Source organism: Aquila chrysaetos, chromosome 6 (genome assembly GCF_900496995.4).
Source record: "Aquila chrysaetos chrysaetos chromosome 6, bAquChr1.4, whole genome shotgun sequence".
Lineage (NCBI taxonomy): Eukaryota > Metazoa > Chordata > Aves > Accipitriformes > Accipitridae > Aquila > Aquila chrysaetos.
The window spans coordinates 37,135,309-37,197,953 of NC_044009.1; the positions used below are offsets into that span (position 1 = coordinate 37,135,309).

General features: G+C 43.8%; 2 protein-coding genes across 7 annotated transcripts; both read right to left on the reverse strand.

Moving 5' to 3' along the window:
• Positions 1–1,030: 1,030 nt before the first annotated feature.
• Positions 1,031–4,727, reverse strand: RPL37A (ribosomal protein L37a). The gene is made up of 4 exons (XM_030017701.2): positions 4,538–4,727; positions 3,724–3,852; positions 2,429–2,511; positions 1,031–1,180 (listed from the first exon to the last, which is right to left on the reverse strand). Exons 1-4 carry the CDS (start codon positions 4,538–4,540, stop codon positions 1,117–1,119), a joined length of 279 nt encoding a protein of 92 aa, XP_029873561.1. The 5' UTR covers positions 4,541–4,727; the 3' UTR covers positions 1,031–1,116.
• SMARCAL1 (SWI/SNF related, matrix associated, actin dependent regulator of chromatin, subfamily a like 1) lies at positions 3,724–49,982 on the reverse strand. 6 transcript variants are annotated; one of them, XM_041124242.1, is made up of 19 exons: positions 49,461–49,626; positions 47,979–48,939; positions 47,242–47,292; positions 44,247–44,507; positions 42,982–43,032; positions 38,938–39,118; positions 37,817–37,967; positions 34,872–35,030; positions 32,998–33,063; positions 24,319–24,459; positions 18,519–18,737; positions 17,637–17,707; positions 15,371–15,473; positions 14,053–14,235; positions 13,441–13,541; positions 10,141–10,237; positions 9,592–9,750; positions 4,538–4,749; positions 3,724–3,852 (listed from the first exon to the last, which is right to left on the reverse strand). In XM_041124242.1, the coding sequence occupies exons 2-18, from the start codon at positions 48,847–48,849 to the stop codon at positions 4,720–4,722; spliced, it is 2,895 nt and encodes a 964-aa protein (XP_040980176.1). In that variant the 5' UTR covers positions 48,850–48,939; positions 49,461–49,626; the 3' UTR covers positions 3,724–3,852; positions 4,538–4,719. The 6 variants fall into 6 exon arrangements, with proteins under 6 accessions (XP_040980176.1, XP_040980178.1, XP_040980177.1 ...); XM_041124243.1 differs by lacking the exons at positions 3,724–3,852; positions 4,538–4,749 and adding an exon at positions 4,789–4,815; XM_041124241.1 differs by lacking the exons at positions 3,724–3,852; positions 4,538–4,749 and adding an exon at positions 4,825–5,988.
• Between the last annotated feature and the right edge of the window lie 12,663 nt (positions 49,983–62,645).

The window sequence follows — 62,645 nt, forward strand, 5'->3', positions numbered from 1 at the left end:
CAGTGGTAGTGCCTCTGGGGTAACAGATTTAAGAAGGGGAAAAAAAACCAGCTGCGCAACAGCAACTGCAGCTGGAAAGGGAGAATACGTGAGAGAAACAACTCTGCGGACACCAAGGTCAGTGAAGAAGGAGGGGGAGGAGGTGCTCCAGGCGCCGGAGCAGAGATTCCCCTGCAGCCCGTGATGAAGACCATGGTGAGGCAGGCTGTCCCCCTGCAGCCCAGGGAGGTCCACGGTGGAGCAGATATCCACCTGCAGCCCGAGGAGGACCCCACACTGGAGTAGGTGGATGCTCAAAGGAGGCTGTGACCCCATGGGAAGCCCGCGCTGGAGCAGGCTCCTGGCAGGACCTGTGGACCCATGGAGAGGAGCCCATGCCAGAGCAGGTTTGCTGGTAGGACTTGTGACCCCGCAGAGGTCCCACACTGAAGCAGTCTGTGCCTGAAGGACTGCACCCCGTGGAAGGGACCCACGCTGGAGCAGTTTGTGAAGAACCGCAGCCTGTGGGAAGGACCCATGTTGGAGAAGTTCGTGGAAAACTGTCTCCTGTGGGAAGGACCACACGCTGGAGCAGGGGAAGAGTGTGAGGAGTCCCCCCCGTGAGGAGGAAGGAGCAGCCGAGACAATGTGTGAACTGACCACAACCCCAGCTCCCCACACCACTGCACCGCTGAGGGCAAGGAGGTAGAGAAAATCGGGAGTGAAGTTGTGCCCAGGAAGAATAGAGGGGTGGGGGGAAGGTGTTTTAAGATTTGGTTTTATTTCTCATTACCTTACTCTGGTCAATTGGTAATAAAGTTAATTTTCCCCAAGTCAGGTCTGTTTTGCCCGCAACAGTAACTGCTGAGTGATCTCTCCCTGTCCTTATCTTGACCCACGAGCCTTTTGTTCTATTTTCTCTCCCTTGTCCAGCTGAGGAGGGGGAGTGATAAGAGCGGCTTTGGTGAGCAGCTGGCATCCAGCCAGGGTCGACCCACCAGAGACAGCAAGACAAGCAGGACTTTTTGCAAAAAGACAAACATGATTCCACTCCATTATCACCTTTTTATTGTTAAAAGGACAGATCTTGACAGTGGAAAAAAAAGGAGGTTTCACAAGGAGAACAGGAAGTAGCTTCTACTGGTCTTTCAATTCCTTCAGTCTTCTGATCGCAGATTTGACTGTCACTGCAGAGGTGGTACTGGAAGAAGCAGCAGAGTCATTTGCACATGGCAGTAGAACAACCCATGCCAGTATTATTTTTTTTTGAGAAACTACTAATCATTTCAAATAGTCATAGTCTGATTGCATTGTCAACAGGGGACTAATTCCACTTTGATTTTCATGACAACAAAGCGGAGGCCTTTGTCTACAGAAGCACACACAACTTCACAAGCTACATCTCAACCCAAATTATCCAGTCACGCATCAACTACATGCACAAGCACGTGGGCTCAGATTCCTAGCAACTCTTACGTGTGGGGCAACAGTGTCTTCTACCAGAAGGGGTGGGGGGAGGAGAGCAAAGAAGGGGAGTAAGCAAGGGCACCATCACAATAACAATTATAATGATTCAATCCTTTTAAAACAAAAGCAAACCATGGAAATACTTTATTTTGGAGTAAACCTGGGTTTGCCTGTGGTATTTGTGTCTCTGAACTGAAAAGGATGGGGTAGTAACCACAAAAAAACCACTGCTTAGACTTTGAAAGAAGAGGTAAGAGTTCCCTTACATAATTAAGATTTTTATACAGTCAACAGAATCAAGGAGGAAAAAATAATCCCCAGGTCAGAGGCATAATTTACTAGAAGCTGTTGAAGTTCTTTTTAGAACAGGTCAGAGGGACATCTGTCAGGTGTCATCCATGCATATGATTCCACCCTGAGATGGCCAGATGAACCAGCCATTCTCTCTGCTCCTTTTCTTCCAACATCACCAAAAAACTGGCCCAAGCATAATATCTCGTACAAGCAACAACTGTAGTCACATCTCCAATAAGAAATGCTACTACAGCCAAGCCACAGAAGAGACTACCTAAATAAAATTACTTGTTTCAGCATTTGCAGATGTTTCAATTTCTTTATTTGAAGTTTGGGAAAAGATGCAGAGCTTGCATTTTTTAAGAATAAAACAACTGCTTTGGTAAAGCCCAGAAAGATCAAGAAATTTTGGAGGGACCCACCAAAACCAGCAGCAGTAATATGATGGATAAAATGCAATATTCTCAGAAGCTGCACAACAGACAGTGGAAAGAATAGCAATCAAATCCAATTTGATCCATTCCAATCAAATTTTAACAATGCAGACAAAAAGAACCCCACATATCACTAACTTGAGACTGATCTACTTAATGGTTAGTAGATTAAATTAAAAAAAATAAATAGAAAGCTGTATTATGCCTCAGCTATGTGAGAATAAATGCTGATAGGAGCTTCTTAATTTCCTTACTTGTAAGTCCAGGCACCACCAGCAACTGTCTTCATGCAGGATCCACAGTGCCAGATACCAACAGCCTTCCTCTTCATTTTGGTCTGTAACAAAAAAAAAAAAAAAAAAAAAAAAAAAGCACTCTCCATCAGCTGAAAAAGCCAAACAACAAACTTCAGGTGAGGACTTCAGCATCACACCACAGCATTACCTATAAGCCTAGTTAAGACAGGCAAGGATCAGGGAATGTTTTTATTCAGAGTCTTCAGAACAGGGAAAGTCCTTCTGAAACACTTTTTCATTCAGATATAAAGTGGGTCATTTCTAAGCACATCATCAAAAATTCAACTCTTTTTGAAGGAGAAAAACAGCAAGTTACATTGGTCATAGTTCCTGATATTCTCACCTGGTTTGATGACCAATGTAACACCGCTTTTATAAGTGCTCCCTGGACATCCCATGATTGCTCTAAAGCCCCCCTTCGGATAGCATCTAAAGAGTGAGTGGTGGGTACCGAACTCCTTTCACCCAGGCAAGTCTCCATCACCTTGAACAGATGACAATGGGTTTGCCTAGACCTACACTGGATTTAGGCAGCTCTGCAAATCAGGTTATCAGCATTCTCACTTCACATGAGAAAGATACTGAATGTAAGAAACAGACGGAAGTCTTTTTAAATTTCCAGCCACTTAAAGCTAACTACTTTACAGATATCAATAAAAAATATCTGGGCAAAGCACAAGCTGATGGGCCTCTCAAACTGTCAAAAACCAGATTTGAGAGTGAATTTTCATGAGGTACATAAGCAAATAAGATTACGTCTTATCAGAAATTCTTCCCCATCCAGAGTTATAAAGCAAATATAAGTAAGCAACTGCGATCAAAAGTTTTAAGTGGGAAAAGCAAGCTCTATTCTTCCTCCAGGTAAGCCATAAAGTTACTGAAGAAAAAAAAAAAAAAAGCCCAAGTCATGCCTTAATTATCAGGATAACAAGCGTGTTGTTTTAATTCTGTCAGGTCTCTTTATTAGATACCTAAAACATATAGTACAGCAACATTTCTCACTATTTTTTGTAATGAAATATAATTTATGTTTGTTTTAACTACCACTAAGTGTGCATGTGAAATGCCTACTCACTGTTTTATTTTATAAAGGATTCCTATAGTAGCCTAAAGCTCACAATAAACTAATCACTGTCTCAAAACTAGTCGAATTCTCTCTTCAGCAGAAAAAATGACTGAAGCATCAAACTGCATTTCTAGCATCAGTAACAAAGTTATTTTTGAAGACTTTTTTAGGGAAGCAGGTCTCTCACCTTGCCACAGAAGGAGCAGGTGTACTTGGCATGCTGGCTAATTTCAATCTTCTTCACCATTTTCCTAAGGGACGCACCATAACGGGTACCATATTTACCCACAATCCCAACCTTCTTGGTGCGCTTAGCCTGTTGGGAGGCAAACCATAATAAGCTTCAACTTTACTGAAATCGCCATCTCCTCAGCTGCTCCCCTCTCCTGACACGACAGCAAAGCGCTCAGCACTCAAAAGCGACGCCACAGCCGACCAACGCCTCCCCCTGACATTGTAAACAGACTATTAGTTATGAAACGGCGAGAGGCTCACACTGCCGCAGCCTCCCAGCTTCTGCTGGAGCACCTGGGGCAGAAGGCCGCAGCCTGGCAGCCAAGTATGAGCAAAGCCGCGTCCCTCCTCTGGGCCAGCCCCATTCACATCGAACGCCGCAGCCGGCAGAGCCGCCCACCGCGCACCGCCACCCCCTTACCGCGCAGTCCGCTGTACGCCCAGGCCCGGCCTCCTCCTGCGACGCCTATCCGATCTTCCAGCGGCTCCCCACCACCACCCCCAGCCTAGCACTCCCCTCACTCGGGCCATCTCCCACGGGGCACCCAGGCGGCAGCGAGCCCCTCTCGCAGCCCAGCGCGGGGACGGGGCCTGCTCGGGGGAAGAGCCCACACAGGGCCCCGGCCCGGCCCGGCCCGCAGGCGCTCCTGGTCCGTGCCCCGCCCGCAGCGGACTCCGCACTGCCCCCCGCCGTGCCCCGCAGCCCCAGCGCGGCGGCCCCGGGGCGGATGGCGGCGGATGGGCCGCGGCGCTTCAGCCCCACTCACCATCTTGCCGCCCGGCACCGGCACCGAGAGAGGAAACCCCCACTGCGCAGGCGCAGTATGAGCCGTCGCCGCCGGAAGGGAGGGGGAGAGGCGACCGAGCGTGTGGCGGATGGGACTCGGAGTGGGTCTGTCTGCAGCGTGGCGGTCCGTAGCTCTATGGTCGCGCTCTGTATTCTGTACATTTATCCCATGACGACTGGGTTATCTAAAGCCTAAAGCACACAAACCGGAACGCAGTTGCAGTTTGATGGTGGAAGACGCATCGCTCAGAAAACACCCTGTATCAATGTGAAACCCAAGCGGTACGTCAGCCTCAGCAGCGCTGATGGGAGATGCAGCACAAGAGCCCAGATTCCTGGATTTCCATCCAAGGAAGTCACACCAGGAAAGAAGATTGGAGCAGTTACGTTCACTTACCTCATTTTTAAAGAGAATAAGTAGTAGGTAGGTGTCAGAATTAAAAAAGGAACAGCAACCCAGGTTGGAGCTGCAGAAGGGCTATATATATAGAATTCATCCTCATCGATTTAATCTTAAAACATACCAGCCCTAAACCCAGAGGTTCAAGATAACCTGACCAGGTGCAACCATGTCATCTACCCGATTTCCTTGGGGTCATCCAGCCTTGAAACAACCAGCCATAAAAGCCTCCGTGTGCCGCCACCAAGGTGGACTCCCGACACCCAGACGATGCCCCAGACGCCCGGGGCACCCGAGCCACCTCCACCACCAGAGCGTGGGGCTGGGACCCGGGCGGGCTCCCACGCCACTCGGACCCAGCCTGGGCGAGCAAAACGTGCACCGATGCCGCCCGAGCTGCAACGCTTGTAATGGCATTGACAACCCATTAACCTCCATTAAGAAACTTAATCTGGTTAGCCATTTAATGCGCGGGGCTGGCTGCACCTCATCCCCCCCCGCCTGGAGGGAGCTGGGGCTGCCCAGCCCGCCTGGAGAAACTGTCCCCACGTTCTTTGTGCAGGTGCGTTTCCTCCTGTGACAGCCCCATACCCACCACAGCTGCCTCGACCCACAACAGCCCTCCTCTTCCTTTGCAGCCTATTTAATTAATAGGGAATTAACAACTAGAGCATACCCTGCCACTACGTTAGCCTTTCCCTGTCCGGGGTCCGTACTTCTGGAGATGCTCACGGACAGACACCACATGCCCTCTTGGCTCTTGCTCTGAGGGTTTGAACACTCATATTTTTAATTCCCTCTGTCGTGCCACGCTCCCTGTTCCCCAGTCACCCCTGGAAGCTCTCCTTCTGTCTGAGCGGGTCCTCCCAGGGGCTGGTGGGCCAGAGCCCTGTTCCAGATGAGGGCTCAGCAGGGCTTTAGGCAACAATATTTATATCTTCCTCTGTTGAGTCAAAATCTCATTTGATATCTCCTGGGAATATATTTGCCCTTTTCAGATCCTCATCATAATGATGACTCACAGGATACATCTTTATGTATTAAAAAAAAAAAAAAAAAAAAAAAAAAAATAAAAAGTTCCTTTGGCTGCTTTGTGACTATTTGGTTTTTAAAAAAAAAAAAAAAAAAAAAAAAAATTGTCAGCCAACACATCCAGGACAGAGGATCTACCGCTATTCTCCAGTCTGTCTCTACAGAGTTTAAGTTCGCTGTGACAGTACAGTGTGTGGTCATATCCTTCATCTACCAGTATTACAGACAGCTCTGCCAACAACCAAACCCGACCCCCTCAGATGACAGCCATTCCCAGCACTGCCAAAATAAACGTACATTTCCAAGCGACTGAGAAGACAGATGGATGCAGACAAGCCAGCAGAGCTCCAAAAGCCTTGCCTCAGCAGTCCACCACCTTGAACTCTTCTGCATGTCCCAGGCTGGCCAGCTTCATGCACTGAAGATGTAGTTTGAACTGCTCTGTTTTACTGTTCAGGTATTTTTCCCTGTTTTTCCTGGTTTGGCATCCTTCCTGAAAACATGCCTTTCCGTAACATGGGTGACAGCACAGACACAGGTGTACAAGCAGGCATCCGGTCACAGTAAGATGCTTCAAGATCCAGTAAGATGGGTCCTTCCCTTTACTGGGCTTTAGGTAATGCCAAAAAGTTACAGCTATGCCATCTTCAATGGGCAGGTGTAAGAGTCCCCAAGAGTACTGCATGTTCCTGAGCCTGCCTGAGGGTCTCACTGGCACCCTGCGCATTACCTTGTACAAATTCTCATCAGCAAGCCTTGGAGATCTTGTCTGAGCCTGCTGGCAGCTTCCCAGCCACCTCCTCATCATATTAATGACAGACTAATAGTGTAATTGGGCTAAGGCCTGCACAGTCTTTCCAATCCCTTGATGTAATGACTAAAAGCACTTTCCTGCAAGATTCTTCTCCCCTTTTCATCTAGTAAGGATAAAGTGAACCTCAAGTGTACTTGAAGAGCCTTTGTAATCTGCAGCAAACCAGATGAGATTTTATGGGTCCAAACAAAGAAAGAGTACACCTAGCATTCCTCTAACAGGGCTGGGATTTATCAATATATGGATAAGATAAATTGAGTTTATGAGAAGAAAAATTCTCCAAGGGTACTTTCAGCAGATTTCAGAAAAATACTGTTTTGAAGTAGCTGTAGCTTTACAAGGAGGAAGAGAATTACTCCCATAGGAGACCACAATATAGGTATACAAATAATATCTGCCATATTTTTTTCAGTAAGCAGACAGCAACATTTCTCACCCCTTACTCAGAACAACCCTCTCTGCAAGTAGAAAGATCACGTGTCTTAGAAACAGATTAAATACCCTGTGTTCAAGAAAAAGAGACTTTTAAAAATGTCGAAAAGTGTGTATTTATCTCCTGGCCAGCAGCTGGAGCAAGAGAAATGTTTAGTTCTCAGTCTCAAATCCAGAGATAAAGCATTTCCTCCAGTTGGCCAGTCACACAATCCTCGGTCCTACTCCTCTTCACTTGCACACACACCAAAGCACCTTCTGCAGTCATGAATGAAAAGCAAGTCTCCACTCAGCACAATTGCATACACAGCCTGTAGGGCATTTCCATGACGACACTTGCTGAAAATGGGATAATCAAACCCTTGGATGCAGGAAAAAATATCCTAGTTATTACCAGGTTGATCTTGTAGCACATACTTTTTCCTCCTCGACTGTGGAAGAGAGGTCTTTTTTGTCAGCGTCTGCACACAGCCAAGCGTGCCACCTGCACAGCAGGTTAGCTCCTGGCCTCCAGAAGGTAAATGTAAGCTTTCAGTTTGCTTTTCCCCCACCCTTCTCTACAGATTATGGCTGTAAAACATAGCTAAGTGGTACCTCTGCGAAATTATATCTTCTCCTGTACTCCCTGGTCACATTTGCTTAAACCATCCTGTTTCCAAGTATATTTTAGTACTAAGACTGGAAGCATTGAAAGACAACAATTTGGGATCATGCTACACTGCAATGGCAATAATACACAAAAAAAAAAAATCAAAGATGACCATGCAGACATGCCTGAAGAGACCAGCTGTGATAAAGACAGCCACCTGCCTTTATATCAAGCTCACATCAGCAGTGGCCTATAGTTTTTGCAGAGGCATCACCACCATGAAGTGGAATCAGGCCATGCCCAAGGGAAAGCAACTGTGTCACAAGCTCCTGAAAGGAACCAAAGAGCAGGTTTGCTCAGGCAGCACTGGGGCTGGGAGTTCAGGTCTCCCAGTTCACAGGGCTGAGAGCACGACAGAGACTATCACAAATTGAAAACAGGCATTTTAATCACTGCATCAAGCAACAGTGCTACTTTTGGCATTCTCAGTGTAACCTGCACAGAGCTGTAATGGGAGCAAATAACAGGTGCTAGGGTACCAGCCTAAATGCCTTATGAAAGTAGCTGTTGATTCATCTACAAGCAAAGTATCATGGGAGTTTCCCTTTTGAAAGTTGATGCATTTCAGAAAGCACAAGAGGAAGCATCCCCAAAAAGACCTATCTTTCAGCCACTGTAAATATTAAAAAAAAAAAAAAAAACAAAACCTGCTGGTATTTCCACTGCATCACATATTTCTCAAGCTGAAGGTCAAATGGGAGATGAAATTCTAAAATAAAAAAAGTACCAAAAGTTTGGGAACCACGACTTAAAACAACTTTTTATTTAAACAGCTCGGTCCAGAGTCGGTTTCTTACAAAACAAGGGCAAAAGTCCACGTGTCCCGTTCTCCTCACTCAACTGTGGAAACCAGTCTCGAGCCTTGAACAAAACACACACGCCCCCTTCCTGAGCAGCCAGGCTTAATCCCTGGCAGTCAGCACAAGCTTCACCCTCCACTGACACAAGAAGCACATGCCCTGGAGCAGGTCGTAAGATTTAGTAGATTAGGCCAGAGATCAGTGTGCTCAGGCAGACATGTGCCTAACAGGCAATACACACCTCCTGGCAGACAGTTATACTACTTAGTTTCAAGGTACTGACTGCTCTGCACAGACAAAAATCTGGGGCTCTTTCTCTTCTCCCACACCTCCACAAAATCTCAAGATCTGTCTGGATCTTTTCTCCTCACTGCCAAAATGACTACCAGAGCACCAGTTTGTGAATGAGCCAAGGGCCAAATTTTGCCAGTGAACCAACTCCTATAAATCCAGACTAAAATTCTTGGAAAAATGATTGTTAAAAGCACTCTGCAGCTGCTGAGAAGTTAGTTTTCACAACAGTTCTACTTTGTGGACAGACAACCATTATCTGCTTTTTAAACAAAACAACTGTGGAGGCTGACATGCTGAAACAAAGCAGCATGCTACTTGCCCATGGCCATTCAGTCATCAGCAAAACCAGGACTGCAAAACCTGCAGACTGCCAGGTGTGCGCTGCTCCATCTGTCACACTGTCAGACCGCCTTCTCATCCTTTGAGATGAAATGCACTAGAGATACAGGAAACTTAAAGTCTTTTATTTTTGAAAACTCAAAAAATAATACTTGATTGCTTTTGTTTTCCCATTTTTGATTAAAAAAAAAAATCTCTTAGCCACCATCTCTTTTGCTGTCACCATTACACTTTAAAAAAACTCCTCAATACGCCGCTTTTTGGGGGGACTCACTGAACATGTCTCTCCTTCTGTATCTTGCAAGGCACTGCCAGAGTCAAACTCGCAGCAAGCATCAGCTGCCTCCAAAAGCAAAAGTTCATCAGTGTCACCTCTGCTCTCAGAGAAGGTCCTCTGGAAAAGGTCATAGATGGTCTTCTGCTTTGGATCTGGCTGAGAAATTAGAACAGACAGAATCTACATATACATTGTCATATAAAAAAAAAAGTGAGCAACAATAAGAGGGCACCCCCCCGAGACAATGCGCATGTGTGTACATATATCATATGATATATATACATATATCTTACATACATATATCTCAGAGACATATATATGCTATAGAGGCTATCATGTCTCCTTGCATGCAGCAAGTTTGGGAACTCTGTGGAGAGTCCAAGTCAAAGCATGGCTCCTGGGAGGAGTTGGAGAATCTGGTCTGTGGTATTAAAGGCAGAACAGGCGTAAGGTCAGCCTGCCAACCACCTACCGATCTAGATGTACACAAGCCAAAGCCTATTCAGCCTTTCCCAGGGACCATCGATATTCTTTCAGGTCAATTACCTTAGGGCAGTAATTAGTGGATTCAGCTGTTTTAGAGAAATTGGTTTCTGAAAGACCAGCTTCCCCCAGCACTTTGATTTTCTCTTGAATCATTGGCCTAGGAGAGATAAACAGATAGTACTGAAAGGGAGAAAATACCGTGCAAGGACATTGAGTCATTTACTATGTGTAGATGAAAAAAAGATATAACAGGGGTATAAAGATGGCTTTTCTACCAAAGCTCGTTAGGTCCCTTAACCTGTCCTGCTCTTGTTTGTGATGACTGTATGCTGCTTTGGGATATCAATCAATCCAACATAAATAAGTATCAATCTGTATTGGGTCTGTGTGACAAGGTTTTGGTAGCAGGGGGGCTACAGGGGTGGCTTCTGGGAGAAGCTGCTAGAAGCTTCCCCTGTGTCTGTCAGAGCCAATGCCAGCCAGCTCCAAGACGGACCTGCTGCTGGCCAAGTCCAAGCCCATCAGCGACAGTGGTAGTGCCTCTGGGGTAACAGATTTAAGAAGGGGAAAAAAAACCAGCTGTGCAACAGAAACTGCAGCTGGAAAGGGAGAATACGTGAGAGAAACAACTCTGCAGACACCAAGGTCAGTGAAGAAGGAGGGGGAGGAGGTGCTCCAGGCGCCAGAGCAGAGATTCCCCTGCAGACCGTGATGAAGACCATGGTGAGGCAGGCTGTCCCCCTGCAGCCCAGGGAGGTCCACGGTGGAGCAGATATCCACCTGCAGCCTGTGGAAGACCCCAGGCTGGAGCAGGTGGATGCCTGAAGGAGGCTGTTACCCCATGGGAAGCCCACGCTGGAGCAGGCTCCTGGCAGGACCTGTGGCCCTGTGGAGAGAGGAGCCCACACTGGAGCAGGTTTGCTGGCAGGACTTGTGAACCCATGGAAGGGACCCACACTGCAGCAGTTCATGAAGAACTGTAGCCCATGGGAAGGACTCATGTTGGAGAAGTTTGTGGAGAATTGTCTCCTGTGGGAGGGACCCCATGCTGGAGCAGGGGAAGAGTGTGAGGAGTCCTCCCCCTGAGGAGGAAGGAGCAGCAGAAACAACATGTGATGAACTACTCCACTCTCGTGAGACCCCACCTGGAGCACTGCGTTCAGCTCTGGGGCCCCCAACATAAGGAGGACATAGACCTATTGGACCAAGTCCAGAGGAGGGCCACAAAGATGATCAGAGGGCTGGAGCACCCCTCCTGTGAAAAGAGGCTGAGCAAGTTGGGGTTGTTCAGCTTGGACAAGAGAAGGCTCTGGGGAGACCTTATAGCATCCTTCCAGTACCTAAAGGGGGTCCTACAAGAAAGCTGGAGAGGGACTTTTCACAAGCGCACGTAGTGAAAGGATGAGGGGTAATGGCTTTAAAATGAAAGAGGGTAGACTTAGATTAGATGTAAGGAAGTTCTTCACTGTGAGTGTGGTGAGGCACTGGAAGAGGTTACCCAGAGAGGTTGCGGATGCCCCATCCCTGGAAGTGTTCAAGACCAGGTTGGATGGGGCTTTGACCAACCTGGTCTAGTGGAAGGCATCCCTGCACAAGGCAGGGGGGTTGGAACTAGATGATCTTTAAAGTCCCTTCCAACCCAAACCATTCAATGATTCTATGAACTGACCACAACCACCATTCCCTGTCCCTGTGTGCCACTCAGGGGGAGGAGATAGAGAAAATTGGGAGTAACGTTAAGCCCAGGGAAAAGGGAGGGGCTGGGGGAATGTGTTTTAATATTTGGTTTTACTTCTCATTATCCTATCAGATTTGACTAGTAATAAATTAAACTAATTTCCCCAAGTTGAGTCTGTTTTGCCTGTGATGGTAACTGCTGAGTGATCTCTCCCTGTCCTTATCTCAACCCACGAGCCTTTTGTTCTATTTTCTCTCCCTGTCCAGTTGAGGAGGGGGAGTGATAAGAGCGGCTTTGGTGGGCACCTGGCGTCCAGCCAGGGTCAACCCACCACATAATCCAATTTAAATAAGTAACAAGAAGAGGATTTCAGGCTATAAATATTTGGAGAACACACATATCCAACAGGGAAACTAGTTGACTGAGGCAACACCAATGGTATGAAGTCAGAACAAGAAGATGTAGCTAAAGGGAGTCCCAATAGCCTGTGTTTTCAGTCTCCAAGGTAAGCAATGGTAATGCCCATCAACAGACACATCGGCATTTCTAGGGTATATCCCGATGCATGGCAGGAAGAAGAATCTATCACTGGCTCAAGAGGCCGAGAGGTCCCAACCACACCTGCAGACTGGATACTTTGCAAGAAGCAAAGGCCACAGCACAATTAATGCATTTACCAAATAGCCTTGTCGTCTTGTTCTTTTTCTCGCCTTTAAAAAGGATGCCACTGTCCTTCTTTGAAGAGCCATATTTCCTTCCCATTAAGCATTAATGACTGCATGGACAGCATTTCACAAATAAAGGCAGAATTACTGTCATTAACTTTCCATGAAATGTGGATGATGCATCAGTTTCCAGATCCCTGCATTGTAGGGTTATAATTATTTGCCATCATGATATTCTGGGAACTGCACAAGTTCACTTAGTTCATTCATTCCTTTAAACAAGGTAATAAAGATGCAATTTTGAACTTTAAATGAACCAGCTGGTGGATAATGTTTTTTCATCATTTGCAGGTCAGTTCCCTTGCAGCCCTAAGGATTCCTTAGATCCTCCCCTTCCCCAGGATGTCAGATTCCCCAGCCCTAAGGACCAGTGTCCACCCATAGCTCTCACTGCAGCCAAAAAGGCTCAGACCACAACTCTCCAGAGGTGGGTCAGTAGAACTTTTTTAATTTATCCAAAGGGCTCACTGAAAAGCAAGAGGAAAGCAACAGTGCAGTCCTCCACAGCTCCCTGCCCAAGCACTCAGCAGCCAGATTGCTCCTCAGACCTGATCCACAATACAGGGAACCATTTCTAGTGTCTGTTGAATTTGCTTGAAAGTACTCAGCACTTTACAGTACCCCAGCACACAAATGTTCTGGGCTGTATCTAAGACAATTCCTTCTTCTTACACAGAGGCTGTGAAGTTTTTAGATGCATCAACTCTCCCAGAATTTCCCTCAACAGCCCTTTCTTTGTCAGATAACTACTTTTATTCCTCCTGCTTGTCATCTACTTAGTTATGTCCACTGTGGCCAGGCCATGTCACCAGCTCACAGCAGCCCTGATTGGCAGTTGTTGCTCCTCCTCTCACAGGCTGTGGAAATCAGTACTAACATTAAGCACCTTACATCACATATGTGACAAACAGTGAAAACAGGTGGCAGGAGAACCAAAGTATCTTTCCCACTTCCTACCATAAATAGTCATCTGCTGTGCCTTTAGCCACCAGGTAGTGAATATTAACAGAGCTGGTCTGTCCAATTCGATGTGCCCGATCTTCTGCTTGGATCAAAACCTTTATGTAAAAACATGACAAAGAAAATAAGGTGAGAACTGCAACATCTAAGAAACAGCGTAAGCACCAGAGAGCAGGGAGATCTCATTTCTTGTGCTTAGCAACTATTTTTCATCTGGATCCTGTTAACAACTGCATGCTCAAACACAGATTAAGCCAAGAAGTAATCTGGTGCATGACATTCCCAAAAGGCAATGAGCATTTTCATAAGTAAAGGGTCAGCATTGATGATGGACTCTTTCAGGTCTTGGCTGGGCAAGCGGTTGAGAGCTCTGTCAAATTAAGAAACAAGAGCATGTTTCCCTTTCACACTGTCTTCTCCAGCCAGCAAGCTGTGCAATCAGCCTCACTGGTTCAAGCCCAGGCACCTGGGGGTGCACAGACAAGTAGCCATCAGAGAAAGAAAGAGAAAAACCCTAGATAAAGTCCCCTGCCCATTACGTCTCCTCCTAAGCACCAATGTTTCTGCTCTCCAGGGAGCATCCAACCCTTGTCCCTCCAGGACGCATACCCCGGGGTTCCAGAAGAGCTCTGCAAACACCACCAGGTCCGCAGCAGACAACGTCAGGCCCATGTTTGCGGCAGTAAGGGACAGGACGGCCACAACCTGCTTCTCTGAGAACTGGAACTTCTGGCACAGAAACTGCCGCTCGGCTGAAGGTGTGGAGCCATCAATGCGAATGTATTCAACATGCTGTGAAAAGGCAGAAGAATATACTTTCTAGAGGCCTTGTATCCCCTTTTCCATATCCTCCTTCCATGTTTTAGTGGATTCTGTTTCCCTTCTCCATGGCAGAACCAGGAAAGTAAAAAGGCAACAGTTGTATTTTTAAGACCTTTCCTCATCTTTAAGGCAGAGGCACTGTAGCTCAGCATATAATGTACCTCACCTTTGTTTACAATGCATGACTTGCTCTTATATCCATTGTTCTCCCACCAGTCCTGAGCAACTTCCTGCAACTCAAGTGACAGCAACAAGCTGGCAACTCAAGTACAGTGGAAAGGCAACTGGCTTAATACAAAGCTAAACACTGTCTGTGTGCTGATGTTACAGCTGCTACAACCTCCCCAACCTCTCTAAATCTTCCCCTGTTTGTGATGGGAGGAGATGGGATCCTACACATCTCAGTTGCTCTGTGGTAGGCTCAGGAGAGGCATGACAAGCTTGGGTGATGCAGGGCCATAACTCTTCAGTGTCCAACCTCCTTGCTCTACTGGAGGTTGCTGCCACAGAAGCAGCAAAGTCACCACTGCCACTGTGGTTTATAGTTTGGAATATTAACTTAAACCATCCTTCACACTGCCCCAGCATGACCCAGAACTCCTTAGGGGCATCCACAGAAGTCTCACATGAATAATTAGACAAACACTTGTGAAGTCAGAGAGATGACTGGCAGGTCTATCAAGTCTCGCTACAGTATTCCAGTTCAAAAATGTAAGAGCACCACAGACATAAAGGCAGGCAGCCATAGCTGGACTTGGGTTGTTACATTCTCCCTCTCTGAGGAAAGGTTGGAGGACAAAGCGGAGATAGCCACACAGGGTAACACTCCTCCAAAAATTACACAAGCTCCAGGGCAGACAATGGAGATTAAAGAACATTAAATACAACAAAAGCCATTCAGCTAATACAAAGTGCATCCTGTGAGGCATTCACCCTGACAGCTCAGCTCCCTCAGTGAAGGGCACATTCAGAAGCACAGCAAGTAGAAATTATCTCTGCCACTAACTTTCATAAACTATCTGACCAGCCGTAACTCTGGGGAGCTCTTAAACAGCTTTGAAGCTGGAATAATGATAAAGTTAAGATGACTCAGTCAATTACTTACTTTCTTCTCCAGCTCTCCAACTATTGCATCCAGCATTATCTTGTGATGAGCAAACACCAGGAATTTATCATTCCCACTTTCCAGTAACTCCAGGATGTATTCTCTACATGAAAACAGAGAAAAACCCCAAACTCTATAAAATTATGTGCTGAGAGAATAGAGGCTTTGCTCACAACAAATTTTAAAGATATTGCTCATCTATATACAGAAACTAGGAAACAGGCTAGCATAAAAAAGTTGCAGTAAAATGCAAGTAGCAAGTCAAGTCTCCTAGAGATTAAAAAAGACATTGCAGGAAAATCCACTCATTTTTCTTCACCACAGCTGGACAGCTGCCTACATTTATAGTTGAGTATCACTGAGAATCAATTTATTACATCCTACTTGAAACATGACATCCCAGACCAATCAACTGGAAGTCATCTATACTTACTTGACAATCTCATTTGCCCTTCTGTATTTCTAACTTTTGCACAATCACAATACACTAAGATAATCTGTATACAATTATCCTTCCTATGTTTACTCAGGATTGTTTTTATTTTGGAAGAAAAGGTCTCAACGCATGAATCAGAGTATCCTAAAAGTAGCTTTTCTTGCAAGGGTTCACATTGACAATTTACTACAGCTTAACAGTCTAAATACATCAGCTATTTCTAGGAATTATCCATATAGGCTAATGACCAATGAAAGGTAACAAGAGTCCTTTTAAATGCAGATAAACTGTGTTAATTAAATGAAAACATCTGGCTTTTGCCATGGACTAATTGCAGAGCTACAGAATCCATTCCTGTGTAGTAACTTCTGTTACAATCAGGTCAACTGGAGCCTGAAAAACACCTATAAGCCTAAAATTTGTAACTAACTATAGCAATAGCCATCAGAACAGATGATACAAATGTCATCTTTTCTTTGGAATAAGAAAGTTGTTGCAAAGATCAGGAATACCAAGTTCTTTGCTAAATACAACACAGCTTAGGTCAGCAGCAACTGTCAGAAAACACCAAGCAGGATTTCCAGCGCTGTATTAAGACGTATCAGTGCTTTGCAGACAGTTCCCAGGGTTCGTGAAGTTCAGACCCCAATTATGTGACAATGTCATTTAACGCAGAAATCTGGGAGAGAAGTGGGATTGCTGGATTTTAAAACAAGTATCAAAGCAAACATTCAGTATAACAAGCAGATGCCAACATATTACAATTATTTTACATCTCATTCCCATATTCCATTTAACAAATGGAAGCAATGGAAGACTGTCATCGAGGGCAAGACATGGGAGGTGCTGATGATCATAGGACAGTACCATTAGTTGGCAGTGGTATTTTAAATGCTACTAAACCCCAGAAAAAGATGGACTAGTTCCTACCAGAGAGTCAAGTAAACAGCACTTCATGATTTTATATTCAGTTCACACTTGCAACCGAAATAAAATGAAGAAAGTCTTCTAACTGTTCACTAACATAAAAGGAAGAAACTCTTCTACAGAAATGAGCGCTGGGACTCTGAAGTGCAGTTCTGTGCCAAACAGGCAAATTCTGCAGCAAGGTCTGAGACTGAAATCACGCAGTGCACATCAGCGGGTCCTTATATTCACAGCACTGCAGAAAAGTAAACTGTTTTCATGTTATTAGCATACTACTTATTAAAAAGTCATGCTATATGACCTAAAGCAACTCCTTTGCAGTCCCAGCAGAAAGGCTAAGGATGCAAGGGCACGGAAAGTCACAGAAGGAAATTATTCCTAGGAAAGACAGACTTAAAAGCACACTTATGATAGAAAACTTTTGCTACTGAGGTCCCATGTGAGCTCTGTGGAAGAGCCAAGAACTTCAGTAGGGGCTGTAACATCCTTAAAGCACGCTACAACTAAAGCTCAGTCCATCTCATAAGCTTTTTGGCTCAGGGTTCCTGCTGCAGCAGGACTGCAGCGTTTGTTTTGTCAAATTCTGTTGATGCTTTTAGTTTCATTACTTCCCTCCCTCCCTAAACTGAAATAGGGTCTGGACCAGGGAACTTGATCCAAGTCCCAAACACCAAGTAATTTTAGATGGCTCAAAAGACAGTTTAGATCCATATCTGGAATGAAATCAGAAGACTTGTTCAGCCTAGGAACTCTGAGAGGAGAAAATGTTTAGTGCATTGTAATTAAAATCAATTTTTTCTAAGCTGGCTTGAGGCTATGCTTCATGTCCCTACACCGTTTTCCTGTTCTCAGTGGAAAAACACATTTTACTACGCAAGAACGAAGCAATGACATGCAGCTTACACAACTGAGTGGATTTTAGCTTCTGCCGTTCTGTTGTAGAAGAGGAGAAGAGCTTCCTTCTCCTGTTGTTTCTGCAGAGAGAAAGATAAATAAATATGAGTCTCAGAAATGCCTTTTCTCCTTCTTCCTTACATATCTGGGATGTCTGCTGCTGCCAATAAACACTTTGCTAGGAAAAAATCAGCCTAAAAATGCACAACAAAAGGGGACTGGAGGGTGAAATCTCCTACTCGCCACTGGGCATGGCAGATACTCACACACTCCTATTTCTGACACCTCCCTTCCCACCTCCTACTCAACTCCTACAAGTCGGATGACAAGCATATTACAAATGTAGTTTTAGTTGAGAAAGCGTTTCCCAACTAAAATGGCAAGGAAAAAACTCCTAAGTTCTTACAGAACTGTATTAGCAACCTAGGAGCCTGGAACATGCATTTGCCATCCGTACAAGAAAAAAAAACAAAAAAAAGCAAAAATACACTCTTCACATTTTTTGCTACTGCTGCGTTCACAATGCAGCTTCAACAAGGCTGTGTTTGTAGGGTGGATGGGATTACAAGGCAAGACAGAAGAGTAAGTACAGAAGCAGGAGGTACGGAAGACAATTAGGACTAATGAGAGAGGAAAAAAAGAGAGAAGACACAGTATTTCACACAAAGAGACAAAGTAAACTACTTAAATCAAAAGGAAAAAAAGCTGAGCTGTTTTGATCGTGTTGTACATTCATTTAAAACTGTGCCTTCAACAGCCTTCCACTGCACCTTCGCATGAGGTGTGGCTCTGACCTTCCTTGGAACTCAGGGTACTGTTTTTCCACTGATGTTTTTAAATAAAGGTATCTGAAATACCAATGGCTCATCACAAAAATAGTTTCTGACTTACACTTTCATATCCTTTGGCCATCTTCTTTGCTTCAGCTGCCAAGACAGCTTTGGTCTTTGCACTAATGCCTTCAGGAGCCACCACAACCATTTTGCGTTGCTTTGCTGGAAGCTGGGAAAGCACATCCGATTTCAGACGTCGGATCATGATGGACTCTTCCAGCAAAATTTTCAGTTCAGTTAAGTTGGATGATCCAGAGTAGTCCCAACCCCACGGCATCTGGGAAAGATCAAAGCAGTTATCAGTGTCAAACTTAAAAGAGACTGGTCTGCAGGCAATCCAAGAGTAGAATAAACTTCCAGGGAAACCAGACAAAGCAAGAACTTTATGATCAGTAGGGAGAGAGATTTGACAAAAATAGCAATAAGATAGAAGTGTACAAACTAATCCACCCAACATGAGAAGGTTACTTAAATTTCCCTTTTTCCTATCTACAGGTGCTCAGGGACTACACAAATAGGTGGAGATCCCTACCACAGCACTGTGTGCCCTGGTATTCATCCTCACACAGCAAGGTGTTTCTGCTCTCCACTTGCAGCTTTGGGCAGACTGACAGAACTCACTGCAATTCTGTGCACACATTTACTTCAGTTTTAAGCAGACACACAAAAATCTCTAACAGCATGAGGACAAACATCCTTAACCCAAATGCCTTCACAGAGATGTTACACTTGTCTGACATGCCTAGTAAATGCTAGGTCAAAATTGCTTGCTTCCCACTGTGACCTGTCTCTTGATCCGCTTCCTGACATACTCTGTTTCTGCCATTACCATGTTTGGCTCAGACTCAAGCAAACCATAAATAAATTGTGGCCCACAATACATCACTCCAACCATTGTCTCTTCAAAGCGTCATCACTTCAAAGCTCCTCTGAACAAACCCTTCATTTACTCCTCCTTAAAGCACTCGCCTCTGAACCTGCCCTATCCTCCAAGATCCTATGTGCGGACAATATATATCTGTTCAATTAATCTCAGCTCATCACTTCTACTAGTAACCCCACAGCCTATCATTTGTTCTCCAGGAAAGAACAACTAAGCTGACAAACAGTGGCATCAAAATTGGTACATTCCCCAAAAGAAACGTCTTCAAAACAAAATTTTTTTAGAGAGGAGACCAATAAGGTTTTTATGCTGAAGTAAAGGATAAAGAGATACCTTTCTGCTGAAGTTTCACAAATAAGTATATGAAATACAGCTACAGTAATACTGAAAATCAAAGCAGGGGGGAGGCAAAATCCTCCTCACAGCTCTAATTCCAAGTCTTACTGGCAGTGTCACCAAAAAAAGCCAAAAATACAACCTCTGGTCTTGGAAAAATAACCCAAAGTAACCCCCTACATATGTATACATATACCCTCCCGAGATGCATATAACGGAGGTGTAAGGAGCCTCAGCACTAACCCTTTTGATCTGCTGCTCCACTCTCATCGTGCCACATTAACTGCTAAAATTAAAAATCTCTATCTTTCATTTGCCTTCACCAAGAGAAACCAGCTGTAACCAGAAATGGAAGTAAAACAGGAAAAAGCTCCAAAGTATTCACCGCACCCTCCATCCTCCTGTAGAATGCATGAGACAAAATAAATCATACCAGCCATGAGATTAGTCACATTACTGACTGTATTAAGGGATGGTGCTTTGATGGAACAGGGATGGGAACATGCCATGAGACAGAAAGAGGAGGAAGTAAACAGCTTACAGGCAATTAAGACCTCTCTGGTATCTAGAAGTGAATATTCCTACTTCAGGCTGAGAAATAATAGGACAATCTGCAATTCTATTGCCATGTTGTACTGATGTGAACCATTAACTGACTTCGGATTCTGGCACTTATGGCCACCACTAAAACTCATTTGACTTAATCTATTCCTACATAATTATGGTACCATCTGATTATCTATAGTTGGTTCATTAAAGCAGGAAACAATTCAAACCGTAGACACAAAGCCAGTTTGGATCCTGTAGAGTTAAAACTTTGGCTCTGACAACAGCACAGTGGTATACAGCTAGAGGTAATAAGCCCACCTGGATCTAAGCCAAGCCCTCAAAAAGCCAACATGGGTATTACTGCTCTGCTTCCCTGAAACCAGGAGTGCAATGCAGATACATCCCTCAGGTTCGTAAAAACTTGGCTCAAGTCTAGCTAGGTTTATTAGCTTTAGGCATGCTGCATGAAAACTGACAGTGCTGAGCCCCAGTCTTTCTGCCCCCTTTCTGCATTTCTTCAGACTCTGTGGACCCAGCAGAGCAGATGTACAGAACCAGGAAGGACCCACCTGGTGCTGTACCCAGCCTTGTAAGCCCTTTGCCTGCACTGCTCAAGGTACTGGTAGCTAAGTAGCAGGAATCAACACTGACTAGGCTGCTGAGCAAGACCTGCTACAGGGCCTGGACACTCTTCTCAGGCTACCTCATTCTACTCATGTAGCCCATGGTTTTTCACTTTCCACTTCCATAACAAGCAAGTAATACATATGTTTTGTGTCCACCTAGCACAATTCATTTCAGAAGAGTAACATCATCACAACTGAAAGAACAAGGCACAAACAGAGCCAATATACTATCTACTGTCATATTAAAAAGCATATACAGGCAGAAACCCTACAGTATGTTCAGATTACTATATATCTTTTATGGTGACTGTTGCTGGAACAATTTGCAAACAAGGAAACATGCTAGTTCCGTGCTGCACCTAGCTAGCAATAAAAAATATGATTATTTGGGAAATTATTAAAATATAGTTTAGTATATCCTATTGTGGAAAAGAAGAGAGAGAAAAAAGAGGGACATTTATTTTGCCAAAATACACATCTGGCTTTGATCCATAACGTTCCAGAACAAATGCTTCCAACTGTGATTTTCTTACCAAAGTGTTACAGCATCTTACATGAGTCAGTAAACTTATCACAGTGTTAGCAGAAGCTGCCAAACTCTTACAAATTCAGAGCATGTGCTCAGATAGAAATTGTTTAATATTTGCCAACATCACCCAGTTTGAAAAATGAATTCACAGCATGTATTTTGGGAAACAGACTTGAGATATTTTGTAAATAAGCAGGTGACATTTCACTTGCTGTATTTTTAAGAGTACAGATGCTGGGAGGTTGCATTACAGAATGATAAACTTTTATTTTATATCTTTTCTAATCACATCTGCCAGATATTTGCAATTTTCTGTCACAAAATCTATTCTCTTCAAACGGAAACTAATCAGGTTTTAGTTTTAAACTGAATGGTTCAGGTCTGTCAATTTTTCTTTAATCTTATAATGCAATCAGATTTATTATTAATACCAAAACATTTTTACATAGCACCTCTCATCCTGACAGATCTCCAAAAGCCTTGCAAAACCTCTCTGGTTCTGTGCAATTCCATCCCCACTCATAATGCTGCCACTTTCAGGACAGAAAGAAGAACCTATTTAAGTAATGACAGCAAAGGTACATAACAGTTCTTCAGAGAGGATGTAACTCCTAACATAATCTCGGGTTAGAGCTGCAAAAAGGAACTTGAGGGACATACTACAGTCATGAGGGAACAACTAGAATCATCAAAACACCTTTTAATTTACTCATTGCTGTACAGATCTATGGCAATCCAATATTCAGCAGTCTCATTTTTTCCTCTAATACTATCCACATCTCTTCATTTCCTGCAGCCCCACTTCTTTAAATAACCAAGTTCTTTCTAGGTTCACTCTATCATTTACTGACATTAACTGTAGCAAAATGTCCCAGGTGAGCAGTGAGAAGACCAGTAATGTTCAACTGTCTAGCAGAGGCAGGTCAAACAGAGAAACAAAATTGTACTAGAAACTCTGCAGAGGTTTTGAAGGGAAGCGGATGCAGACTGTGACCTCCATGCCGAGTTTCATTGTAGGTTGAAAACTCATTTACACAGAATACACAGATTTACACAGAATTACAACCTGGATTGTGTAAAACAATTTTATTTCTTTTATCCAATTCCACATCTTACCTGAGGTCCATATGACTTGTAATTGAAGCAACAGCTAGTCATGCAGAACTTTACCCTCAAAGGGTTTATGAAACTCCAAACCTATTCAGACTCACATGCTGCAATTCAGCTTCCCTTTTTACTGCAGAAAACCAACAAGATTTAACTGCATCTCTTAATTTCCATCTAAGAGGCATTCTGGACAATACTCAGACAAGAATCTTTCAACAAAGAGAATGAAGCTCAGCAGAGGACATGGCCTTCTCTCTCCACAAGATTGCTACTATGGATGGAGAAACAGTAAGTTTATCCTCTTCCAGGAAAGCAGTGCTTTGCTAACATGAATGCTGTCATCTTCCAGAACTCAAGCTTTGTATCTGTGATTCTGTGTGCTAATGGCCTTACTTTAATCAATGGCATCAGCTTATGACTACCAAAGCAAATGAATTGCTCATCTAGCTTGCACATTTGGACATATGCAGAACAGCACCACACTAGCTATGAAAGTGGGCATTCATATCTAGGAAAAAGGAGACTTGAGAACTTTATATGAGACTGCAATATGAATCTTCTTGGTAGAAACTTGGCATATGTTAGCTACCCCAAACAGAGAAAAGAAAACAAACATGAAAGCCCTACTAATAGCTATACCTATTTTTATGGCATACACTGATGATGTTCAGTTCTTCTGTAAATATTTTTGAGCATTGAAATGGTCATTTGGTGTTTCCAACCACTCTGCTGAAAGTTATTGCCCAGTCTTAGGCACAAGAAATGAAATTGATTACTCAAGAACAAAGCAGAGCAAGCAAGTTCATGCACTACAGGTCCATGCTTACACTGACAAGCCATTCTGTGCCACATGCTAACTGCTACACGCTTGTCCTGGAGGAACTGGAGGGCAAGCCAGATTAGAGGGCTCTTGCTCCAAATTAGAACTCAGGGGAACTTTGGTTCCCCTTTTTGTGTCTATGCAACCAGCACAGAAGATCCTAGAGCCTCCTTGTACAACAGGCAGCAGCAAGAGCTCTTCTCTAGCAGTCTGTGATCCAACACACACAGCAGTCCTAGAGATGGCAAATCCAAGCACAGCTGAGTTGCCCACACGTTGAGAGCAAGACAGACACCTGCCATCATGGCTGCAAATGCTGGCTTCCTGCAGAGCCAAGATCTTGCACTGGTTGGACTCAGTGACTCTGCTGAAACCACTGCTGAGCAGCTGGCAGAGATAAGAGAGGTTAACTTATTTCCAAGGTATGCTGAGGATCACATCCATTTCCTGAATTAGAAGAAGGTGGAATACAAAGACAGAGTACAAGTCTTCATTTTTTACTTACCTGGAGGTATAAAATCCAAAATCCCAAGCAACAGAGGCCTTACTTTGTTAAACAGTCACTAAAGCAGACCAGTAAATGGTTTGGGTTTTTTGTTTGGTTGGTTTTTTAATCAATTAGCCCAAACCTGCAGCTGCCTAAAGGCCCCATAGTTACTCTGGCCATTTAAAACACTCTGGGGGCAAGTTCTTATTAGAATAGGCTCCTTTCCCCAGCTATGGACAATTTTTTTTTTTTTTTTTTTTTTTTTTTTTACTTCCTTGGCTTTCAGGGCAGATTTTGACAGGAAGCATTACTGCCTCCATGTCTCAGGCCCACCACTGCAGCCCCTAGAGCTTCTCAGGTTGAGAGCTTTCAAAGTGTTACTCTGCAGTGAGACTTTCTCAAAAAAGATGTAGCAACAGATAGAAGGAAGGAAAGAAAAAGCCTCCACATTTTGAAATAAAAATATAAAAAGTAAAATGCTGTTTGCAGTGCCCCAGTCTGCAACTTCCCCACTGAAGTACCTTCCTGGCATCGCAGTAGCGTAGCCCAAATGAGTGGAACTGTGAGAAGAAGGCTGGCTGGACAGCCATGATCTGCGTGTAGAGCTCCGCAGGCCGCGACATAGCAGGGGTTCCTGAAAGCAAGATCACTCTCCTGGCAGCCTGGGAAAGCAAAACAGAGCATCGTTATCATACAGCTTACAATATAAGCAGAACCTGCTAAGTAGTCATCCCCAGTTCCAAAAGAAAATCCCATAGCCATTGTCCAAGCACCCTAAATGGAAGAGTACTTCACTTTCCACACGTACTTTCAGCCTTCACTGCCTGAAGACACTCAGGGACAGTGCTTAAAACTTCTAGGAAACAGGACAAACCATATTGTTTTTTATTCATCATCCACATGCTATAAGGGAAGGGTACATCAACTTTTTTATAAGAGTACTTTCTGAATTGGCATTTACCCACTAGACACATTAATATCTTTACGGCTGGCTCACCATTTCATTTGGCATCAGATGTCACAGGAAAATGACACACCCTCTCAGGTACATCCTCACCTCTAAAATAAATTGTCTTGTAATAAACTTGCCACAGCAAGCCATAAACAAGACTGTCTTCCTCACAAAAGCAGAAGAGATCCAGAGAAGTAGGATTTTTTTCTTACTTTTTATTCATTTTTTTCTTTTGAAATTCTACTAGCAAGAAAAGAAAGATGAAGATGCCTGAAGCAGGACCAGAAGATGCCCATCTGACAGCCATGGTGAGTCTAGGCACAGCTGGCTGGATGCTAGAACATGAGTTAATAAATAGAAATCATGTAAGAAGACTGTAAAACATGTGTTGTAGGGGAGACAAGAAGGGGCTGGGAAACCTGTATCTAAAGTAAGTGCTCCCAAAAAGTGGGGAAAAAAAAATTACACTGTAGTCATAAAAGCCTCCAAGATGCCTTTCTACCCTCATATCTCCATTATTATCTAATTCTATTATTAGATGAGAGCTATGAATTTCTACTGCTGTAAATTCACATATAGTAGTTAAATAACACATGCCTTGTAATTTTCTGCATGGTTTAATGCAGGTTCATTAAAATAACAAAGAGATTCTTGAGTGACATCTGTACCAACAGCTCATTCAGATTTAAATGAAAAAGAAAATGAAATTCTTTTATCATTTTACTGAGATCTACCAGTCACCCAAATCTATTCAGCTGATTCATCCACTTGCTAACCAAGTCTGGTGGAAAGAGTTCACAGATCAGCTACCGGAAATTAATTTCAGGACTCTTTATCAGATATTTATATATAGGTTGTAATCAAGGTGGGACATGCCTTCTCCTGCCATCCTTATTAAATGGATCAGAAGGGAATGTGATCACTACCAGGATCAGACAATTCCCATAAACATTTAAAAAAGCAGGATATTTATTGAACTAAATAAAAGAAGAGGTCAAACCTTTGGACATGTTGCAAAGTAAGAGTCAGTTTGCACAAGACAGAGGTGCCTGTACTACCCTAAAGAGGGAGGAGTCACAGAGACCAAAGATATCGGATCCCATGAGGGAAAAAAGGGATAAAGCAGGAATTAGGTCAGTTTTTAAAATTGAGGTAACAGTGGAGGACAACTGAGCAGAACGTAGACAATACCTGATGCGTTGCAGAAGCCTGTGAGGAGTAAACTGACACCACCCTGAGAAATCTGCTGAAACGCACAAGCCAGTCCCACATGTGCAAGAAACGTCCAAATTAAACTTTTTCCTCCTGGACTAACAGAAGGCCACTGCTAGGAAAAAGACAAGATGGAGGTCATGCAATTACAGACAGCTCGTTTCAAATAACTCTGGATCAAGCTAAAGCAAGAAAAGATCACTCAAAACAGACCAGGGACATATTAAATGCAACAAACCCAACGGTGTTGAAAGGGTTTATGCCATTCTCAAGGCTCCTCCTCTTTGGAGGATGTTCCCCAGGAGCTACATGAGACAAGGTTGGAACACTAATTCCCCAGTAGTCAAAACAATTAGTCAGGCTCCTTCCCCAGTCCCTGAATAGGTATCAAAAGAGAGAATGATGAAGTTACATGTTATTTGAATTCTAAACTTGTACAGCTGCTGCTTTGCTGTGCGGAACTTATTTCTGAATAGATGGGGTATCTAACCACTGCAAGCACTTACCAAGGGCTGCGATACATCTTCTATAATTAACCACTTTAAACAAATCAAGAAGTAAAAAACAAAAACCAGAACAAAACAAAACCAACAAAAAACCCAAAAGACACTAGCTCTACAAGAGCTGTAAAGAACTTGAAGAAATTAATTCCAGAAAATTGTGTGGAACATAGGTGGTCTAACTCATTATCCCAAGGATGCCTTTCAGTTTTAAAATCCATGACAGAAGGAGCCCAAGAAAGAAGAGAAAAAAAAAAAAAATCCTAGGAAGACAAGTTTTGAGTGTTGAAGGCTTACTTAAATTCTGGATGAAAGAAATGGCTTTGATTCACATTTCTTTTTCTAGTGGCAACTCTTTTTGAATAGATGCCAATAAAGATTTGCTACTGCAGAGAAGTCTCTGCTGATCACTGCTTAATTCTTGTTTCCTGCTGAACCTTCTGTGCTGTCAAGAGTGGGAGCTTACCCTCTTTCTTCCAAGGTCTGTAAGAATAATATGGAACAGCAGCACAGAAAATAAGATTGCAGGGACCAGCAAGGACTTTCTATCAAAACCAGATCTGTAATCAATTGATACATATTTCCACATAGAAGTAGTAACATTAGCTGCTCATTAGCATTTAGGCATGAAGTTTAATCTTCGCTAGAAGCACTCCCCTCTCTCATGTGTCCTTGTGACTGTTCTTAAGCTCCTTTCTTGTGAGATTGCTTAAGGGAACTCTGACAGTGACTTGTCTAGCGGAGAGCTGGTCTGCAGCCTTCGTTTACTAAGCGTCCTGGTTTCAGTAACATAAGACAATTGTGGCTTTGTAGCATTACACTTGCACACACAATACACCAGCAAGAATTAATTCCACAGCTGTGACAACATTTACAAAAGTCACTTTTGAAAGTCAAAGAATAATTTATATAATGGTAACCCCAATCGCACTTAGAGGTCAAAACCCAGCACCCAACTAATTTGAAGGGGAGTGGGGGGGGGGGGGGGTTATGCCACAAAGAAATAATTGAACATGCAAAGAGCCTCATTAACATACAATGACTGTCTCTGTGTTAAATGAATTTCACAGCATGAGCTCTGCCATATGCTAACAGACTGACAAACTTTTTTAAATAAGTGTGGCTGGTCCTGGCTGTACAATTACTTGTGTCCCCAGTTTTTGCTTACTCTGTCATTTTGAACTGCTTAGCATAAGAATACCTTAACCTGTGAAACAAAATCCGAGAGCCGCCATAATATAATAGAGATAATCACCTGCTGAAATAGAAGATTTGATAAAGGGAAAGGGTTGCAGCTGTTTTGAAGAGCCTGTTTCTGTACTTGGGTAAGACGGATAGGGCTCTGCATTTCATAAGATGATCCTACAGTGGTTATTCCAAAAAATATAAATGCCTTTCCCTATTCTTAAGTGACATCTAGACAGATAACGTGTGTCACATGGCAATGATCAGCTATGACTGAAGCAAATTAAACTACCTCCCTATTTTGAGAAGGAAGGGAAATTGGAAGGTATGAGCAGATCTGAAGATGCAGCCTTGAGGGCCCACAGCTTCTCCAATTTCAAGATGAAGTTCCTTCTCTCAGCAGGTGACAACAAGCAAAGGTTTATTTATCCAATCCATATGGATTTGTAATGCCTAAAGGCAGCTGCTACTTATTTTGCACTGGAAAGGGAGATTTTTGTGTTCCCTCCTCACCTTCCACCTTCAGCACTGACCTATTTCCCTTCATTATTTTTAAGCATCTCTTTATTAAAACAAGCACAAAGAGTATTAGATTCCAGCCACACAATGTATTTGGACTTCCATAATAGAAACAAAGACCTTTAACCCTGCAAACATCAGGATGTGCATCACGCTATTAACCTGAACAGCAGCTCAATAGGAACAATCACATTAGCAATATTACCCAAATATTGTGGAAAAAAGCCCATAGGGAGCACAACAGGAATAAGACCATTTTATACCACTGGAATCTGTCATTTGATACTATTTTTTATTTCTCAGTTTCTAACACAGATCTTCACTAAAAACTTACTGCGGTGCTTCCAAAAATCTCATCCATGTTCCATTGGGACCTTCCCCAGTTTCCATTGTCTTGCAGTACTCCATGCAATTACAGAAGAACAAAGACCATGAAGCACTTTGGCTGGTCAAAGAATGTAGAATCCTTTTTACTCTGGTCCCAAAGAGATCCCACCACTGATCAGTGAAAAACTTCTGGTTTGCTGTTTCTTCTTCATCTACACCCCTGGGGCTTTGCTGTTTTATGGATATTGGTAGCATGTATACTCCCTCTCCTATGTTCATGTCTCTGGGCCAGTGCAATCTTGTGTCATGGTTTAACCCCAGTTGGCAACTGAGCACCACGCAGCTGCTCACTCACTTCCCCCCGCCACCCAGTTGGATGGGGGAGAAAATCAGGAAAAGTAAAATTCGTGGGTTGAGATAAAAAAGGTTTAATAGAACAGAAAAGAAGAAACTAATAATGATAATAATAACACTAATAAAGTTACAATAGTAATAATAAAAGGATTAGAATATACAAGTGATGCACAATGCAATTGCTCACCACCCAACGATCGATGATCCCCCCGCCCCCACTCCCCCCAGTTTATACACTAGATGTGACATCACATGGTATGGAATACCCCGTTGGCCACTTTGGGTCGGCTGCCCTGGCTGTGTCCTGTGCCAACCTCTTGTGCCCCTCCACCTTTCTCGCTGGCTGAGCATGAGAAGCTGAAAAATCCTTGACATTAGTCTAAACACTACTTAGCAACAACTGAAAACATCAGTGAGTTATCAACATTCTTCACATACTGAACTCAAAACATAGCACCGTACCAGCTACTAGGAAGAAAATTAACTCCATCCCAGGTGAAACCAGGACATCCTGGGAGGTAAAAACAAAATGCTTACAAAAGGCATAACACCATGAGACTTTCTGCCTTTGAGGGAGGCAGATATAGGGCAGAGACGAAGGGAACAACCAGTATTGTCAGTACGCCCAGGAGAACTTAGTCCCAATCATGAGACTAAAGAAAACAGAAAGGTGACAAATAGGTCCTATTACTGATTGCCACAGCTCTGGATTAGGAGCAGGGACAAGCCAGGCCTGACCAGGCCTTTCAGTGACTCAACCAAAGCCTAACAGTATGAGGCTATTCTCACTTTGATGTGTGTGGAAACAAGACAAAAGGACCACTTTGAACACAGGAACTTCTAGCCCTCTTGAATATCATGAGAGATGCTGAAGCTGGGGACAGATCTCACACAGCTGCTGGCACAGACTGGCCAGTGTGAAAGCTGGCTGAGCTTGAAAGCAGGATTTTTGCCACATGCCAAAACATCAGAGGACTGTTTTCTACTACGGCTTTCAATCCATCCGCCTCCATAATTTTGCAGGGATGCACACAGACTGTGTACAAACTGCCACCTGGTTCCATGTAGGCAGATGAAGCATTCTCCCCATGTACAAGTCTGCACACCCACAGGTTTGCACATCCACTGGGAATGTGAAGGGAATAAGAAATCTGGCCTAAATATTTTGCAGCTGCTATTTCAGCTCACCCTATCTTACTGTTTGTGTAATTATAAGTTCCTCTCAAAGTTTTGTCCAATAACAATAAAATGGGCACAACACGTCTATATACTTACTTTAAACTAATGACAACCTGGGGCAAGCTACCAGGTAGCAAACATGATCATTGCACACATCCAGCCATTGTAAAAGTCCACTAAAAAGTCTTTTCTGGTCACACTTCCCACTGTCCCAAGCAAACCTTTCCTAAATCTCTGTCAGGGTAGCAGCTAAGTATGCCACAAAAGATACTGAGTACTACACACACCGAAGACTGCACACACACACACAGTTTATGGGTTTTTTTTTAATATTAAAAAATGTCTAGAAGTTCCCAACTGACAAACTTAGGCCACATGTTTAATATATGGTTCTGCTTGACAATTCCATACCACACTTGCTGTGCAATATATACAAGAGAGCAGGAAAAGATGAATTATTACTGAGTGGCTAAAAATACCACTTCATTTTGAAAACCAGTCAATGTCAGATATTAAAACTAAACTGAGGCTTTAAATGCTGTAATCATGGGTTAAATATTTCAGAGGTAGAGATTCATCTTGGCTGTCTAACAAGGCAGATTTGAAATTAATATCCAAGGTAAACCGTCTTTACTATGAATGTATTGATTTAATCTGATTATTGTGCAGTTCTGTCTAAACACAACAATTTTTATATTTTACTTATTATTCAAATGGAGAAGTCAGAGGAGCAGATTCTATCAAGATAAAAAGAATCCAATAAGTACAGATGGAAGTGACAGAAATATTTCAGGCTCAGAAACTTTAACTTAGGTCTGTCCGGTATCATTATGGACTCATAAATCTTTGTAGCATGTAAGAACCAAAGATCACACTTCTTAGATTTTTTTTTTTTTTCTTTTCTGTCCCCAGAAGCCAGTTCAAGGCTAAGCTTTCATGCTTTAGGATGTTGGGAACGTCATAGGAAATAAAAGCAACTATGGCAATTTCAGAAAGTTCAAAGTAGCATAATGCTAACAACAGTTAGAAGTGGCAATGCTTAGAAGATAGACAAGGCATGAGCTGGCTCCAGGGGCTCTGGTTACAGCACTGGCATGGCTTCACACTGTGACCTTAAGGTAGGGACTGAGGTGCTAGAAGGAGTGTACCTATCAAGGGCTTGCCTATAGAAACACCTTTTTTTGGTCTCTTCTAAGGGCCCCAGTACTGCTCTAATCCTTTTAACATAAAGAAGGCAACAGCAAGAATATTATCCTCAGCAGCATGTTTATCAATGCCTCTTATTCAATAATCTCAAAGTATCACGTAAAATACTTAATAGTCCCATTTTTACACCATTGACTATTTACTATAAATATGACAAAGTAGAGTTGTTAAATCCAGTATTCAAGTGATGAAAACTCCTCGTATTTCAGCAGTTTTTACAAATATGAAAGCATTGCTGTGATGTGCTTTACCAGTAGTGAACACAGCATCACTCCCTAGTAGTTGAAGACAAAGCTGCCAAAGGGGCTAGTTTTAGAGCAAAACACCTGTGTTGGAAAGCAAGGAGGGCAGAGAGTGGCTATTACAGCAAATACTCACTTCAGAAGTTATCATCAGCAAGCAGGAGAATAGTTTACCTGAACATCTAACACAAAACATCCAGTACTGTATGCTGCTTGCAGGTGAGACAACACATGATAGGAACATGAGACTCTTAATGCTTTCAGAAGACTGAAATTCAGTTTCAGAAGCACCAGTTCTCAATTCTCTAAGACCAGTGATGTGACAGCATAAAACTGTAAATTCTCAGTAAGTGCATACAGGCAATTAACCTCCACTTAACAGCTACCATCTTTCACTCTCATATCTTGTAGCCTGCAAATAATTTTGACAAGCTGATCCTTACAAAGCTACAAGTAGGAAAGGATGAGACAATTTTTTGAGCATTTTGCAATGAGGTAAATCTGTTATTTTCCACCATTTTCAGACATACACCCTAATTACTGTACTTCAAACTGCTCATAAAATTGGACCTCCTACTTAGTTTCCAAACATTAAAAGCCTGAAGTGATTTGAAAGCCAAGAGAAGACAAGAATCAGGCCTTTAAAGAGAACAATGAAGTTATTCAAGGACAACCACCTTCGGCTTGCCATTAAGAATCTTGCATATAAAAGTTGGTTGCTATAAAGCCATCACAGATCGAATCTTCTCTTTATACGCACTTGCTGATAATTGCTGAAGAGGAACTGCATTTACCTTGTTCTAATGTACAGACTCTGCAGTGTCTAGAAACTACTAATAACTTTAATCTGCTACAGGCTACCAGGGAGAGTTTGATTCTTTGATCCCAGGACAACAGGCAGACATTGAAATTTACATTTCTCCTGTTATTGCATAATTGAATATTGCCTCCCTTCTGTGGGCCACTTGTCTTGCTAACCTCACATTCTGCCATCTCCTACTAGTTCTGTACATTTAACCAGCAGGAGTGCTCCCAAACCCCAGCCACACAAATACATTGGAAGCTTGCAGTAACAGAGTAGAGCCCAAAACCAAAGCCAAGGAAGGGACCTAGGTAATGTCATTTTGATATACAGCAGTGTTTTTGTGCCAAGAAGTAACTGATAATGATTATTTCTATTAAACGAGCTATGTTGACACTACTATATTCTTTCTACTCTCCCTGAATGCACTCAGTAAGTTTTGACATTCCATTTTTCCCATCACCATAAAACTCATGAGTGACAGTACCACAATTAGATTAAGGCAGCTTCTGAAGTTCTTTTGTTAGGTCTTACCATCTAACATTTGTATGGGAACAAGTGGCTTAGCCAGAGACAAATTTTGCTCTTGGATCTACATTACCTGGATTTCCACTTGCACAGTAACAGAATTCAGCTGCTGGCTCCTAAACCTGGTAAATGGAGCAATGCTGCTTTGGGAGCCTGACCTTAGCTGCTGGAGGTTTGGCACCCAGCATACGCACCTTGAGCAGAGGCATGGCAGCTCGGCACCGTGCAGTTTTTATGTTCTTTAGGAAATGAGATTCATCCTGAAACAAAACAAGCATGAAAGTGAAGACAGTTCTGATCCATAGTCCAACTGCAGGCTACAGAACAAATTCCCAGTATTCGCAGCTATCTAATATTACAAGCATATCATCCCAGGGGATATTTCAAGCACTGGGACAGTCACATCAAATTCTAAATGAAAAGACAGCACGGAGAGTAGCAGGCTGCCTATATTCAAACTGGCAGCTGCAAGCAAATGGAACAGAAATCAAACCTTAAAGCCATGAATCTCAAATGACCACAAACAAGGGAGCAGAGGGAGCTGGAGAGGGAAGGAGAAAGAGGAACATTATTTCCACCACTGACATTCATTTGCCCCCATGTGTCCTTTAAATGCAGCAAACATAGGAGGCCTATACACTGCCACTTCCCTAAATAAGGGGTTAATGAAAATAATAAGGAAAAAAAGAAATCTAATTAGGATCCAACTGTTCTGCTGATAGGGCTCACCAGGTGGATAATAGCCTCCTACTTGAGACATCACCCCCAAACAGGCTTCATTTCTACTGCTGCAGCAAGTCAGAACTTAGACACAATAAGTAATTGGCGCCCTCCAAGGGTACATTCTCATCTTTCCACGTGTGGATGAGCAAGCAACCATGCATGCAAAGAGAATACAACTGCTTAGCCTCTCAGGCACAGCCTTCTCCCTCCTGATTAACAAATAAGCTACGTTAATGTTCCCTGCCATCAAAAGAATATCGGAAGAAAAAGCAGGGAAGCTCAGCACTCAGTAGGACTACTCTCATCTCTAAAAACATACACAGGATCCAAATTTGAACATATAAACACACAGAAAGAACATCTGCCAGCTCAGGGCTGGTAAAAGGTTCCAGGGCAGTAGCCATAGAGCCCAAGTCCCTTTACTCCAAGCACCAGCATACAAAAGTAACAATCTGCATTTCCACCCTGACAGAATGTCTTGTCAGAATGGGCAAGGGAAAAAAATAAAAATTAAAAAAAAAACAAAAAACCACACCCAAACAAACAATTCCCCCATGGGTAGTTTGGTCTCCAAAGAACTCCATCTATTCCCACATTCCCACCTCATGCTGAGAAACAAAAGGATTATTATGTTCCAATTGTCATGATCTTAGGGACAGGTGCATACGTGTGCTGAAAACTAGACTGACAACATCAAACACTCATATTAAGCTATGTATACACTTTTGGTCTCTTTTGATCCAAGCTAGATTTGAAACACTAGATGTTTTGAATGACTGAAATCTAGAAAAATGCCTTCTACTATGGCTCTGTAAAAGGTTAAAAAATTGTTTTGAAGTAATTTACAAAAGAAATGATACAAATGATCAAAGAAAGCTTAATGCAGATTGCCAGTGGAATACAAGCAAAGGGAGATTTTTGGAGGCTTTACCCACATACTTGATGTTGAGAGGTTATCTGGTTTACTGGATAAACACTAGCATCACCCTGAAGTCCAATCCCCTTAAAAAGATACAACTCCAAGACTATTGTATTGACACACCACATTAAACACCTTTCTCTCCAGCAGAGGACATGCCCAACCACAATGAAATCAGAGGCACCATAACCAGAAAAAGAGAAAACACAGACTCAGGAATCAAAAAGGAATTAAACTCTACTAGTTACCTAAGAAGGTATCAGAGAAATCTCCTGCTTCTACTCACGGAGAGCTTTGATCACAGCCAGAATTACAAGATAGTTTCAGTCCTAAGTAAGGCCCTCTTCACACTTGTCTGCTGTACAACACAAAGGTTACCCTATTTGCAGCATACAATTAACTTCAAAATTTTAGTGTACCACTTACAATAATAACTACTTTGAAAGTGCTCTTAAGTTGCTTGTCCATCTTGCTGAGGAGGTCAAAGCTGATGATGTTGATCAAGCTTGCTGTTAGGTTGTCTTTGCCAGTCACTATGACATTGGTGCTACCTGGACTCAAGGATGGAAGCCACCTGTGAAATGCCTGGAGGAAGAGGAAAGCAATGAATTGCATTCTGGTGCTTATGTCCTCTGTCAGGATTCCAAAGCACTTCACAGAGCATCCTCATGAATGCTTAGAACATGGAATCACCCCACCCGCCATTAGACATCAGCTAGGAGCACAGTAAGGGTAAGTAGCCTTCCCAAGGCAACAACCCTAGTAATGGGAAGATCAAGAACAGAACTCAGGCTATAAGGCCAAATCTACCTTCCACAGCTAGGAAGGCTCAAACATGCTCTATTCTTGCCTCTTACTGAAAAAACAAAAATCTGATCTGTAGTAGAAAAGCGCATAACCTCCTGACAATGTTACCTGCTATGCTCAGAGCCAGACAGCGCAGTGACCACTACTGACAGGGAAATTTAGTTTTCTCACTCAACAGGAAACCTCAGGCTGTGAACTACAGACTTCTAAGCAGTAAACATCCCTCACTATAGCAATGTTTATTCCACAGTGAGGATGAAGTACAACTCATCCAGATCAACAAGAACTCTTCCATTACCTCTTAAAAAGTCTACAAAAAAACCCAAACAAACAAAATAAAAAGATCAAGTTGACAACACACCAGCTGCTCTATGACAGCAGCTGAAACACACATGGTGATAGTCATTCAAATCAACCTCTTGAAATGCTCCACACACCAGAGCAAGATATCCTCCCCCAAACCCATCTGTTAGCTACTGAGCACCCACCATTTCCCTTATGATTGTGTCCCCAATGACAGCAACCTCTCTGCAACATTTGAGTTCTGCTGATGTTGCTCTGCAGAGAGCTGGCTGGGGCTGTAGCAATCAGGATCTGGTCCCTACAGAAATGTATCCAAGTGGTGAGGAGAAATGGCACCTCTGTCTCTAGGCCCTTCACTTGTGGAAATCCCTCAAGCATCATTCCTCTCCTCTGTTCAGCAACCACATGCAGCAGCCGGAGGAGTTAACTGTGAGCTTCTCACATTTCTCAGTATGTGAGAAGCTAACAATTAGCTATCCTTCACCACTTACAGTAAGCACCACAACCAAAATGGGCCAACATGCAGGCAAGGTTAAGTCCCAACCAAAAAAAGCCAAAACTTCGACAAAGGTGGCAGCAATGAGAAAGTATCTGGAAGCTCCTAGCTGTACTGCCCTCTCCTTTTATAAAGGGCACATGACTAATTCACACCATAAAAGTCATCCTGTATTTCTCACTTGACGCTGACCTTTGTCCACAAGAGGTGCTTTGAAACTGCCCTGACTGTTAATTATTTAAGTTTTAATGCTGAACTCCAAATGCACATGGCTGCAGTACTTCTCACCCAAGAGTACCTTGCATCTTCCCACTAGCTTCCTATGGCATCTTGAATATAAAGGCACTCAATGGCCTGAGCCCAGAAAGTCAAACTAAAACACTGACAATTCTGAGATTAAGACAATTTCTGGCAATTCAGCTCCAGAGACACCACAAAAGCTTCTATCAATACAGTAAAACACATCTGTACAAGAATGAACTGAGTAGATTACGGACCATAATAAACTCCACCTTCTTCTACATTGTGTGACATTTTTCTTAGACCTGCATCCTTCACATACCCACAAAGCAACACAGATCATTCTAAAGCAAATGTCCTAACAAAACATCTCCCACAATAGCCTCCTGGGGAGTCAGGAGTAGGGGAAGGAAGAGGAAATCAAGCAGTCAAAGGAAAAAAAGAAAAACCACAAAACACCTCATATTGCTTAAATCTCTTGAAGCAGGATGTAGGAGTTTAGCTGCAGGTGCCCAGTACTTCAGGAAACCAGGCCCCAAATTGTTCCCAGTAGGTAACCCTCAGAAGCCACGGATTCAGGTTAGGTGTTGACCCAGAGGTCTACAGGCCTTTGAAATATCAAACACGATGAGCATCACTCCCCTGTTCAGTAAACAGTTTTCTTTTCTTGTCACCCAACATTTTGTTGCACTACTGGATGCGAAAACACAAGCCAAGATGCTCTAACAACCTGGTTACAGCACAAAACCAGCAAATCCCAGTCAATACACTTCTTGTCAATGCAACATTCCAGGGAAAACTAAACTCCCACCCGCCCCTGCTCAGGCATGAAATTACTGACCTAAAACCTCTGGCTCACTTTTTTTCTCCCACAGTGAACATTTCACTAGCCTATGGCAACCCAACAGCCTCAGTGTACAAGCCATGACAGTCATTTATTTCAAGATACATTTCTCCCAACCATATAAGCTTTCTTGGGCTTCTGATCAACATTAATAAAGGACTCTGAGGAGCCAGCAGCATACAGTGGACAGGCCAAAAGACATATTACAACAGACACTTAATGATGATGATAATGGGGCCTCTTGAACAGAGCAGAGAATCCCAGCATCTGGGCTTTTATTCCAGCCAAGGGACTGGCAAATACTGCTATGAACGGCTTGAAAACAACAGGCAATTGCTTGAATGCAACTATTGTCTTTGACACTGATGAGTAAAATGCTCCCTTGGAGCCAGCTGACTTGCACAAAGTTAACAGAGGGTCAGAGGAGACACTGTCTCTTGATCTCCCTCTTTCCAATAGATGAGCAGGACCACAAAATTGGCCAATAAAAGAAAACAGGCATGTACCATACAGTCAGTGCCAAGCAATTTTCCCCCCTCAACTTTCTAAATGAGTACAATTTTTAGCTTCTTCTCCTTAATATACATATTTTTAAAATTTTAACTTGTACAGAGTGCAACACAGCACAACCATCACACATGCCCTCTACCAGCCACCTGCACATGCTCAAGCTCACAGTACCTCTGCCCATGTAAACCTCACGGAAGAAGGAGTCACCACCAGCAAGGGCCATTCCTTTCGGTAATACGCAGCAATGCAGATCGCCTGGATGGTCTTGCCCAAGCCCATGTCATCCGCAAGAAGTAAACGTCCATTTCTTAAAATTGCGAAACTGGAGAAATTAGAGAGGGGAAATAAGTCAGAGTGAAGAAATGGGTTACTATCTGCCCTGACAGCCAAGATGAGCACAACACATCACCAAACCTATAATGTGGATGACCTGGAAGTGATCTGGGTTCTTCAGTAAACCCGAATCTTCTCCCTTAGTCTCAACACAAGTGAGCAACTCTCACAAATCTCTCAAAGCTTGGAAGCTCCTGAACAGAGTGGTTCAGCCCAGTCCTTAGAGATTTTGATGTCATGAGGAGTAGTCTCAAGACCTTACAATTATTTAAAGCACATTCTTTCCACGATATTACTCACATTCAGTCCCAGAGTTCATCCTGGCTGAGATAAGAAAATATTATATAACAATGCCACTTTAATACCAGTAAGTACAAACTTTCCTGGATCGCATCTTGAAGTCAACAACTAATGACCATATATGATGGGAACAGGAACATTTAAAAGTTTATCTCTACATACAATTAGTAATTTTAAATATTTCATGGACTGGGTCCCATTTCCTGGCACTTTCCCATGTGTAGTTAATATTTAAAAAACAACAACAAAAGAAATGCACTTGGGGGAAAAAAAAAAGAAAAAAAGATGACCTTACGAAATAAAAAAAAAAATCATATGACAATTAGGCACATACTGAATCACAAGAGGGAGATCAGAGATGTATCATTTGAACAATTTTATGAGACTAGCAAAATGCTACTTTCCTCCTGACTCATGATGAAGAATTCTAGCTAGAAACAGAATAGATGTGTCACTCAAAGGAAAAAAAAAATCCACAAAAAAAACCCCCAACAAAACAAACCATACCATACCAAACAACCAAGAGCCCAGAGTGTAACAGCCCAAGACTCTGGAGAAACATGGAACCCTCCATGGAAGAGAATGCAGCCTCGGCACCAATATAAAGTACACAATTCTAGGCAAGGACTAGCTCTTAACAGCATGCAAAAAGGACATACTTCACACCTTCCCGCTGAAAGGGCATGAGGCTCGTCACAATTTTGGAGTCCACTACTGAAAGGTCAGCATCGGGAACATCTATCTGTGATGTAGATCTCTGTATTTGAGCAGCAAAGGTTTGTATTACTGCCTCAGGCAGTGGCTCCACTTCTACTGACACAAGGCTCTGTAACACTTCCACTGCAAAGAACAGAGCAGTTTATTATCAGAAGGGGCAACATACACACAACTTACATTATGGATGTCAGGGCACAACCCTTGACCTCATCAACAATGTTATTTCATATCCTGAAACAGCTCAAGAAAGCACTGCATCATGCACAGGTGTTAGCCTGGCCTCTTCCCTGAAGTCTATTTCAGAACCACATGATGAATCACATCTCCTCCCCTCATATTTAGACTTGGTTATAAAAAACTGAAAGTCTGATGCCATCATTCAGAGATGATTGCTACTAATACAGCTGGAGCTGGATTATTCACACTGAGGGCAACTTAGGGCACACTTTACTCAGAAATAAAAGTATGGATTTGAACAAAAGAGCTCCTGAAGCCTAGAAGGCAGGGGCACCTTTATCTTGACCTTGGGATTCTGCATTAAACACCTCTGAGGTTTCCACCATCCCTGAGGGATCAGGAGTAACCTGAGACACAGTTACCTAAAGAATATCATACATCTTCGGCTTTGAAAACTCTTCTCCTCCTGTTCCCCAAATTCACACAGGTTTGGCTCTGTCTCCACTTTATCACCCCTCATTTACCACGTTTGGATAAGAAAACAGGAAGCACCTCAAGACTCAGAGAAACTGCTCTTGTACTACCATCAGCAGCACTCTGACAGCTATCCTTCAAGGACATGGTACCAACAGCAACTCCCTGCTCAACTGGTGTCCACTGCTGTTCCCCTGGACAGAAGTAGCTTGCAGGCCAGAACGAGCCCACAGGCAGCCACTTGAGTCCCTCACCACTATTATTGTTTCACCCATGAAGCCTCTGAACTTTATCTGCAGCATAAAACCTTTCCAGTCGAACTAAAGGGATCCTCAGCCTCCATTATGCAAAGACCTCAGGGCCTTCATCTTTTCAACCCATGCATCACAACAAGCAAAGTGTCAGGGCAATTCTCCTCCTAGACAACCTTATTTCAGTCCCCTCCAGCAGCCTCTCTATTCCATCCCAAAAAGATAAATGTATTTCTTTTTAATCCAACAGTAAATTTCTATACAAACAAATACCAGTTTAAAACATGCAGTGAGCTGGGACCAGGAAAACATGTTTAATAATCAATCTTTGACCACTGACTGAGAAACAAAAAAGACACCTCTACACAAGGAACACAAATGCACGTGCACAGATCCTTTAATGCCGGAAGCAACTTTTTTTTTTATTTAGTGTTTGCTTTGTATATGAAGTCAGGATGACATAAAACAACTCTGTTTGCAAAAATAAGAACTCACCATACCAGCAGTAAATGCACCTCCAGAATTCAGTAAGGTATTTTTATTTCAGTTATCTCCAAGAGGAAAGCAGCAGGATGGACCCCTGCCATATGAGGGGGGAAAGCAATTCCAAGTAATATACATATGAAAAGATTTCCATTTGTGGTTGGGCAATGACCAAACTTTTTAAACTCTCCAGTTTAATTCATACTTCTTCAATAGCAGGAACTCTCTCCACCCGAAGTACAGCACAAGCTTGTTATTACACTCACAGACTGAGCTATGTGTTAGCATAATTGCTACAATTTGCTCACTGATAATTCTGTTGCTATTGTTCTGTACATGAGCTGGGAGAGTGATTAAGATATATCTGCCACCAGCATGATTCATCCAACAGACATTTTTTACTGAAGTGACCTTTATATAAAGATGACTGAGCAACTAGGCAAAGAGACATTAACCTCTACAAACAGTTCCCAGCTAACAGATAACTCTGCTGGAAATGGCAACCAGCCTTTTAAAATTCTTTTCTTTTTTTTTATTTTGACATAGGTAAATGAACAGGCACAAAGCAAATGCTGTTCCTCAAAAAGGCACGTGCTAGAAGCCTGAAATGCCCTCACAAATTACACTCTGCTAGAAGATTTATGGAAATTTTTTTTGCTTTCCTCAAATCTGTGGAATTCTGAATACTTCATGCAATGTATACAACTGCCAGCCAGCATGGCTGAGAGAGCGCCAGCCTGGGAGATGATGTGCTGCTCAGACTGCCTAGCATGTCCTACAGGATCAGGCCCTTTGCATGTACAAAAGGCCCTTATAGCAAATTGTGAGAGATCACCAGCTCTTACTGAAATCAGGGCCTGTCAACATCCCAATCCTCGAGTTTCGTAAGTCTCCACCAAGATACACTCACTTGTTTTCAAGATCAGGCATTCCTACAAGGCCCCACCACATGGCTTTCAGCCCTACAACTATTACTAATGTTATTAAGACATGCATCATAGGAACATGCAGATACTCAATTTGCAGATACTCAAATGTGCTTTGGTAACCCATGGAAGCAGGAGCCCATGCTGGAGAAAAACTACTCCAAGCAACAGCATTTCAGTTCTGAAACACTCGTTCACACTTTCTAAGGACGTGTCTAGAGCACCTGGCTTATTATCTTTCTGAAGCTTACCCCAATCAAATTCCACAGCCACATACCCTCAGACAAGTACCAAGGCAAACACAGCAGGCTGACTGGGATGATAAATAGTAATATTTAGGACTTGTGTAATGCTATTCATCTCAAAGTACTCTATAAACTTAAGTAAACATAAAAAACCAAGAAGCAGATGGGCTAGGAGCATGCTGCTGAGACTGGATTATTCTGCAAAGTGGCATCCATTTAAAAAAAAAAAAACAAAAACAAAACACAACAAACCACAGTTCTACATTTCAGTTCAGTGAGTCATAGTTTCACTAGCATTACACAGATGCATAAAGGTAGGAGTCTACTGGTAAACTTCTACCAAGAAATGAACACTGTAGCAACACTATGCCCTTAGATTCCACTTGCAAGTGGAAATATGATGCTCTCTTATGAAGATTTTTTTGCTAAGCTTCCTTTTAAGCATCCATCAGCCAGCACGAAAGGATTTTAGTAAGAGTATGAAATTCTGCTTCAAGAAGAATGACTCTGCTTCAAGCAGATCTGCACACCTCTGCAAGAGAAACAAGCAGCTCTTCTTCTTTGCCTCAAAATCAACTCAGCTATGGAAGCAACATGAATTCTAACCTGCCTCGTACATCAATTGAAAACTTAACACTTGTGTGGTGCCTGCAAAGCCATTATTACCAGTAGTGACATATAAGGCTCAACAAAGTCAGCTAGACGCCACCCAGACTGTAACTGTGGAAGAACTGGTTGTTACAGAAATCATCAGTTGACTTGAAAACCTAGCGCTCTGAGCTGAAAAACAAAATTTGCTGGGTGTGAACTGAAATAGCACAACACCATGCACACTACTTAAAGAACTGGAAGTAAAACAGCCTGATACTTGTTTGTTTTCTAAGCAAGGGGGGGCTGTGCCAGTTTATGAATTGATATACACACAAGAGGGAGCAAGGCAGGCTGGCGCTGAGGATAAGGGGAGCACAGCTAAAAAGAGTCAATATGACAGAATTTCTGTAAGGACAGGAAGGCTGGGCAACCACCATGCCAACCTCTTCAAATTCAGCAAGTGGAAACAGAGGAATCCATTCTCTTGCAACTCCTTAGTTCAAGTAGAGCTGCTGTACATTATAAGCAATAAAAATAACTTTGGGATAGTAAATACATCCATGTGCTCTAACAAACAGCACAGAAATTCAGTGCAGAATCTGACAAAACAGAGCCACTCTCCCAGTGGGCCCCTAAAGGACTACCATGAATAACACACATTTATAAAGTTTTGAGTCTGGGCAAACAGTGTAAATGTCTGACAAAACAGGAAGACATCTGCTTCACAGTTCGTTAGCAACATATCTGCCCATAGTGAAAAGGCTTAGCCCAAGGAATGAAGCTACGATTCATTCATCTCCCCAGAAAATAGCCCTAGCCAGGAAAATGCAGCTACTCACTTAGTTTGGGATAGTCCTCCAGCAGGAAATTCCACTTTCTGGTGTTCATATCTGCAAGTGTTATAACAAACACTATCATAAGTCTCTTTTTTAAAAGACTGAATTCTCTGTGCATAAGAACATGGCTATCCATCCATATCCTCCACATTTCAGAACTGCTTTAAAAGAATTCTTACCTTGTCCAACAATCAATTCTCCTCTGCGTGCTTTCACATTAAGCAAATAGTTTGAAGACAACTTAAAAGTATGAGCACATATCTAGAAGTAGTGGTATCACCGAAGCAAGCCAAGGTCAGCTCCCCTAATGAACCATTGTAATGAACCCACCTGCCCAAGGATTTTGGCAACCCCTTTCTCTTCACTGCAAGAAGGGATGAAGAATGTATGTGAAGGTTCCTCTTTGTTAACCAACAAACTCTGATTTCAGTTAGTAACACAATCACTTTCAATTGTACCTCTATACCCTACAGAAGATGTGCTCAGGCCAGTACAGAGGAAATTCAACAATTCATCAACACCCAAAATGTAACATGAATGCCACACTTGTCTGGCAGGTTTATCCCTGGGTAGCACCTGCCTACAACTTCCAGGGAAGACAGAGTGAATTCAGAGTCAGCTGAAGACACAATGAGCCCTGCAGGTGGGCCCTGCCCAAAGAACAAGAGCTCCAGGATTTGTTCCCCATGCTGTCACTGACCTGCTGTGACACTGCGCAGGTCACCTCATCATTCTGTGCCTCATTTCCCACATTACAAGTGGGAAAAACTGATAGTTACCATTGAAATCTGAATGCCAACATAAGAAGTGCTCTACAGTTCCACTTGCCTCCAAAACATCAGGAAAGTTGCTGGTAAACTCAATCTGCTTAGGCAGTTGCAGCTATTATACACCACAGTAAAGCAGGAGAAGTATGAGAATGTCCAACTGCATTTGATAATAAAGACAAGAACTTATGCATGATCTCTGTACTGCTGGCAAATTATCAGCACACCCCACCTCAACAGTAAATGTAATCAAGCTGAGTCCTAAAACACCACCTTGGCTAGCAGGCCCAGAACAGGACATGTTCTGGCATAAAGTGCAGGACACAGATACAGTACTATACCAGAACTACAGGAGCTCTCAAGATCTTCACCAAACCACAGCCTCTCACGCTCTTTCAGAGGGGTGTGCTCTCACAACCTCTCTCCTCTGAAGCATTCACAGCACTCAACAGCAGCCCCAAAAATGTCATTAGAATAAAGCACAAACAACCAGAGACTCACCATAATTTCTGGAATCCATCTGTCTGAACACTCCAATCACTTCTGCAGAATACCCAATATCAACCTCAAACCGCAAGCGAGAGATCAGCACGCACTTCCCTTTGACAAGGGCTGAAGGTTTCTTCCAGTTCTTACACATCATCAAGAGGGATTTCACATCAACTCTACTGCCAATGAAATGAGAGCCTGATGCCAAGCCAACTGCACTTTCTCCTTCCAGTGGTGCCACAATTACTGATGGAAGTTGACTTGCTGCTTCCACTGGAGAGAAAAGCATAAGATACAGAGAAAAGAATTAATAACAAAGAACATAGATAAACTAAAGATGCACAGGATACTTTGGGAAGAGAAGGGACAAGAGGATGACAAACAAGCCATGCACCTTCAAGTTTAAAAGGAATTATGATCCTCTCACTGCTTTCACTCACAGGGACAAAGAATAGAGAGCGCGATAGCCTGGAGGAGCAGGTTGGTGGGATTTTCCACAGAGAATACAGCAGGGGCAGAGGGAACATGTGACAGTAGTTGAACAAGGGACTATCCAGCAGTGTCACTGCATTAGGCTCTCTCTCTGTTAGCAATCCCCAAACGTGGCTCACTAGGCCAGGGCAAGCAATCTGCAGAACCACATTCAGCAGTAAATTGCACACAGCCACACAGCACTTTCACTTACAAAGTTGCAGGGACAGGGGCATGTGATCAGTAGTATGTGCCTGAAAAGATGGGAAGGTGCTTCTGCAAACAGCAAAGGAGAAGGATCCGAAAATATCTGCCTCCTGCCTCATATCAATGTCTGATATGCAATCTCATCTAGGAGGAATGCTGTATATTCACAATATTGTAGGAAGTATATCAGGAAGAAATCTAGTCCAAACTCCCTAATCTCCTTTGTTACAATTTAAGTCTATCACCCTTTGTTCTACTGCATCTTACAGTTAAGTCTCATATTTCCTCCCAGCCATCTGCACTCCTATCTTACTAATCACTAGCAACCACCTCTGTCATGATGCCAGGGCATGGGGAGAGAAGGGACACAGCATTTTACAGCTGTTAGCCTGAACCACAGCTATCTACACTAATAAATGTTCCACTTTTCCCTGTGTCTCTCAGCCAATCTATACCCATATGTTCTCTTTATTATTATAGCTGAACTGTGATGGTTAAGGAACAAGAATCATTTTTTCTTGCATTTTTAGAGCACCAAAATAGTGAAGTTCATCCCCAAGACTCCAACTCGTAGGTACTACAGTAACACAAAGATTCATGAGTATCTCCAGAGTCCATTAGACTCAAGAGCAGGGGACCACTAAGCACATCCTGCCTCCATGTATTTGTAGAGAGAGGCAACCTCCCCTATCCAGTAGCTGTTTAGAGTAAATGTGGGTGATTCCAGTCCTTTGAGCGTTGAGCTGCACATCATGATCCACTCTGCTTCTTTTTAAATAGTCCAACTTACTGATATGCAACAAAAATGTACAAAATTTAAGTTCAGTAGTTAAGATTTGAAAAGGGAACGGAGAAAGAAATTCAGACATTTTCTTCCTAACCAGTTAATAAAATAAACCCATTTGGATTTCATCCAACTTTATTTTAAAATAAGTGATTTCCAGAATAAACCCAAGCATTTGGGATTTCTACTCCAAAGAAAAAGTTTAAAAGCATCAAGTGGAAGTAATTTTTAATGTAGAGGACTAGAATACGACCAATTTAGACTTTCTTCTCCCAATGCACCAAGCACAAGATTTTAGATGCTACTGTTTAGCATTGCATAGTTAGATCTCACCTCTACAACTAATACTGAAAGAAATTGGACAAAACCCATATTTTACTCTTATTTCAACATCTGTTTCTATGCTTGACTGCATGTTTCATTTATAGTACAAAGAGAGAAATGTAATACAGGACAACATTGTTCAGAACAACAAAATTAACAGTGGGAAGTTCTAAAATAATTGTTTTTACACTTACAAGACTTCAAACCAAGGCCCTTTTAAGTCAGTTCTCTTTTCTCAGGGTATTTTTTTCCCTTGATATTGTTGCCCAATGTTGATCACATATTGTCTTCACCTGTCAACAGGAACTTTCCACAAAGAACTCATGTATTTGAAAACTTTAAGGAAAAAAGCCTGATTTCTAAAAACCGTCTTCTTCATTTGCAAGCTCCTTGGTGCAGAGACTCTGCTCTCATCTGTACTTGATACACTTCAAGCAAACCAGCAGCATTTAAATTATAAATGTGTGGCAACCCACATGGGAAGCTAAAATACCAGCACTCAACTGTGGGTTTTTCAAAGTGCTCAACACAGGCCTAATTCTGTTCCCACTGAAATCAATAGTGATTTATCACTTGCTTCAATACAATGTGCTTTTGAAAAGCTTACCTGAAATGTTTGCCTCTATCATCTCTCAATCTTTCCAGAATAAAATGACAGGAGAGGAAAAAAAAAAAAAAAAAAAAAATGGTAAAACCACCCTTGTTATGCCAAAAAAAGGCAAATCCATTTTCAGTCTCACTCAAAGCCCTAGAGAATTAACCTTTTTCCTTTTCTGACATGCAAAATTAACAGGAAATAAATGTAAGGAAAAACAAACAAACAAACAGCTGTTTAAAAAGAAAATACATGAACGGACCTAGAAATTAAGCATTAGCCAGTGGAACACACTCAGTTCTCAATACAGATTCATATGAAGTACCTGCACAGCAGGTATTTTTCCTATGATCAGGCTTGTTGGTTGCTGAAAAATTCAGCAACGGCAGAAAAAGTTAAACCTATGCTTGGTATTTAGATTACGTGAAAAATTAAGTTATTTCTAATCAACTACAAAGTGTCAGGAAAACGTTATGAGCTAGATGCCTAAAAGATGAGCGTTATGTTTGAGTAGCATTAATTTTATTACTCCAGACAATAACAAAGCTAAATAATAATTATGGAAGGCAGGGGAAGGGGGTCAAGATTTGGATTCTTTTTTATCATTCAACAACCCATTTACTTACTGAAACTGCTGTAATCGTCCAGACTGAAATTCCATTTTTTAATAGCGGGATCTAAAATAGGGCAGAATATGAATCATTTGGGGTTTAAAAAAGTGGTGCTGTGAAATGTTCACGCGAGGTAAGAGAAAATTCAGTCTACTAATGAAACTTTTTGACACACATCTGAAAAACAGTATGCCCAAGTTTACAGCTACATGACACCAAAAAAGCCATAGGGCATATCAATGCTAAGACAAGAAGAATGCAGCAGCCATTCACAGGGAGCAGCAACACATGGGGGAAAAAAAAGTAGAATATAACAAATAAAGGCAGGGAGAACAGATCAGAAGCAAGCCAAAAAGGTGGAGGCTCCACTGCTCTCAGTAACCCAGTTAACAGAATCAGCTCATCAACTCCGAACTACAGCTGAAGTGACCCATTTTCCCATACCAATTTATGAATAACTTCTCTTCCTCACTCCCAAAAGACTCTGACCAGCTGCTGTCACTAAACTTCTTAGAGCACTGTTCATAAAGCAAGGCTTCTGATTTCTTGGCTAAATCCAAGCTTAAGCTATTTATGCCCAGAATTTCTTTCCAATTTCAGCTGTCTTTACTTTTCCAGTCCCCCATTAATACCACATATTCCACCCCAGCAATAGCTGCACTGCTAAGAGCATATAGCAACTACAGTTCCAACAGATGCCGAAACTTCAATCCAACATAAAACAGTGATAACCGCAAACAAACCATTCTTACCATAGCTTTTGCTTGGTATCTTCTTAAACACAGCAATGAGTTCAGCATTATACCCTGTTTCGACCTGGAATCGGTCTTCCCCATATTTCACACATTTTCCTTTTGTAACACTATTTGCTTTCTTGCAAGAAGCAGCTTCAAAGGCAGAGCCTGCACCAGCAGAGCTGGTCAGCTTGTGCATCCTACCACTGGCCTGAGAGGCACCACCTCCCCCTTCTCTTTCTGTTGGTCTGCTTATGTTTATCAGCATTTCTGAATCACTCGGGGTGGCACTGCTTGGTGGTGAAACATATTTTATGGCAGATTTGTTCTGACTTTGTAAATCTTTACTACCATCAGGGCACCCGTTATCAATTAATCTAGGATGAGATGGTTCTGTAGGGTTTTTGAAAGCTGGGTAGCATTTGGGCTGCTGGAATGTACCAAGATTAATTAAAGCTTGTTGTCCGTGTTTCTGACCAGCAGCATTCAAGTAATGTTTATGGGAATAACTCAGAGAATTTGGGATCGTTGTAGGGAACTGCTTAATGCCACTTGCTTGTCCAGAGTCCTCTGAACAATTCTTTTGTTGCTCTCCATGTGAGCCAACCATCTGTTGGTTTGCAGCGTAATGATTATAATCTTTCTGAAGATAGCTCTTCTGCTCCACAGGACTGTTTGGATTCTGCTGCTGCTGGCTAATGAACCTGACATGATTGTTTTCTTCCTTCAAGTCTCCCCGATGGCCTGGACTCTGTTCTTTCACCTGAGGGCCAGCGCTCTCCACTTGCCCACCTCTCTGGGCTGCTAGTCTCTCTGCTCTCCTAGCCAAAGCCTTCTGGCGGTTCTCTTCAATTCTTCTCTTTTGTTCCTCTGTAAGGCCTGATGACATCTTCAGAAATTCAAACAATAAATCTGAATCAAAACTGCATTGGGAATTAAACACGGAGGTACTTGCTTCTTCACAGGAATGGAAGCCAGTCTACAAAAAAAACAAAACCAAAACCAAACAGCAAAAAAAGACCCGAAGTTTCAACTCTGTTCCCTCTAAAAATACTTATGGTATTGATAACTCAGTATTATTAGTGACTCAATATTACTGTAACTGATCCTACACAAAAACCTAGTAGTAGAGCAAAGCTGTCAGACTAATGCTGAGCCATTATCAGCAAGCAGATGCTGACAACCACTGCTGGAGCTGCGCATGCCAGTCCCACATAGGTAAAACATATGGAAAAAGGAGAAAACCCCTATTCTGCTACAGTTCTAAGCACTCTTCTTCGCAAATCCCAGCAAAACTGACAAAATAGCCAAGCACAAGGACACCCTGCACTGCAGAGTCAGCCCTGCAAAGGCAAATGCAGGCAAAGCAATACATTTCTGCAGTCTTGTATGGAAGTGTTTCATACTTCTGGTACCTAACAGCAAAGATGGGATAACACCCCATCCTTCCTGATCACCTTCCTGTTTTGGGGCATCTCATAGCATGTAGCAGATACATACTGAACCCCAAAGGGCCGAGTACAGTTCCTGCTTTCAGAAAGGTCCACTCACAGGTCAAGGATTTTCTGATAAAAGCGAGGACCTGGCTCCCACCACATCTCCCAGGAGCTGGCCTCACTCCACCTACACCCTGCCTCACGCAGCACTCGGAAACCTTCTTGCCTCACCACCCCGTAAAAAGTTCACTCCTTGCCCCGCTCCTCTCCCAGGCATCAGGCTGCCCCGTCCCAAACTCCGCTGGGGTCCCCCGCCGTCCTCAAGGACCACCCGCCACCCCACAGGGGCCCAGCACTACCGCAACCCACTGGGGCTCAGGGGCCAGGCCGCAGGCCGCGGTCCCTCCCCGCGCCCCGGGGGCTCCACTATAGCCCACCCTGGGCTCAGCCCCGGCCCAGCCGCCTCCCCGCCGCCCCAGGCCCGCACACCCACCGGCTGGCAGAGGCCAGGTACGCCGCCACAGGGCGCGCAGACTACAACTCCCAGCAGACCGGCTCCTCCGCCCGGCGGCACTGAGCGCCCGGCAGCACGTAGCATGCCGGGAACTAAAAAACGGCGCGCGGGGCGCGCGGCACGCTGGGAAATGTAGTCTGCCCCTCAGGGCGCCATTTTAGGGGCGCTGAGGGGTGCGCGGTCTCGCTGTAGGAGTCGGGGGGCCAACAGGCCGGCCGCCGCCGCCCCGTCGCTAGCGTTCGGCTTAGGCCCACATACGGGGTGCGGGGACCCTGCTGCTGGCCACGGGCTGAGGCTTTGCCCCAGACAGCACCCAGTGCTGCATGGGTGGAGCAGAGCTCCCTCACTCGCTGCCTCTGGTGTGTGAGGCATGGAACACCAAGGCGTGTGGCTTTTAAATGGGTGACTATGAGTCTATGGGTAATAAAAAATGGAGGTGGTGCGTGAGAAAGGGTGAAAACACTGTTGTCAGCAGTGAGGAGGGAATCTGCCCCAAGGTGTTAAGAGCAGTGGCTGACATTTGTGCAAGGCGGCTGCCTGTAATCTTGGAAAAGTGGTGGGGATTGTTATGGGTGGCGACAACAAATTATACGCCAGCCTGTGGACAGTCCAATCAAAATTTATTGAAGCAAACAGGCAAAACAGCGGTGGAGGGCCGGGGAGTCTCTGCTCTACCAACAGGCGCACGCCCAACCCCTTTAGACTCCCCTTTTCATAGTCCTTGGTTGCCGGGCTAAAGCCCAGAGTCCCGGCCCACTTGGCCTTGTTTAGTGTCTTCTGCGATTGCGCACCTGGTTGCTACGGGGGTCGTGGGATGAAGGTTGTAGTCTTCTTCTGCGTTTCTTGTCGTTTAGAGCATGCGTACCTTAAAATATTTCCTTATTAGGCATTGAAAGCCGAGCTATCCCGTTCACTTAGCAGGACCTTACAGTTACAAAGTTTCCAACTGCACCTGTTTGCAGGAGCTAACACTGCCTTGCAAAAGCGAACATACTGTGCAAGGCTTACAAAACCGGTTTGATTAACAAATACATAAGAGGAATTAATACATAAGATGAATTTATCACAGGGATGAGGGGATGACCCTGGCGACTGGAAGAGGCAAATATCAGAGCTATCCACAAGAAGGGCCTGAAAGAGGATCCAGGAAACTGCAGGCCCATTAGTCTTACTCCAGTCCCTGGGAAAGTAGCAGAGCGAGTCTTGCTAGAAACGATCACAAACCAAATGAAGCAGGTGACTGGGAAAAGCCAGCACAGATTTACCAAAGGCAAATCATGCCAGACTAACGTGGTCACCTTCTACAACAAAATAACATTTTCTGTTTACGTGGGGAGAGCAGTGGATGTTGTTTACCCAGACTTCAGCAAAGCGTTCAACCCTGTTTCCCACAGCCACCTCCTGGATGAACTGGCCAGATACAGACTGGAGGAGTGGTCTGTGAGATGGGTAGGAAATTGGCTCACAGGCCACATGCAGAAGGTGGTGATCAATGGGTTTTACTCAGGCTGGCAGCCTGTCACAAGTGGGATCCCTCAGGGATCGATACTGGGCCTCATGCTGTTCAACAAGTTGCACTGGAAGAGGTTTCATCTTGATGTAAGAGAGAAATTTTTTTACATCGAGAACAATTAATCACTGGAGCAACCTCCCCAGGGATATGGTGGGGTCCCCATCACTGGAGGTTTTCAAGATGCGGTTGGACAGGGTGCTAAATAATCTCCTCTAGGCTCTCTTTCCCACAAAAGGTTGGACCAGATGATGTTTCAAGGTCCCTTCCAACCTGGGCTGTTCTATGATTCTGTGAACACCTTCATAATAAGGTAATTACTCACATTTGCATCAAAGTTCCAAATAAAAGGGTCTCCCAGGGTTTTAATTATACACGGGTCTTGATTATACACATCAAGCCACCCTTCCTGGACAGTTGTGATCCCTGTGTGTATGACCAGAGTGATACCTGGGGAGAAAGCAGAGAAAAGGCCCTGTGGAGCACCATAATCCCCTCCCATCTCTGACTTTCACCACCCTGCCCAGTGGCAGGTCTGGAGCTGCCATCCCTGTCCCCAGATGCCATTTTCTCCCACCTGACAGACCCTTTGGCTAGGGACACCGAAGCCAGCTGGCTGTTTCACAGTTTATTCATTCTTCTCTCTGCTGGTTAATTAGAAAAGGTTATCCTTAAATTGCTTCCTGATTAAGCAGCAGTGACTGCCATTAGTCAGGAGCTCATCAGCCTGAGAAAAACAAGGCAGGCAGCAAGAACGAGGTGCGACTCAACACACAGCACAACCCTGGGAGTGCTGTTACTCATGTGGGAATTGCACACACACAGACGTGAGCACGCCACGTGCACACAAGCGCTCACAAACACACCACTTTTAAAGATGGCCACAGGGCTGAGGAGAGGTCTCGGTCCAGGGTTTTGTCCCAGCTTCTTCTAAGAGTAAAAGTCAAATATTTTTCCAGATTCCAGGTCCCCTCACTGCAGAGCTGGTTTGCTAGGAAAGACCCCTTGGTCTCTGTTCAGATCCTCTACCATTGCCCTTTCTTCCCCTGCAAGCCAGCAGACTCCAGCTGGCTACGCAGCGGAGAGAGAAAGGAACGGATGAGAGACCCTTTTTTTCTCCTTCTTGTCACACTTCTAACTGCCCAAAGCTAAACCAGATCCCAGTGTCACATACGGGAGAGAGAGAGAGAACATGCAGGGAATAACCCTGCAACTGTTTCCAGCCACCTTCTCCCCCCCCCAGCAGCTATCTAGTTCCAGGCCTCTGGTGATGGCTCCTGATGCTTTGGGAGATGTGGGGAAAAAAAGTAAACTTGGGAAAAGTGGAGAAAAGCCCCTATTGGGACTGTCCCCAACTCATGAAAATGATGAGAGCAGAGCATCGTTTGCAGAGAGCTCTTGGGTTGCACGGTCAGGCAGACACACAGACAGACGTTGAAGCATTTGTTCCATATGGCACAACTTCAGCGAGGCACAAGGAACAGCCCAGCCATGCAGAGAGCAGACCTACAAAATGAGAGGCTGTTTGTGAGCAGTTTGCTGGTAGCACTCCAGGTGTCCTTTCAGTCAGAACATGCTTCCAGCAGTGGCTTGGACTCACCCTCCACATACTGGGTCAGGGAGCAGAGATGCAGTATGAAAATTCTGGGAGGGTTAGCATGCCCCAGCTCTGCTGTGGAGGAAATGGTTCACCCACTTCCAAAGAAACGCTCCCATCGGTGAAAAAATGTAAGAAAATGGAGTTCTCAGTGCTGTTCTTGCCAGGATCTTTCCATCACTTGGATCGTGCTCTAAACATCCTCTCATGGGCTGGGCTGGCTGGTCCCGACTGCTGGCTCCCAAATGAGGACAGAACTGCCTGCATTGTACATCTTGTATAAGCAGCAGCTAATACCCAAAATACAAGTGACCCAAGACCCCAGAGCTGTTCTGGAATCTCATGGATTGTCCTTTGAACTGCTCTTAGGAGGTCCTACTGCTGTCATGTTGAATGTATTTGCCCCACTCCACCACCTTGCCAAGACACCTTGGTGGTTCTCCACATGGACAGAGCTGTCCGCCTTCATCCTGGATGTGTGCCAGCCTGCACTCTGTGCTGGGGCTGAACTGCATGCAGAGCTGCTGTGTGTAGCAAGGCCATCCAGCAGACAACTGGAAATCAGCCCAGGCTAGCGGCCCTCAGATGCCCCAGCTTCTTGGAGGGTTTTGGTAGCCCACACTGAGCTCAGAGACACCATTACCAGTGCCCAAATGTGCCAGTCTTTGACCAGCTGTGGAGAACTTGTAGTTGTACCTTCTAAAATAAATTAATCCAATGCTCATGAGCTTTATCAGTTCCTTCCCAGCTAAAACCAGTCAAGTGGCTGGACTGGAGACATGCAGGTTACATTTTCAAAGAAGGTCTTGGGGCAGGAGAGTCAGAGAAAGGCCCGTGGACTGGCAGAGCTTCTTTGGATGGGAGAAACCCTTTCTTGTCGGTTGCTAGGGCCTGACATGAATACTTTTTACACCTGTCCTATGTAGGTGTGGGGCTGTGCTTCCTCTGCTCTGGTTGGGGTCCTCAGTGGGGTCTAAGCTTTCTAATGGGGAACCAGAGCCCTGGGCTTGGAGCGCCAGGGGGTGCTTGGGTTTGGGGGGATACTGAGCCTGCATCTCCCCCCTCATACCAGTTCTCCCTGGATTTCTTTTCTTAGACAGCTGTTAATCCCCTCTACTTTCCCTCTGCCATCAAGGCACATTCAAGGACCATGGACTGCTGGCCCATCTGACAGCCCAGCTACTACTGCAAGTTGACTCTGAATCAGGCCCTTTCCCCGAGCATCTTTGTTGCACCAAAGACAAAATATGGAGTTTGCTGAATCCAGCTGCCCTTGAAACTGATGAAAGAGAACCTGCAGAGGCTTTTCTGTGAGCTTTTCTAGCATGAGAAGGTTGCTCCCCTCCTCTGACTGCGAGCTCAGTGAAGACCACTTCTTTTTCCCTGCTCTTTGGCCACCTGGTGCAAGGAAAATTAGTCACCCTCCACTCTTTTGAAGCAGCCTTTTTTATCTACACAGCTTGCTCTTCCCTGGCACGCTGAAGCCTTCCTGTTCTTGTTTATAGTACAACCCCTCCAACACATTGCAGGGTCTCTTTTCTGCCTTCTGTCCTTCTTGGCTGGATTCCTCTCCACAGCTCCAGTCCAGAGCAATGGTCTGCACAGCACATGGCCTCTGCTTTGCTGCCAGGCCGCTGCCATGCTCACAGGACTGCTGCAAAGCTGAGCCGACTCTTGATCTTTTATGCAATGCAGCCCAGGTGTGGGGGGCAGTTCGTTGGCACCCAGAACAAAGATTTAAAAGGGAAAACAAACCCCACATCCTACATTGAGATGCAAACTGTGTTTCCAAACCTTCTCTGTCGCCAGCATTTAACACAATGTGAGCTGTGATCCAGCTGGGGTGTGGGCACTAGCAGTGTGGATTCTCCAATGTCTTATCATATGCCTAAGATCAGGGCAGAGCACATCCCTCTGCTCCACACAACTGGGTTTTTTTTGTCCAGATGCTGAACAGAACTTTATCTTGATGAAACACAGTTGAACTGGCAGAAGGGTGCGAAGTTAGAAGGAAAGGCTTGTGTGCACACATAGAGAATTTAACTGTATAAGCTTTATTTCCTCAGGAAACCAGGCTAAACAAACCAAAGTTGCATTCCCAGTTCTATTCTGGAGCTTAAATTACTGGCCTGGTTTTCAAGCTCAGAATAAGCAGCTAATCCTATGGCCTTAGTAGTGATGTGAAGCAAGCTTTTGAGATCCTGTTTGTTAAAGCCAGCTACAGTTCTGTGCCCTTTCTCTTCCTGGTGCATGAGAGACCCAGAGATATGGAGAAATCCTTTAAGAAGGAACATCAGAGGTCACTGATGTTAAATAGTTAACCACCAATGTAAGATTAGTGGTCCTTTGCCCTTGCACAGGAGCAGCATCTCTCCTTGGTGGATCTCAAAGCATACTCCAGACCAAGAGGGGTTGGCAGAGAAGCTCTGGACTTCTGTGGGATGCAAAGTCTGATGCCAAGAGGGTTTCCAAGAGACAGACCCAGGGTTGTGGCATGCCTGAGACTTTCCTAAAAGCCCGGAGCTTACAGTGGGTTCTGATACAACTGTTTGCCATCCTCTGCTGTGACTTAGACAGCAGCAGTGTAAGAGCACTGCTTGAATTAGGAATGTGGACTCAGCACAGGACTCTCTTCTGCCTCAGTCTTCACTCAAATGCAGGAAGGTTGCTCTCATCTTAGAAACCTCCATGAATGCAGTGCATGGAAAGTGAGCCAGAATCTAGCCTTGGCAAACAGCACACGCTTAACTTGAAGTGTGTGCTTAAGCTTGTTAAGCCTCCTCTTTCAACAGAGATGATTTTCCTTTATGTTGGGAGTCTCATCTGCTACAGAAGCGGGGAGTCACAAGGTGATTGGTTTGTTATATTTTGTATAGCAGCCTGATCCAGAAAACACTTGCTGTCAGCTGCAGTATTTTGCTACCAGCTTGTCTCAGTGACTTCCACTGGGCTCCTTGGGATAGCAATTATTCCACAACAGGGAGTGCTCTTGAAGTGTCAGGGCAGCATGCTCGCAAGGTGCTGCTGCAATCTGCCTGGGCGGTGCTATATGTCTCTCATTATAAATAACAAGGGTCATAGGCAATGAGAATGCATGTGCCTTTATTTAGGGGGGGCTATTTCCCCATTTTGATCACAGTAAAAATCGTGATAGCCAGATCCTGAGAAACAGCTACAAAGGTTCTGTTTAAAAGAATGTGACTACAGAAAGCAGATGCTCATCAAGTTAAATAAGGAATTTAATTAGCCTGCATTTTATCTTGTTTTCAGCAATATGATGACAAATCGCATCTTAATAAAATAACATTAGGGAGCAGCACAATTCCAGTGCTTCAGGAAATGAGAAGCAGTAGAAGTTAGAGGCCTGTTCCCACTGAAGAAGTCATTCTCATTCAGAAATCTGACATGAGACATGATGTTAAGATGGATAATGTTTTAGCAAAATGGTCCTTTGACATTTAGAAAGATCTACAGCCACTTTTGGCTTTAAAAGGCTTAATATAGGGTGGTGGGTGAGAAGGAAGTGGCATGAGTAGCTCAAGGGACTGGTAGCGCAATTAATATTTTTTTTTATTCCTATGGTGGAACAGGTGTGCAGGGTTCTTTACAGGTGAATAAAAAGAGTTGTCCTTTCCCCAGTGGGGCTATAACTAAACATAGACATTATATGTTGTACAACAAGCAGCGGGTTTAGTATTTGTCATATAGTCGAATATGTCCAAATTCAATTACAAACTTGCATTTGATCTAGGAAATCAGTTTTGTGTATCATTGTGAGGACAGGTCTTGCCTCACCCTGAGAAAGGTTAATGAAGGATCCACAGAAAGTTCACTCATGTCATGGTTTGAGGGCTGCAAAAGTTTGTCTAAGCTCAGTTGTAACTTCTGGGACTCGAGAAACTAGCGTTGTTTGGAATATTTCTGTCCAGTAAAAAGGATTACAAAACACAAGAGTTACAACAATAAAAAATTATGAGATTTAGCTTCATTACACAAGAATAAAGGAACTACTCATCCCATTCAGCATGGTTGTCCACTGAATCCTTTCTTTTTGTCTGTACCAGGGAGCAGATCCATGTTTTAGGTGATAGATCATGGGATTATCACATAGCTGTCCACTATAAAATGCACATTTTGATTCTGGGTGATATCTTGAGGCAATATATTTCACTTGCTGTTCATATGTTGTAACAACAGTTATTCCTGGTGGTCTATTTGACATTTTCCATCATTCAGATTCAGTGGTTGCTCCATAGCTCTTCTGTTAGGAAAGGAGAAAAGTGTAAGAGTTGTCTGATTGGATCCCTTGTCATGCAAGGCTGCACACATACACAGACAGTACACACATTGAGTTTATACATGCATACATATTTGTGTGTAAACAAATATATATTTGCTGATAGAGTAATTTTCTGGATTTGTGATTTAATGTATTAATCCAAGATTATGCTGCTGTTGCTGAGGACAGAAATGCTTCAGAAGTCATTGATGAATTGGGAGTCTTCTGCCAGTAACTTCTTGGCCTGCATTTAGTTTAGGTTGATGAGGGCTGAAAGCTGTTGCTCTCTGACAGCTGTTCACTGGTGTATGTGAAATGAGTTTGTGATTGTTGATTCAGGACCTAGAAAACAGATGTCCATGCTACAAAACCCACCTTTGCTATTTAGACCCTCACTAACACTATCTAGAGGGATCGTGATGAAGCTCTGCTCATTGCTATGGGGCAGCCTTGAATCAAAAGACAGTGCAGAAGTATGGGTTGGGAGTGGGTCTCCTCTTTTAAGAGGCAATAAATTCCTTTTAAAATTATCTTACAGGAGCTAGTTTTAAGACTGAGTGTGGAAGGGTGAGGTTTTCTGTTCTCTCTATCGGTGGAAAAAATTTTGAAATGTATTGACCTGGAAAATCCAAGCTCAGAAGCAGCAGCTGGGTTTTCAGCAAGTCCCTTGTTTCTTTCCCTGTTGTCCATGTGGATTCACTGTAACACAGAGAAATCAAGCATTGCCTCTGAGGTCAAGTAAAGTTTGGAAATGGCCACCATTTCCATACAATTTTGCCAGGATGGGTGGTGTTGCCCCGTGCTCTGACAACGCTGCTTGCTGGATATGAAGGGGTCAGGTCTGTAAGCAGTGGTGGGGATGACTTTTCTCATTTGCAGAGAGTTTGCAGAATTGGACCCTAAGCCCTCCTGGAGCAAATTATGAAGCAATGCACAAATCAAATCAAGATGCTGACTGTGACTGCATCATGGCACAATATCATGCTGATAGAATTTGAGGCTAAAAGCAGTGACATTCATGTCTAGTGATGTCTAATACATCATATGGTTGTAAAGTGGCAACTGAGTCCTGGAGGACAAAGACTAACCCCCATATGCCCTGCAAGTATTTTCCAGTCCATAGACGAGTTAAAGACCAGGTCTTGAAAGTCATTTGATGCAGCGCCTGAACTTGATCTCTTAACAGTAGAACAGGTAGTTCCCTCTGAGTTTGCACATGCTGTCAGTTTTTATTCATGGTCATGACACCATGCACTATTAATGTTCCCTGTGGATGCAACCAACTTTTTTTATAGATTTTCCAGACTTTCATTAATTACTTAATTGGTGCACAGTAATATAAGAAATGAAGTGTATTCCTATAGGGCAGTCATACTTCAGAGAGGTACCAAGCTATTTGCAAGCAGAATTAAAAACAAATGAGAGAAACATTTTCAGTTGTCCTCGCTTCACCCCCAGTTTCACCAACAAAGCTGATATATTGCCAGTTACCCACTGGTAATCCCACTACCTGGGATTTGTCCATGTTGAGAACCTATTAGTGTTCTCCTGTGAAGACAGGCTAAGTGAGTTGGGGTTGTTCAGCTTGGACAAGAGAAGGCTCTGGGGAGACCTTATAGCATCCTTCCAGTACCTAAAGGGGGTCCTACAAGAAAGCTGGAGAGGGACTTTTTACAAGGGCATGTAGTGAAAGGACAAGGGGTAATGGCTTTAAACGGAAAGAGGGTAGATTTAGATTAGATGTAAGGAAGAAGTTCTTCACTGCGAGGGTGGTGAGGCACTGGAAGAGGTTGCCCAGAGAGGTTGCGGATGCCCCATCCCTGGAAGTGTTCAAGGCCAGGTTGGATGGGGCTTTGACCAACCTGGTCTGGTGGAAGGTGTCCCTGCCTATGGCAAGGGGGTTGGAACTAGATGATCTTTAAGGTCCTTTCCAACCCAAACCATTCTATGATTCGATGATTCTATGATTCTTATTTGAGGGAAGAGGGGGAGAGAGAGAGAACACAGCTTCTTTAAATCAGATTAAAGTATTGACAACTCCTAAGCAATGCTTGTTCCAGGAGCAAGCTTGCTATGTGATAACACCACTGCTATAACAGAAGTGCATTTTGAATGCATGCCACTTTGCAAATACCTGGTGGGTCATGAGTTCTTGAGGCTTAGTTCCTAGAAGAGAAAATAGGATTGCTGGAAAAGTTAAATACTCTAGATGGAGATTATCCGAATTACTTAATAGGTGAGAGAGTTAACACCCACTGGACTTTGCTTTGATGATTCAGAACCATCTTGGGTCAGAGTAGAGTAGAAATTGTTACAGCTGATACAGACTAAATGAAAAAATCACAGTCTTGACCCAGGCCTAGTGAGCAAAGAACTCCACTGTGTGCCATGATTAGCCTTGTCTTTGCACATTCAGTGGGAAGTGCATGGTTAAATGCGAACCTAGAAGAACAAAATCCTGTCTCTCCTGTCAGTGTGGTTGCTGGACGTCAGGACCATGAAATATTAATAGTCAGTGTGTGTTAAGAGTCCACCTCTCTGCCTGATCCACAGACGATGTGCATCTGTGTCTGCTTTCAGCCACAGAGCTCAGCTCAAGCTGCGGACGCTGGTGCTTTTCGCTTGGGAGCCCTCGATGCACCCAGCAGGGGGGCAGCTTTGCCACTGGTGTTGAGTCTGGGCTTGGCAGATGGCTCCAGCTTCCTGACTGTCACCCTGGCATCTTGCATCAGCACTAAAAACCCCTGTGTTATTTTTATTTGATACATTAGTCCTTTTTTTTACCACAAAGCAGAACATGAGCAAAGGGTTGGAGGCGATGTGAGATGACCAGAGGAGGGATGGATAGCAGGGTAGTAGGAAGGAAAGGGGAGAGCTACAGTTGCAAGCAGAGAGATCTTCAGCGGCTCTACCAGTATCCCATCGCCTTTCCCCATCCCTCTTTCACACACACACACACACACAGAGGGAGTTAAGCAGTGGCAGATGGGGAAAGAAAATAGATAAATAAAAGTGTCAGTAGGATGGATTGGTTTGCACTTCGTCTCCTCTCATCTCTCTGCATATGTCTGCTGGTATGTAAAGATCACACAACCAAGGGACTTGGCACTGACCCGGAAAATTTATACTACTGAACATAAAAATGAATCAAAAAGAAAAATGTAGGAAGGAGGTGGTCAGGGAAGAGAATAAAAGGAGATTAATTTTTTTTTCCTGTATACATCAGGATTTCGTTGGGACAGCAATTTTGTGGGAGTACATATTGCCAATGCCACTGCAGGAGCAGCTCTGCCTCAAAGAAAAGAGACCGGGTGGGCAGTTTCCTGTGCTGAGATCCCTCATGGTTTTGATCCTTATCTGCCTAAACGAGGGCTCCCCAAAGGGCATCAGAGGTGGACAGAGGTAAGCTCAGCAGCAGAGACCCAACACATGACAGCTTCAGACAGAAGAGATTCCATCTCCCTCTCCAAGGTCTCCTGATACCACACACTCAAACCACATCAGAGAGGGCAGGAGGAGGTTATATCTCAGGCTACTCTGGGCCAATACTCCTGTGATTTTCCAGTTTTCCAGTAAGCTGGTCTGTCCAGAGGAAACTCTTCCCCTCTGTGTAGTGCCACCATGTAACTGAAAAAGCAGCATCCCAAGGAAGAGATTGTTGGTCTACCTGCTTTGCCTTTTGCCTGGATGATCAGGACTCCAGCCATGGGCTTCATTTAGCATATGTCAGCAGCAGCTCCTCATTGTCCTAATGTGCATAAGGACAGTCATTCCTGCAGTCCTGCCAGCTTGTGATCTTCCTCTGGGTCTCATCAGACCCAGGCCCATTCCCAGAGTTACCATGAGTACTGCAACACCATGCCCTGCAGGTGGCAAAAGCTGGTCCTGCACTACGCTAAGCCCACCTTGCCCCATGCACCCTCCTGTGCAGGGAGCCTGGGCAGAGACCCATGACATGGCCACTGTGCTGGGGTAGGGTGATGGTTGGGAGCAGGGGAAACAATGGCCACCAGCTCCTCTGGTGGGGCCACGGCAAGCTTGAATGCTGCTCCCTGCTCCTCCAGGGGTAGGTGAGGATGATCTGGGGCACGATGCTGCCAGCTCTCCTGGCCTGTATACCCAGCATGGGAGCCTTACCCAGGACCACAGGCAAGTTCAAGGGTTGGATGAGGTTTGAATTTGGCCTGTGTCTCATGCATGGAAACCTTCCTTTTTAGAACATGCTGGAACCTTTTTTCCTAAGGCACTATCTATCCTCCAGGGCACCCTTTCCTCCTTCTCATTGCTAGTTTCTACACAAATACAGGATCTTTGGTGCTTAGTCACTCTACCGTTCCTGCTGTTTATTGTCTCCAACGGGTGTAATTCTCTGCTTGGGAGACCTTTGCAAGTTGCTGTGGAGGAACCGTGGGCTGTTGTCATCCCGTTTCCAGGGGGCAATAAACAGCAGCAGTCAAACTTCCATGGAACAAAGATTATGTGATTATTCAGTCATAAAGAGAGGGAAGAAAAACAGATATATATTGTGTGTGTGCTTATTTGCACATCACATAAGGATGTGCAAATTGCTCTCAGAAGAGAGTCTTGCTATGAGGTAAAATAGGTCCCCATGTAGCACTTCACTGCTGACTGGAATAAGGGAATTCTCCTGTCTGTGCCTCGGTTTCCCTATGCAGATCAAAGGGCTTGTAGCTCTTCCCACCTAGCCTAAGTGCTTTCAGGGCCAGGACTTTATTTATGCCCTTACAGGGCAGGTCAGAAAGGCAGGGATGTGAACTCAGGGGTGTTGCAGTGTTTCCTGGGGTTAACAGCTTCTGTTTTCCCCCTCTTCTTGAATAAGAGCAAGCATTTGTCTGGGAGGAAGATTCAGAGAAACCACATTAGTCTTAAGATGGAAAAGGCTGATATTAGAGCCAGCCCATCACAACAGTCACCTGCATCTGACATGAGGGTTAAAAAACCATCACCACAGAGAGCTAAAGCCTATTAGGAAGGAAAAGCCCCTTCAACAGCAGGGAATTGCTGCCTGCATGCAGACAGTGGCTCAGAAGCAAGTGCTTTTGAGGGTTTCCTTTTGGGGGCTGTGGGACTGAATATTCTAGTGGTACTAACTCATTAAGAGCTGCATGACCCCAAGGACCAGAGGGGATTTCCAACTCGTCAACAGTGAGGGTTCAGCCCATTGGGAAACCCATGCACTCAGCACGTTCGTGGAGGTGTTTAGCACCTGGCAGCATCCATCCCTAAAATGCTCCCCCCACCATAAAATGTAATTAACAAAACCCTTTAACTACATAAACTTCTAAATCAATTAATTATCTTGGCAAGAAAACGTATATGGTTTTAAAA

Excerpts from the sequence above, each read along its gene's own strand:
- SMARCAL1 (XM_041124240.1), bottom strand. The coding sequence starts at position 48,849 with ATGTCATCAGGCCTTACAGAGGAACAAAAGAGAAGAATTGAAGAGAAC. Across the intron at positions 44,508-47,241 it reads GGACGATTACAGCAGTTTCA|TGGAAGCAGCAAGTCAACTT; the intron begins GTAAGTAAATGG and ends TTTTCTCTCCAG. Across the intron at positions 13,542-14,052 it reads AGCTCTTCTGGAACCCCGGG|GTTTTGATCCAAGCAGAAGA; the intron begins GTATGCGTCCTG and ends TTTTACATAAAG.
- RPL37A (XM_030017701.2), bottom strand. Across the intron at positions 2,512-3,723 it reads CCTGCTCCTTCTGTGGCAAG|ACCAAAATGAAGAGGAAGGC; the intron begins GTGAGAGACCTG and ends TTTTTGTTACAG. Across the intron at positions 1,181-2,428 it reads GGTGGTGCCTGGACTTACAA|TACCACCTCTGCAGTGACAG; the intron begins GTAAGGAAATTA and ends TGCTTCTTCCAG.